This window comes from Oreochromis aureus, linkage group 3 (genome assembly GCF_013358895.1).
Source record: "Oreochromis aureus strain Israel breed Guangdong linkage group 3, ZZ_aureus, whole genome shotgun sequence".
Lineage (NCBI taxonomy): Eukaryota > Metazoa > Chordata > Actinopteri > Cichliformes > Cichlidae > Oreochromis > Oreochromis aureus.
This window is the reverse complement of record NC_052944.1, coordinates 79,684,866-79,756,954: the sequence shown is the minus strand read 5'-3', so window position 1 is coordinate 79,756,954 and position 72,089 is coordinate 79,684,866. Positions and strand designations below refer to the sequence as shown.

Here is a 72,089-nt window from a genome sequence, read left to right as displayed (position 1 = left end):
TTCTACAGGAAGGATTTTTTCTGCAGGCAGGATGATATACTTGTTAGCACATTTCCATCTCTATCTTTAACCACACTAACCTGCTGTACATCCTTTCCAGCTCAATCGATCTGCTAAGCCAGTCGATATAAGGCCTTATCTCCTTCCTTAGTGTCTAACTTCACATGCAGTTCACTATAAAGCTTTTCCTTTGCTACCTTTGCAGTACTGCTGTCTACTTTTTTCATTTACCTGACTATCCCACTTTTTCTATTATCCTCTTTACTTTACTTTACTTTACTTTCCTGTCCTGTCCTGTCCTGTCCTGTCCTCATTCCACCATCAAGACTCCCTGTCTTATTTTCTCTATCCTCAGTCTTTCCATCATAAAGCAGAAAAAACCACAGCAGTTATCTTCCTTTATCATTTATAGTCCCTATGTTCAAGGTCCCTATTTTCACCTCCAAACTCCCCATTTTGCTACACAGTGGATGTTTAACTGTACTATAACTAGCCTTGATGTTGATGTTAATATTCTACATGCAGAATAGAGAATGAAATATCACATCGAGCAATAAAAACATATACATTATGTTCTTCAAATATTGTAATACATGGTAGGAAACTAGAGGATTAACATGGCTTACAGCACTACAGGAGGGAGTCTGTTTCTCCTGTAAAACTGTTCCAGACAGTGTGAGGTACATGATGTTTGACTGTGAACTTCAACAAGCCTGAGCAAGCCTGGTAAAATGGTACGTACAACATTTACTGAAGTGTGGCTGAGTTATCTGGTGTTTTCCATTTCCCCGTTTACCCTTTTGTGTGTAGCTTTTGTCTCCCCTTAATTCCTTCTTGTGTTGTACTCTGTTATCTTCTGGTTTGGATTTTGTAACTGGTTGCTGTTTGGATTATCTGTTCACGTTAATGGATGTTTTTCTTTTGCTTTATTAACTCTGTGTCTGGGTCCACATTATAAAAACCATGACACTCTTAAGGTATATTGTGATCAATATTTATAACAGTTGGTCCCTGTGACCACTGCGACTTTGGCCCCTTAGAAATTTATAAAAAAATAACTAAAAAAAAAAAAACCCTTGCAAGGAACCTAGGAGTGATTTTCAACCATAATCTAACATTTGATAAATATATTAATGTTGTAATCAAAACCAGTTTCTTTCATCTTCAGCTGTTTTAGAGACTCTGAGAGAGCTATCCATGCCTCAACTACTGTAATAGTCTTTACTCTGGTGTTTGTCTGTCATCAGTTTGCCGTCTGCTGGTTCAAAATGCTGCACCACGGCTACTAATTGGAACACGCCAGGAAGACGACATATCTCCCATACTGGCATCATTACACTGGCTAAAAGTTAGTTTTCAAATTAATTTTTAGATTTTATTATTTAGTTTTTAAGGCTTTGTACAGGTTAGCACCTTCATTCCTTTCTGATCTTTTAAATGGGTACACTCCTGCAAGATCACTGAGGTCTGCAGATCAAATGTTCCTGGCTGTCCCGAGGTCCAGATTAAAGCACAGAGGAGATCGAGCCTTTGCTGTGAATGCTTCTAAACTGTGGAACAAACTGGCCCTTCACATCAGGACCTCCCCAACATTGGAGACTTTGAAAATCCACTGATTTTTAAATCAGAATGAGTTTGTACTAGTTTTAGTTGTCTTATTTCTTACTCAAATCTTCTCATTGTATGCTTCTTTTCTTAACTTTTAACATGTCTCCCTATGTTTTTATTTCTTTTGATTATCTTAAATGTACAGCACCTTGTTCAACATTTGTTGTTTTAAAGGTGCTACATAAATAAATTTGACTTTGACAAAAGAAAGGGGAAAAAAATGGCTCAAACCTTCCACCCACACTGTTTTTTGTGCCAACACTGAGTTTTTGAGAAACTGCCACATCTTTGCGTTCTATTTTATATCAGACAAAACCATCTGACATACAGTGGACATTTTATAAGCCAGTTACAGTGTGTGGCAATCGAACACACTATCCATTTGCTAATTGGAAAGCACTTATTCTAGGGTGTCTTTGTTTGTGTACTCTTCAGAGATTCAGAATACAAAGTTAATGCACACCTGTACTCGGTGTACATTAATATAGACTATTACTGTAGCACATCTCCAGATGCTATGTCACATTTCACACAGAAAAAAAGACATACAACATCTTACACTTGTCATTCTGACAGCAAAACCAAACAAAGTGCATTCAACTAGGCGAGGCTTGAGCTGAAAAGTGTACAGTGAACCTTAAATGTATTTACTTAAAGAGTATGATATCTACAAATGTACTTACCAACCAGAGCAACCTGTTCTTTTATATTGTCTTCCATGCTTTAATTTTTTTCCTCTTACAGGCAGATAGTATGTGAAGCGTCACTCTCGATGTTCTGCTGTTGAATAGTTTTGTGTCACGGCTGGGGAGCAGTCGTGTGGAGTATTGAAAAAGGATCCAAAATGCAGGTACTGGCTGGGGTGCGAGTGAGTGTTTATTTACAGCGGTGATAAGGTGACAAAAAACAGGAAGAGCAGAGCGGGGAGTAAACAAACCTAAACTGGGAAAAACTAAAGAACAAAACTTAAACCAGACACTCACAGGAGGAGGAGCAAAATGCACAAAGAGAGATGGCAGAGAGACGCAGAATGAATACCGGGTAACACAGAATCATGCAGACTGACATGGAATTAAACAGACGACGCGACAGAGAGCACAGGAACGCACAGGGCTTAAATACACAGGGAGTAATCAGGGAATGGGCCACAGGAGGGAGATACAGCTGGGAGAAATTAGGCTAACGAGACAGGGGAGAGGTAAAACTGCACACACTGACATGAGACATGAACGTTCAGAATAAAACAGGAAACTAACAGACAGAACCAGACAGGACACTGAACTTGACAGGCGGACTTATAAGTAGACACAATAACACCATGGACAGACAGAGGGAACACAGAGAAGTGGGAGCAGGCAGGCAAAGAACAGAAACCTAACAAATGGCAAAATCACAACAGAATACATACTCGGAATGAACAAAAGCATAAGGAAACACAAAACACCGAGTCCTCAGACTCAGGACCATGACATTTTGTTTGCATCTCACCTTTGTGCTATAGTCTGCTTCTACTCCCTTCCCCTTAAACATAGTTCCCTCCCCCTCTCCCATAGTTGGGCAGGGATATATGCACGACTCTCTGTAGTAAACTACACCAAAAGAAACTCAGTTAAAAATGTTTCGGTAAAACAAAACAAACAGCTGTTTAGATATTCTTCTACAAAACTGCAAAGACTACAGTTGAGATCTTCAGGTAATCGTGCTCTTGTGTATTAGAAATTATTTTCTAACACAAAGCTTGTGTTTGTTGTTCATAACAAATATCTCATTCAGTCAGGAGTTCTATATAGAGCTTGTCCAGAAATGTCCAACCTTTACAGTTTATAGAGTGCTAAAACAGAGTTTGCATATACGTGCTTTTGCTAACAGTAAATCATCTTTGTTCAAAGATATAGTCAAAATATAAGTCTAGTTAATATGATGAATGAGAAATGATTTCTGAGTAATGAAATGTAATGGGACCTGACCACCTCACGTTTTGCTGTGGTTTGATATCTGTTTGTGCTTCTGTGCTGGGGTGGTATGTACTAACCAAGGATGCAAACATGGCACAGCCCAGATCTTGTCTGAGGCCTTTAGTTCTTGAACAGGATAAGTAAGAAAATGTTCAGAGAAAGTCTGACTTTAACATTTATGATTTAAGTAATTAAATTGTACTGAGTATATTAGACTGACTAACAGAGATATGACGTGTAAAAGTGAGAAAAATTATTCCTATTTGACTAAAGAAAAACAAAAATGGGTAGGGGAGACCGGGGATAGTTGTAACGTGGGTCAGTTGTAACACTTCCAATTTCTCCAATCAGGGCTAAGTTTCAAATGATGTGATTCATCCTGTGCATGCCCAATTCAGTTCTGCTATCACATGTGAAAAATCAGCACATTTTGTCAAACACAGACAATTTAACACGAAAAAAAGTAATTTGTAGTTTTTCTACTTTATTTCAATTTCTAATAGCATTATCTGCTTTGCAGTTAAACTCATCAAACTTAAATTATGTTATTTGTATGTCTATGGGGATATATTCTGTGTAGGTCTTTAGTGCTAATGTTTTAGCCGTTGGCTGTAATGTTAGCTAGTTCATGGCTATAGGAGTCTGGGTCAGTTGCAACAACAACAGTCTGGGTTAGTTGTAACAATAATGCAGATGTTACAACTTACCAGCTATTACTTTAACTTATATTAAACAAGTTGGGGCAACAACATCAGCAGAGAGAGGTTCACTGGTCGCCTTTGTATATGCGGTTAATGCCATTGGCAACACAACCACTGTTTGTGTTCCCACACATACATTATGCAGACCACTGTGTCAGAGATGGACCAGTAGGAAGTATTGGTAGTGGAAATAAATCAGGATGGGTGCAAGAAACAGATTTCCTCATCTTTCTGAAGCACTTTGCAAACCACACCAAGGTCAGCCATGATAAAAAGTAATGGAATTGCGATGCTGGTGCACAGCTACATTTTTTCAGCTTCATTGTTATGTTCAAAAGTTGGTGCAAGAGTTGTAGGTTATAATGCCCACTGAGCCAATGAGGCCAAACTCAAGGAAGACCAACCAAAATTAATGAAATATTCAGTTGCAGAAAATTCCATCATTTGTCTTTTTTGGGGGGTTGGAATATGTTCAAAAGCTAGATTTCTGCATTCTGTCACACACACATAGCTACATAAATGGCTCTAAGTGCATTCATGTGTTGAATAAAAAAGATTACATGTTAATGTTTTGTCAGTACCCTTATTTCATTGTGTTACATTTCACCCCAGGATATGTTACAACTAACCCAGACTATGGGGTTAATTGTAACATTTCACTCTTTGTGTTTGAGACCATACCATGCAATGGGTAATTGTGCTGCAGAGAAAATAGCTGCACTATTTAATAGCAGAGACATGTAAATACTTTGCATTACATTTTGAATCCACTACCTTAAAAGAGCTCCAAGCTACCGACAGAAATGTCAAAAATGTTCCAACCATCCCCGGTCTCCCCTACAAATTATGAATCATGAGAATTCAACAAAAATGGCCACATCAGGCAACAAAAATCACGGTAAAATGTAAAGCACATTCTATGTACAACATGTGCCTGTATATAAAAAAAAAACAAAAAAAAACTTAAATTCTACAACTCACAGTTATTTCTTTTTTAGCTGTAGACAGTTGATGACAGAACAGATCAGAATTGTAATTTTCTCTGATTTGTCTAACCTGCAGAGTCTCTGTCAAGAAAAAAATGAAGATGTAAAATATATATTTCATTACACAGCACCAGTGTTGGGCAGTAACGGAATACATGTACCGGCTTTACGTATTTGAAATACAAAATATGAGTAACTGTATTCCATTAGTGTTGGGCGGATCGATCCAAATATCGATAGTATCTATCCCAAGTCGGCATCGGTATCGGATCGATTCTAGCCTGGTGAGATTGAGTTCTGCTCATTTACAACGCTGTGCTTTCGGCAAAGACGAAACCGCCAGGTCGCTGGACTCACCGCTCCTGTGTCAGCGAAGAGCAGGCACACTGCTCCCTCTCCCCCACTCTTATGTTTCGGTGTTGTGCTGTCACCTCAAGTGACTTGGACACTTTGGGTTTTTTTTAAGTTGTTTACATATTAATCATATTTTTACCAGTTGTTTTTGTTGTTGAGAATTTTAATTGTAATTTTTGAATTATAGTTTATCAACAGTATTTGTTTTAATTTGTTTACTGGTTTGCGTGCACTTAGGATTTTTCAAAAAAAAAAAAAAAACAAAGAAAAAAAAGATCGCCAGATCCGATGGCATTTTCATGCATCATTTATTCTTATAATAATCACACGATTGCTGTAACTGTCATGGGCTAAGTTTCCATTCAGCTTAAACACTCCCAAAAAACTCCAGGACACAGACAGTTCAATTCCAGGAGGTTTACTGGGCATTTGTGAAACTGTAAACACAATACAATGAAATATATGAAATATGAAATGTATTATCAATGCGATAAACTCAAAGCATCTGGCTAATTATCACAGCTTGCCAGCCTAGCCGCATAGCTTATATGAGACACAACAAAGCTAACTGAATAGCAGACAACAGTTCAAAACGCTTCGCCGCTTAATTGTACAAAATGAATTATACTCACAGACTTTGCCTTAGCAGAGGGAAAAAGGATTAAACCTGTAACTGTGGAGCTGACAACTGCGTGAGCCCACACACCAATATCCAGAGCCACACGGTAAATTTACTTCCTGACTCCCAGCGTGCACTGCTTCCATGTTGTCATGGTTACGAAAATAAACAAGTCACTCTAAACTGTGATAACAAGGTAGAAAACACATTTCTGGAGGCATAACAGTAACAGTACATTCAACGGCTGCAGCTCTCCTGCTGCCAGCCGTACACATCACCACCACCAAACCTGCAGCGGCATCGCAGAATATGCCCCACCACATACCCCCATCGCCCGCTTCACGCCGGGGACTCAAGCCCCGGAGCAGCGCAGCGGCGTGGAAACATCAGGCACAGAAGGGAGCCGGGGCTCACAGGCAGCTGGGCAGACGGCCGTGTAGCGTGCCGGCCTCAGTTGGAGGTGGCCGAAGCGGACAGCACGGCGCCCTCGGGCGTGGCATGACCCCCGCGCACCTTGACCTCCGTCTCCAGCTTGGCAGGTCCCGCTGGCGCGCCAGCCTCCGGCTCACCCCGAGCCGCGCGCTGTCCACCAGTAATCACACAGGTGCTGTGACAGTACATTCAACGGCTGCAGCTCTCCCGCTGCCAGCTGTACACATCAACACCAAAAACAACAAAAGCACAAGCAGCGCACAGGTTTTGAGCCGGCGAGGCGTGATTGTACATGCCATAAGGTGAGTCCATCTCATTGCAGACCACGAGCCGCCACAATAATAAAGCATTTTTAATTTAATTATAAATAAATTATTTCTCTTAATTATGTCCTGGGTTTTAACTATTTAATAATAAAAAGGGAAACATCACAAAAAAACACTTAAGGTCATGAAAATTAATTGCGACTTAGCAATTCAATGAGGCCTCCACCTTATTTATTGAAAAGTATCGGTATCAGTATTGGTATCAGCGATACTGGCCCGTATTTAATTGGTATCGGATCCATACCAAAATATGCAGTATCGCATACCACTATATTCCATTACAGTTACAGTTTAAATAGGTGGTAATCAGAATACAGTTACTTTGTTAAAAAATAAATAGAATACACAGCGGTCATTTCCTGTTTCATACATTAGGCTATGCCCTATCCAATTCCTTCTCCAATTCTGGTGATTAAACGCAGTCAGGTGCAGGTTTAGCTAAGTTGTATATGCATGAATTCATATATCGTATGACTGATAGCGGCCTTTATTTTTGGAGCAGCATTCAGTATCTCCTGTACAGTTCCACATGATTATGAACAGCCAAAAAGAAAACATATTACAGATATAAAAGCCTTCCCTAATGTTAGTGATCCTCCATTTGAATGAATGATAACAGCCTTCTGAATCGGCTAGCAGGTGTAGAAGGCTCTACTGGCCCATATCTATGGGGCTGATTTCCACTAATAACGCCCATTGAATGTCCTGATAAGATCCGATATGGAGTTCCTGTCCACTGTCTTCATGCTGTGCTATCAAATAAAGCATGAATATCAAAAATAACTTTTCAGGAAAACTCTGCCCAACATTAACAATTTATGAAAATCACATTGATGACTTGGTAAATATTTGGATTTGTGAGGATAACAACAGTTTAATCTTTGATTGCCTGCAGGTTGTTCACCTAACTGGACACGAGAATGAAGAGGCCATAAAAGAAAAACTGCAAGAGATCATCTCTGACCCGAGGAATGAAAGCAGATCAAGAAAAAAGTGTTTATTTTCTTTCGTTATCTGCATCTCTCAGGCAGATGAGGGTTCATCCAGGCACTACGGAGTCTCTATGTCCACTTCTGGTAAATAAGCTAGGGAAATCATGATTGCTGCCTCCTGCTATAATAGTTGGGATGAATGTGTAGCTGGTGCAGTGATGACATATTTTCCAGACAATACCAGGAATCCTAACATTGATGGAACCATCAACCTACCCAAGAACATGAGGTGTGAGTAGGGTTGCTACCTGTCCCTTAAAAAACGGAATCGTCCCATATTTAGAAACAAAAGTACACGTTCCGTATTGAGCTAATAAGGGACGCACTTTGTCCCGTAATACAGTGAGAATCAAAAGGAGTCTATAAATGTTAATGGAATTAACGCTTTGTTTGAAAACATAATTCCCAGCCCCTCTCCTGCTTTGTGACCAATGAGCTGACAGCACACTTATGACAATTCGAGTATGACAATTCAGATTACCATTTATCTCATTGGTCGAGGAAAGGTCACTTGCGGAGAAAATACCGGAAGACAACAGATGACCACAACAAGAAGCATGGCCAACAGGGAAACAAACACCGACACTGCGGTGCAAGTCTCGGACGACAGCACACCTAAAGCTGGGCAGACACTAAGCAATTTTCAAACTGCACGATTGACTCGCAGGGGTTATAAGTTCGTAGGTCACGATGCAGGGTCTCACACTATATCGCCTGATGCTCTGATGCGACCTGAGGGCTCACACTGTGCCTCCATAAAATGAAGGTTATAACAGAAAATCTGTCGCTCGCTCTCCCTCTCTGTCTTTCAGTCACACAGACACGCACACCACCACCATCAACTTTGCTAATGAGCGATTGATGTATGGGAGCTGGTCGTGAGGTGTTAATCGCTTCTCGTTACCCCACATATACTACACGACGCACGATGAAGGCCAAAATCAGGCCGATCACCAAATCGGTCGCACGACTCAAAAATCAGCTCAAAATGTGCCAGAAATCGCACAGTGTGAGCCCAGCATTAGACCAGCAATGTTTGTTCCCCTCCAAGAAAGAAAAAAAAGACTACAAAAGTAGTGGGAGGAATGGGAAAAGGAAAACACCTGGCTGGAAAAAGTGCACGATAACACCTATAAAGCACACTGCACTGTGTGCGTGCCGGCGCACTTCTTCCATAGGCATGCTTCTAATGGTGGGCACATGAAGAACATGAGGGGCGTGAAGCTCGGGGAACCCTTAACCAATTTTTGTCCACCAGGCCACGGCAGAACCAGATATGGTATTCAATTCAATTCAGTTTTATTTATATAGCGCCAAATCACAACAAAAGTCGCCTCAAGGCGCTTTAAATTGTACAGTAGATAGCACAATAATAAATACAGAGAAAAACCCAACAATCATATGACCCCCTATGAGCAAGCACTTTGGCGACAGTGGGAAGGAAAAACTCCCTTTTAACAGGAAGAAACCTCCGGCAGAACCAGGCTCAGGGAGGGGCGGCCATCTGCTGCGACTGGTTGGGGTGAAAGAAGGAAAACAGGATAAAGACATGCTGTGGAAGAGAGACAGAGATTAATAACAGATATGATTCAATGCAGAGGTCTATTAACACACAGTGAGTGAGAAAGGTGACTGGAAAGGAAAAACTCAATGCATCATGGGAATCCCCGGCAGCCTACGTCTATTGCAGCGTAACTAAGGGAGGATTCAGGGTCACCTGGTCCAGCACTAACTATATGCTTTAGCAAAAAGGAAAGTTTGAAGCCTAATCTTGAAAGTAGAGATAGTGTCTGTCTCCCGAATCCAAACTGGAAGCTGGTTCCACAGAAGAGGGGCCTGAAAACTGAAGGCTCTGCCTCCCATTCTACTTTTAAATACTCTAGGAACAACAAGTAGGCCTGCAGTGTGAGGGCGAAGTGCTCTAATAGGATGATATGGCACTACAAGGTCATTAAGATAAGATGGGGCCTGATTATTTAAGACCTTGTATGTGAGGAGCAGGATTTTGAATTCAATTCTGGATTTAACAGGAAGCCAATGAAGGGAAGCCAAAACAGGAGAAATCTGCTCTCTCTGAAGACTTTTCAGTGAGTTTTTAGGACATCCTGATAATAGTGAATTACAGTAGTCCAGCCTGGAAGTAATAAATGCATGAACTAGTTTTTCAGCATCACTCTGAGACAGGATATTTCTAATTTTAGAGATGTTGCGCAAATGGAAGAAAGCAGTCTTACATATTTGTTTAATATGTGCGTTAAAGGACATGTCCTGGTCAAAAATGACTCCAAGGTTCCTCACAGTGTTACTGGAGGCCAAGGTAATGCCATCCAGAGTAAGAATCTGCTTAGATACCATATTTCTAAGATTTTCAGGGCCGAGTACAATAACCTCAGTTTTATCTGAATTAAGGAGCAGAAAGTTAGCGGCCATCCAGGTCTTTATGTCTTTAAGACATTCCTGCAGTTTAACTAATTGGTGTGTGTTACCTGGCTTCATGGATAGATAGAGCTGCGTGTCATCTGCATAGCAGTGAAAAATTTATGCTATGTCTTCTAATGATGCTGCCTAAGGGAAGCATGTATAATGTAAATAGAATTGGTCCTAGCACTGAACCCTGTGGAACACCATAATTGACCTTAGTGTGTGAAGAGGACTCTCCATTTACATGAACAAATTGGAGTCTATTAGATAGATATGATACAAACCACTGCAGCACATTACCTGTAATACCTACAGCATGTTCTAATCGCTCTAATAGGATATTATGGTCAACAGTATCGAACGCTGCACTAAGGTCTAGCAGGACAAGCACGGAGATGAGTCCACTGTCAGAGGCCATAAGAAGATCATTTGTAACCTTCACTAAAGCTGTTTCTGTGCTGTGATGAGCTCTGAAACCTGACTGAAACTCTTCAAATAAGCCATTCCTCTGCAGATGATCTGTTAGCTGTTTGACAACAACTCTTTCAAGGATTTTTGATATGAAAGGAAGGTTGGAGATTGGCCTATAATTAGCTAAGACAGCTGGGTCTAGAGATGGCTTTTTAAGTAAAGGTTTAACTACAGCCAGCTTGAAGGCCTGTGGTACATAGCCGATTATTAGAGATAGGTTGATCATATTTAAGATTGAAGCATTAATTAATGGCAGGACTTCTTATAGCAGTTTTGTAGGAATGGAGTCTAAAAGACACGTTGATGGTTTGGAGGAATTAATTATTGAAGTTAACTCAGAAAGATCAATTGGAGAAAAAGAGTCTAACTTAACATCGATGGTACTAAAAGTAGCTGTAGATAATATTACATCTGTGGGATGATTATTGGTAATTTTTTCTCTAATGATAAAAATTTTATTTGTGAAGAAGTTCATGAAGTCATTACTAGTTAATGTTAAAGGGATTGTTGGCTTAACAGAGCTCTGACTTTTTGTCAGCCTGGCTACAGTGCTGAAGAGAAACCTGGGGTTGTTCTTATTTTCTTCAATCAGTGACGAATAGTAAGATGTTCTGGCTTTGCGGAGGGCTTTCTTATAAAGCAGCAAACTATTTCTCCAGGCTAAATAATGATCCTCTTTAGGTCGACACTTTAGGTCGCGGGCCAAACAAGATAAACATTTTTTTAAACATAAATATGAATAAAAACAGACAGGAATATTATTCCAGAAAAAAAATAAACTTAAAAAAATAAACTTTAACTTTAAATATTTTGCTCTTCATAAAACTTTATCCTCTCAAAATTATGCAAGTTAGAAATATGAACATGCTGCCAAAAACCCCAGAAAAAATAAATGAAAGCAAACACAAGGTTGGAGCCGCATGTAGACGGAGCATTGCTGCAGGAGTGGAACTAATAAACTGTGCGGGCCATTCAGTGTCGTAGTTTGCCTTGAGTGGATCATTACACTGCAGCTCCATCTGAATCCGCACAGGTGCAGTTCAGCAAAGTCCGCTGACTTGGTTCAACATTACTTGGCAACAGGTGAGGCAGGTTGCACTGGTGCATTTGTGACAGCTTCACTTGAAATGCCTTCACCGCATCATACATGTCCATGAACTGACACATTTCCTTCCTTGCTGAGCTCAAAAGCTTGATTGAGAATTTTTATCCCAACTCAGCCAACGGACCTCTGTATGATAAGGAATGTCGGCAAACTCTGAATCTATTTCCCACATAATAGACTGAAATTGACGGTGATTTAAACTTTTAGCTCAGATAAAATTTACGGTTTGCGTTACGGTGATCATTACATGCTCCATTTTTAGGACTTTACCGCACAGCCTTTCCTGGTGTATGATGCAGTGATATGCTGTTAACTCACCGGTACAGTTCTCCTCCTGCATCTTTACTCGCATCCTGCTGACTAGTCCGCTTTTTTTCACCGCACAACACCAGCGCTCCATCTGTTGTAAGTCCAACAAGTTTATCCCAGGGTAGTTTCATGTCGGTTACACTTTGACATACGTTTTAAAAAATGTCTTTTCCTGTCGTTGTCCCGTGCATCGATTTAATGTTCAATATTTCCTCTCCAGTGGCCATCTCACAAACCTGATCAGCAATCGTATTTCTCCTCAGGCTCACATTTGCCAAAATCTGTGTTTTGTCTGGACACAAGACGTCGCACACCTTCATCATGCAGCTCTTGTTGACAGATGTCTATGTGGTTTGTGTGTAACATATTATCAGCCATTCATTTACCTTCATTTATTTTGAAGGGTTTGTCTAAAGTCAGTTCTGTGACCTCAAACAATGGTTTCATGTTTATTCAGGTTTGCTTAATGAAGTTTAGACAATAATGATCAGACTGATGATCTGACAGTTTCCTTCTGGTCCCTCCTCTGAGGTCAGAGCCTGAAGATGTTTCAATCAGACACTCTGAAGCTCTTTGAGTGTGGAGAGAGTAAAACATGTGACATCAATGTCTCAAAGTCACAATAATAAGAAGAACGTTTCATCTTTATCAAAGTCACATCACATGTTACAAAGTGCTGTCCCACTGCTGTGTGCACCATATGAACATGTGACACCATCTCAGTGTTTAAGTGTTAGAGTGAACTCCTCATCCTCTCCTTCAGTCTGAACCAGGAAGTGATGTCAGCACAGATCAGAGTTTTTCCTCTTTAACTGAATGTTGTAGGTGAAACTTTTAGAGGACACCAGTCAGCTGCTCTGTGATTCTACAGCCTGTGATTCCAGTTTTTACAGATTCAAGAAGATCTGAGGCCGACTCAATGATCTGCTGTGAGAACACACTCACATGTGACAGAAACCCTCAGAGACACAAAGTAACATTTTAGTGTTTTGTAACAAAGTAACACACTGACACTGATCACAGCTTCACTTTCTCTGAAAGCAGCTTTGAGCAGCAATCAGCAGGATTCTGGTGAACAGCTGTTCAGGTTCAGGACGGAGCTCAGACGATCCTGGTCACACTGAGCAGTGACTGTTTGCTCATCTGGACTCTTTGTGTTGTTGTTTGATAGCATCACTGTGTCATATATCATGTACTTTATCTGCATTATACTTTTCTACATAGATCATAACGTGTGTGTGTACTTGTGAAGCAGCCCTGGATCAACGCATATAACTGATGTGCACATGTCCAACAGAAGAAGGTCGTCATCGTCTGTCCTGCTCCTTATTCTGTCATTATTGCTCCCAGAAATGTGTTATTATTTCAAACATGTGAAGCTGAACTCTGACACATAACATCAAACAGCTCAGCAACCAGTCACACATTCAAATGTAATGCAGCTCTTTGAGTGTTTGAACCTGCTGTTGTGTTGCTTTTGTGTGCTGGTGTCACTGATGGCTGCTGCTGCCGTGACAACAGACACACAACCACTGTCATGTTGTCTGATATACAGGAAGAGAGCTGAACAACACACAGTTTATTTTTTCAATACGACGTCACAATGATGCCAGAAAGTGTCACAAAATCACACACTGCATGAAAACATCTTAAAATCTGATGTTTTTACAGGTTATAGAAGCTAAAGATTTCCAGTTCTGCTCCAATCATGTGGGTAAAGATAATAAATAGAAAGGTCAAAGGTCAGGGTCACGTGAATGAGGACAAAGCTTTAGTTTCCATCTCCAAACTTTAAAGCAATATATTAGTCATTGGACATGAACACTCTCTTTGTTTGAGCTTTTTTTTTTTTTCAGTGCAACATTATGTGACTTCACACTGACACAAGGATTAATATACTGCACTAGATTTACATATTAACACTGTTGACATCAGCACAGGATCTATGAAACCTGATGATGTCATCAGGCTATTTAATGATTTGGGGATGAGACAAACTCCAGGCTTCATACCTGAACCGGCTAAATGACACTATTTGACTTTTTTATTACCACAGTAGATACCAAACATACGTTTGTACCAAAACTGAATTCAGTTAGCTGTTAGCTTGCTTTTCGTGTAATACATACTATTGGTCATTTTTATGAGTCCCATGATTTTTAATCAGTCTGGAAAAGGACTAAGATGGCAGTCACTGGACATAGTGGATTAATGAGCTAAAGACACGATTTATAGGCTTCATGGTCTGACTGTGTGGATGCTGAGGGGTGTAGCTGTCTGATATTCTGATTTTTCTGATTGTCTGTCACAGTCGACATTTTGTTGGAGATGATGTATTTGAATGTGAAATTACTTTAAAATTTTGACAAATTTGACAAAATATAGTTTAACATGAATTTTTGAATCCATATTCACAGACTGTGTCTTGTCAGATTACACATTTAAATTAATAGATGAGAGCAGTGAGTTCAGTTAAGTCCAAGTATAGAGTATTTAAGTCGGATTGACTGAGAAATGTCAGTGTGGACCATGATATTGATTTTTTTAACAGAAGCTCTGTAATTATATTCAATGTTTTCTTCTAATCTTTTGTTTATTTTTATTTTGAACATTAGCATGCATTCTATAGTAATGTCAAAGTATCTTACTGTATATTTTACAGTTTTGTACTGTCTTTCTAGGATATCATTAAATTTACATAAGTAGACTGTGATCTTACATGTCAAAGGTAAAATAACATAGCATCACTGTAAATATAGTAAAACACAATTTACTTGTTTTTTAAATATATGTTTTTGTACATATGCATATTTAGATTGTAAAAATACATCCAGAAATGTATCATAATTTCACAAATATTTGTCTGTTATGTGAGAGAATGATCTGTTAAATTCAAATGTAATACTATGGAAAAATATATAAAATGATTGAAAATCAGTGAGAATAATCAATAATTAAAGGAGTATTTGAATTATAATTTTGCTGAAAATTTCATGTCACCTAGGTCTGATTCAATAATTCAGAGGTAACAAGTGAAAATATAATTAATAGGAATAAAAAAAAACAAACATATAAAACATTGCACGGCCACGCTGTGCTAATTATATATATATATATATATAAATATAATTAATAGGAATAAAAACTAAAAAAAAAAAACCATATTGTGGCGTGTTGGGGGAACAGCTAGTTCTCTCCCATCGTGCCTTGGGACATGTGCTGCTGTTTAGATGTTCGTGTTTTATTGTTTATGGTTACGTTACTTTTAACTGTTATCTTGAATGTTGTGTTTACACCGTGGTGCAGAGTCACTGACAGTTGTTGTTTTGTAGAGAGAGTGCTGTACCATGAGTGACTTCTGTTGTGCTGTTGTTGAACCTTGAGGCACATGGAAACACTGCAAAGTGTTTAAATGGTAAATGGTAAATGGCCTGTATTTATATAGCGCCCTTATGGTCCCTAAGGACCCCAAAGCGCTTTACATATCCAGTCATTCACCCATTCACGCACACATTCACACACTGGTGATGGCAAGCTACAGTGTAGCCACAGCCACCCTGGGGCGCACTGACAGAGGCGAGGCTGCCGGACACTGGCGCTACCGGGCCCTCTGACCACCACCAGTAGGAAACGGGTGAAGTGTCTTGCCCAAGGACACAACGACCGAGACTGTCCGAGCCGGGGCTCGAACCGGTAACCTTCCGATTACAAGGTGAACTCCAAACTCTTGAGCCACGATCGCCCCATATAGAGCAAATAAAGAGCCCCAAATAAAGAGCTCCCCCTACCAGCTTGGGGTTGGATAACAAGCTCAATTTCTCTCTGTGAGCTTCTTTGTTAAAATTTGTTTGTATGCCACAATGTAAAACATTGCATGGCCACGCTGTGCTAATTATATATTTTCAAAAATAAATGTAGAGGTAGGAATTGCAATTAATATAAATCTCAAAGTATTCACAACATTCCTGAACAGAAATAGGCCTCTGCACCTGGGGTGAGGGTGTGGCCATGAAAACAATGTGACATGCCATTGGATGTTGGGACACATAATAACATGACGCTAAGCATCGGCCAATGAATGTGAACTAACAACAACAAGGTCGCGGGTATAGCTGCACTGTAGGAAAAAATCGTGCATTTTACAGTTTTGTTCTGTTCTTCTAGAATATCATTAAAGTTACGTAAATAGACTTTGACTTCACATTTCAAATGTAAATTAACGTCAAATCACTGTAATGTAATGAAACATAATTGTCATGATCATTAAATGTATCTGTCTGTACATGTGCATATTTAGATTGTTAACATACATTCACAAATGTATCATGATTCCACAAATATCTGTCCGTTATTTGAAAGTTCAGTTCCAGAAGGCCGTTAAGATGATAGGGGGAAGGAGCCATTCTTAGTCGCCCAGTAGGTCCCCACTCAAACTGAATGACAGCACTATGTAGATTCATTTTATCCTTTTCTCTGTTTATCAGAATATGTAAACTACATAATGCATCTAAGAGGACAGGGCAAACCTCAACTTGACCGGACAAAGTTTGTAGAAAAACTAGTTCCTGGGTGCAAATGAAATCTAAAATGTCCACACACTACTACGGCTGGTGGGCTGGACTGGAGCCATCCAATGGTTGCTGTAGAAATGTTTAGCTTATTTTAGAGTTTAGACATGTAGGAACGTTTAGTTTGCTTTAGAGTTTAGAAATGTGTTAAGATAGAATGTAGAATTATGGTAGAGACACTGACACTGCCCTGGATATGAATAAAGGCCTGACTGTGTCATGAACTTAGGAGTAGATCTTAGGAGACCCTCCCCAGTTGAACTGTGAAAGTAAGACAAAGAGGAGTTTATGCTGAGTGGAAATTCCCCAGAGGATACCTGTGTGGGGGTCTCAACATTTAACTTGATAACTGTGGTCTGGAGGGGAGATGGTATTTATGGCCCCTAGGAAGAGACACATACCCACAGTGTTTTAACTGATATACTCACACATCCACATGCACACTCACTCACGTGCACTCACATAGACACGCGGTGCAGCGCACACACAGGCACTCACGTGCTTGTGCATACACACACACATACAGAGTTTCCAGCACACCATGGGGGATTTATGATGGGGTTGCCTCTATAAAGCTGGCTGTGACAGACAAAGGGGTTGAGATCTGCAGAGAAAGTCCGGGGTTCTGTACATCTCCCTTCTAGAAGGTATAATCAATAAGTGTGTATGAATAAAGGTATTGTTAATTGACTACTGAGTCCCGGTGTTCTTTCTGGAAGCCTGACGAATATACGAACCGGGGTGAAACTGCTTTTCGTAACATTGCAAACCAAAGACGCATAAATTAAGAAAACTGGAGAGCAGCCAGTCTTTAAATAGTGACACCATAATATTTGAAACTGTCTTTGGAGAAGTTAGGACTCTTATAATATTGAATTAATGAGGAATAATCTGGATTTATGGCAGAAACATATTTAATAACAGTCATTTGGTTGGACATGACTGATTGTGTCTTCAATTTGGATTGAAGATTGTTTTATATTATTTTTAAAATTCATCAGCGTCTTATATAAACATGGGATTTTACGATAAGTTTGCACATAGAGATTAGACAAAGTTTTCCTTTAGGCCTGTTTTTGTTTTCCCTTTATGTCACAAATTATGGCAATGAAGTTTAAAAACCGAGTAATTAAATGGCATCACTGCATTGGTTAAATCATTTAAATCATCACAACTGAAACGTGTGTTTGTATCATCGTGTTAGATGATTGTAATGGCTTCAATGTTTTCTTTATTAAACGGGCTCAGATAAAAATCTCTGTTTCACACCTCTGAGTGGAACAGAAAACTGTGATCAGACCATGAACACGGTCCACTGAGTGAGCGATCAGTGCTGCCCTGCTGTCACATAGAAAGTAATGACAGATGTTTTGAGCCCTTTAAGGACACTTTCTGTAAGTCTGCATTTCAGGCCTGAAGCATAATGGAGGCAGCAGCATCTTACAGTCCTGTTCCTGGTCCTATAAAATCTAAGAAAGATAACCAGCCTCCACCCGTCACACCAGAAACTTAACAAATATAATATTTTCTTTTTCCTCCTGTGATGTTAAAGGTCAGAAAAAACCCCATCAAGCGCTCTTGGACAAACTGAAGCTGCTCTGCTGCCACCTGCTGGACCTTTACACACAGCACCTCTCAGACAGGAAACCATTCTTACACACACACACACACACACACACACACACACACACACACACACACTTTATTTTTAAAAGAGAAGAAAATACAAAAAAACTGTTGTTGGAAGAGAAGAAACTGTTTGAATATTTTTGTGAATTTTACCCTGAACTGATACTGTCTGATACTCATCTTAAGCTCCAATAATACATCATCATAGAATAGAATAGAATAGAATAGAATTCAACTTTATTGTCATTGCACATGTCACAGGTACAGGGCAACGAAATGCAGTTTGCATCCATCCAGAAAGTGCTTTAGTCGTGATATAGATATGTTACAATATAAATTAGCAATAATATAGATGTGTAAGTTTATTACAGAAATGGGTCTATTATGGTATGTTATAATGTACACGGTGTGAAGTATGTTATGAATATTCTATAACTATAAGTATGTACAGGCTGTAGTGAGTACAAGCTATGTACAGGCTATGAACAGGATATAAATATGAAATAAAAACTATACAGAAATCTGAGATATACAGTTATACAGAAATGTGAACTATGTAAGTTATAAACAGTTGTGGGATTAAAAATTATCATATGTACAGAATGATATTCACACAGAACTATACAGTAGTGCAGTTAGGATAATTGTGATAGTGATAAAGTGCTAGTGGTTGTGGGTGTGTGTATGTTCAGTCCATGAGTTTAACGTGGGTCAGATGTCAGGAGGCAGAGTTCAGGAGTCTGACAGCTGCGGGGAAGAAGCTGTTCCGGTACCTGGTGGTCTTAGTCCGGAGGCTCCTGTAGCGCCTCCCAGAGGGCAGGAGGGTGAAGAGTCTATGTGATGGATGACTGGGGTCTCTGATGATTTTCCCAGCCCTTTTCAGACACCGCTTCCTGTAGATGTCCTTTATGGCAGGAAGTGGTGCTCTGGCGATGCGCTGGGCAGTTTTCACGACCCTCTGCAATGCCTTCCGGTCCGAGGCGGAGCAGTTCCCGTACCAGACTGTTATACAGTTGGTCAGGATGCTCTCGATGGTGCAGCGGTAGAAGTTCACCAGGATGTCTGAGGACAGGTGGTTCTTCCTCAGAGTCCTCAAGAAGAAGAGGCGCTGGTGAGCCTTCTTGACCAGCTTGGAGCAGTTGGTCGTCCAGATGAGATCCTCGGAGATGTGGACTCCCAGGAACTTGAAGCTGCTAACACGCTCCACAGCTGTCCCCTTAATGTGGATGGGTGGATGTGGGTCAGCATTCCTCCTGTAGTCCACGATGAGCTCCTTAGTCTTCTCGGTGTTAAGCAGCAGGTTGTTTGTGTCGCACCACTCAGCCAGACGATCCACCTCCTCCCTGTAGGCAGTCTCATCTTTGTCACTGATGAGGCCAATCACCGTGGTGTCATCTGCAAACTTAATGATGGTGTTAGAACCATCAGCAGGTCTGCAGTCGTGGGTGAAGAGGGAGTAGAGGAAAGGGCTCATCACACAGCCCTGTGGTACACCGGTGTTCATTGTGATTGTAGATGAGCAGCGGTTATCCAGTCGGACATGTTGGGGGCGGTTGGTCAGGAAGTCCAGTAACCATTTGCAGTACTAATGTACACGGTGTGAAGTATGTTGTGAATATTCTATAACTATAAGTATGTACAGGCTGTAGTGAGTACAAGCTATGTACAGGCTATGAACAGGATATAAATATGAAGTAAAAACTATACAGAAATCTGAGATATACAGTTATACAGAAATGTGAACTATGTAAGTTATAAACAGTTGTGGGATTAAAAATTATCATATGTACAGAATGATATTCACACAGAACTATACAGTAGTGCAGTTAGGATAATTGTGATAGTGATAAAGTGCTAGTGGTTGTGGGTGTGTGTATGTTCAGTCCATGAGTTTAACGTGGGTCAGATGTCAGGAGTCAGAGTTCAGGAGTCTGACAGCTGTGGGGAAGAAGCTGTTCCGGTACCTGGTGGTCTTAGTCCGGAGGCTCCTGTAGCGCCTCCCAGAGGGCAGGAGGGTGAAGAGTCCATGTGATGGGTGACTGGGGTCTCTGATGATTTTCCCAGCCCTTTTCAGACACCGCTTCCTGTAGATGTCCTTTATGGCAGGAAGTGGTGCTCCGGCGATGCGCTGGGCAGTTTTCACGACCCGATCATGGATATTTTATTAGATTTTCTTAACATCTATTTCATATCCATATCATCTTGAATGACTCTTTGGTCATAAGTGGAGCTGGAAAAATAGTCTGATTTTGATTTTTGACTCTAAATAAAGCTCAGGTTTCCCTCCCTCTGATCTCTGTAATCGTCTTTCATAAATCATAACACATCCTTCCTCACATGAAACACACAAGTGGTTTTTCTTCTCTTGTTCTTTCTTTTTTATTATTAGCTTGTAATTCACTGATGAGAGATATCAGATCCTCTGAATAAAGTGATTTATGCTTCTACTTGTTAGACTGAGTGACTGAGTTCATGTGTTTATTGCAGTCTGCTCACAGAGGTTACTGTTTTTTTATGTGCGCTCATTTTTTTTTTTTTTACGTGCTCTGGAATAGATGCACAAAAATAACACCATAGATATCTGCCAAATTAAATTTAAAATGTTTAGAAGACAGACTACAAAATGCAAATCTTACTTCAGCTCACACATCCTAACCCTGTCTGATGTCATAGAGACATCAGAGTGTTTTTCATAAACTTTAATTATGTTTATGGGGCTGAAATAACAGTACGGAGGAAAATGGCACTCAATACATTTCTGCATGCAAAACAGCGTTTACAGATTACTGGAGCTTTCCTTTTGGCAAGGTCAGCATGATACAGAGGAGTAGAGTTTTAAAAATGTCCTACTGCAGGTAGAAATGAGCACATTAGAGAATGTGTATAATGTGTATAAGTCTGGATTTATGGCAGAAACATATTTAATAATTTGGTTGGATATGAGAGATTAGGATGAATATACACTAGATAAAAGTCCCCAAGCCAGTTCATGACAGGTTATATTAGCAAGAGTCAAAGCAGAGACACAAAAGGTGACAATAATAACAAAAGAGTAACAGATTGAATGCATTTCATATTTTTCTGTATCACTTTGTAAGTTCTGTATAGGAAAGCAGTGGTTGAATGAGTTGACTAAAAGGCTTAAAGCAATAATAACGATTTTAAAAATCAGCAAAGTTACATTTTTTCTGTATTTGTTGTAATTTTAATGCACAATTAGCCATAAATAAAAGAAAACATACAATGAATTAACATGAAACTCAGGGAAAACTTTGCATTTGGGACGTTGCTTTTATTTTAATGAGTTTCACATTTGGAACTTTAAGTCTGTCGATATCTTTCCAAATACACAACAGGTATGCTGTACTTCATCTTTGAGGGAGGAATGGTGGTCTGTTGTGGTGGCTTCATGCTTGTGTGAAACACAAGCATCACAGCTGCCTCAAGAAGTTTACATCTTAAGGAACACTGACATTGCAGACAGCTCATTAAGAAAGGTTTGTAGTGTTTTCTTTACTATCAGTCTGTTACAGATGTAGGACAGTTATTTGTGGCCATGGTGAATTTTTCCCCCGGAGCTTAGAATAAAATCTATAATTCCTGCTTACTGACTCTGTGAAATATGGTCAAACACGGTTGAACACCCATTACGTTAAGGTGATTTGCAGTAAATGTAGTTTACTGAATAAACTGTAAAGTTCCTATATAGAAATGTCATAATGTGCATCAGCAGACATTCATATCTGTAGTTAACTCAAGGTGAACATACACAGAGTGGGTTGAACTAACTAGAACCACAAGCTTGATATTCAGTTATACTCTGTCTGTATCCTTTTCTGTTGCATTAGAACAAAAGAGGCAAAGTAATCCTGGTCACCTCAACCCTCCTAACCCCAACCTCTGACCACGAGGTGTGGGACTTTTTTTTACCCCAAAAGTCTGTTTTTTCTTTCTCCAACTCTAATGTGATTAGTACCTATGATGACTTTAACCTCAGAGAGGCTTTAAACTTCACTGAAAGTTTAACAGGAGTGAGCTCGGTGCTCATTCAGGAGATGTTATTGAGAAGGAAGTACAGTTTGAGTTTATAAGTTTGTAGTTTATCAGACACTACAACACTTCAGCTCTGGATTTAATGAACCTCTGAACATCCAGCAGGTCACCAGTGACCCACTGAGGGGGAATTTTAGCCTCATGCTAAACATGCAAAGTGTCAGAACCTACAAGATGTTAGCTTCCACAGAACAACAACATGTGCTGATAATAAGTGAACATAATGTGTGAGAGAAAGCAGCCTCTCATTATAAGACACTGTGAGTCTCTTAGCGGCAGATTTAGAGAAAATTTCTTAAAAAAACACTTGCAGGTGATTCAAATATAGTAAGAATACACATGTGTAAATATAGTCTATAACTATTCTTTTCTGTAGCCCACATAATTAAGCACATAGTTAAATCCACACAGACTCTATCTAACCTTGTGTCACTTTCACACACATTATTATCAATATATAACCTTCACTTTCTCACAGTAAATCTCACCTGCAGAGACAAACACAAAGACTGTGAAACACAGGAAACTGTAGCAGAGTGACGCAGTTTCTGCAGACATTTCTGTGTTTCTGTGTTAAAATCAGAATCTGAGCTTCAGAAGAGACTGAGATGAACTTTGAGGTTCAAATGAAGCTGAAAGTCCCTGAGTGAGAGAGCAGGTCTGTAACTCCACACACAGTCAGAGAGAGAGAGACTGGGTGGGCTGGGCTGGAGCCATCCAATGGCTGCAAACTAAAGACACATAAATGAAGAAAACTGGAGAGCGGCCAGCCTTTAAATAGTGACACCAAATTATTGGACCTCTCTTTGCTAAGAGGTGAGGACTCTTATTATATTGAATTACTGAGGAATAATCTGGATTTATGGCAGAAACATATTTAATAACAGTCATTTGGTTGGACATGACGGATTATAATGAATAAACACTGGATAAAAGATTTTGTGTCTTTTGTTGTTCAGTAATTTGAATTTGGAAATTTAATATTATTTTTAAGAGTCATCAGCGCTTTATATAAACATGAGATTATAAGTGAAGTTTGGACATTAGAGATTAGACAAAGTTTTCCATTCAGCCTGTTTTTTTCTGGATGTCACAAATTATGGGAATGAATATTAATAAAAAAGAGTAATTAAAGGGCATCCCTGCATTGGTTAAATCATTTAAATCATCACAACTGAAACGTGTGTTTGTGTCATCCATCTTAGATGATTGTAATGGCTTTTTTATTTGTTTTCTTTTTTAAACGGGCTTAGAAAAAAATCTCTGTTTCACACCTCTGAGTGGAAAGCAACCACCCTCCACCCCTCACACTGGTACAGTAACCCCACTGTCTCCCCAGCAGCCCTCATCATCTGGAATGACATCCTACCTGGTGCAAAACTGGCCGCCAACCCAACCTGTGACCATGAGCTGTGGGACTTTTTTACCGCAAACAGTTTTGCTTCTCCAAATTAGAGAACTGGATTAGTACCTATGATGACTTTGACCTCAGAGAGGCTTTAAGCTTCACTGACAGTTTAACAGGAGTGAACTCTGTGCTCATTCAGGAACATTCAGTTTATGAATTTGTAGTTTATCAGACATTACAACACTCAAGTCTGTGTTTTAATCTTATATTACTGAGTGAGATAACATGAATGTTTCCAAGGGGAAGGAACAACGACAGGATCCAAGAAACATAAATAATTATAAAAATCTGTGAAGTTACTGAAGACATAAAACATCTGCATGACAATAAATTAAGTAACTGGTTTCCATTAAGTAGTTCTGCATCATCAGAGTCTAATTCAGTGATAAATAGACATAAAATCTGTAACATGTGGATGTCCTCTGGTCTGAGTTGCTGGAGGACCAGTTAGAGACCAGCAGCTGGACGTCAGTGGTTGGACTGGTGGACTACTTCAGTGAAGAGTAGACGACGTCTGGCTCTGGTTTAAAGTCTGAACACAAACACACACAGTTCAAACAACAGGAAACATGATTACAAGCTTTGTAGTTCAATCAAGACCTCCAATCTCCACCTCTCTGCATCACACACAGTCCCAGTTCAGACTTTACTGGGAACCAGTTTAGATACAAATCAGAGCTTCCATACTGCTCACACTTTAACTGCTTCTTCAAACCTGGAGCCCACAGTTCCCTCTGTGTTCCGTCTGTAGTTTCTCGCCTCTCAGTGTCTTACTTCATTTATGCTGCTGTTTGTGTCGATCTTCATTCCTGTGTTACTTTGTCAGTGAGGGTGTTTCAGTCTCTGACTGAAAGAGCTGCTCAGCACCCTCACAGACTCATGCAGAGGGTGATGTGTGTTGTTCATGATGTAATACTGAGTGCATACGTGTGTTCTCACTATAGCAAGAGTAAGTATACAGGGAGTGCAGAATTATTAGGCAAGTTGTATTTTTGAGGAATAATTTTATTATTGAACAACAACCATGTTCTCAATGAACCCAAAAAACTCATTAATATCAAAGCTGAATGTTTTTGGAAGTAGTTTATAGTTTGTTTTTAGTTTTAGCTATTTTAGGGGGATATCTGTGTGTGCAGGTGACTATTACTGTGCATAATTATTAGGCAACTTAACAAAAACAAATATATACCCATTTCAATTATTTATTTTTACCAGTGAAACCAATATAACATCTCCACATTCACAAATATACATTTCTGACATTCAAAAACAAAACAAAAACAAATCAGCGACCAATATAGCCACCTTTCTTTGCAAGGACACTCAAAAGCCTGCCATCCATGGATTCTGTCAGTGTTTTGATCTGTTCACCATCAACATTGCGTGCAGCAGCAACCACAGCCTCCCAGACACTGTTCAGAGAGGTGTACTGTTTTCCCTCCTTGTAAATCTCACATTTGATGATGGACCACAGGTTCTCAATGGGGTTCAGATCAGGTGAACAAGGAGGCCATGTCATTAGTTTTTCTTCTTTTATACCCTTTCTTGTCAGCCACGCTGTGGAGTACTTGGACGCGTGTGATGGAGCATTGTCCTGCATGAAAATCATGTTTTTCTTGAAGGATGCAGACTTCTTCCTGTACCACTGCTTGAAGAAGGTGTCTTCCAGAAACTGGCAGTAGGACTGGGAGTTGAGCTTGACTCCATCCTCAACCCGAAAAGGCCCCACAAGCTCATCTTTGATGATACCAGCCCAAACCAGTACTCCACCTCCACCTTGCTGGCGTCTGAGTGGGACTGGAGCTCTCTGCCCTTTACCAATCCAGCCACGGGCCCATCCATCTGGCCCATAAAGACTCACTCTCATTTCATCAGTCCATAAAACCTTAGAAAAATCAGTCTTGCGATATTTCTTGGCCCAGTCTTGACGTTTCAGCTTGTGTGTCTTGTTCAGTGGTGGTCGTCTTTCAGCCTTTCTTACCTTGGCCATGTCTCTGAGTATTGCACACCTTGTGCTTTTGGGCACTCCAGTGATGTTGCAGCTCTGAAATATGGGCAAACTGGTGGCAAGTGGCATCTTGGCAGCTGTACGCTTGACTTTTCTCAGTTCATGGGCAGTTATTTTGCGCCTTGGTTTTTCCACACGCTTCTTGCGACCCTGTTGACTATTTTGAATGAAACGCTTGATTGTTCGATGATCACGCTTCAGAAGCTTTGCAATTTTAAGACTGCTGCATCCCTCTGCAAGATATCTCACTATTTTTGACTTTTCTGAGCCTGTCAAGTCCTTCTTTTGACCCATTTTGCCAAAGGAAAGGAAGTTGCCTAATAATTATGCACACCTGAAATAGGGTGTTGATGTCATTAGACCACACCCCTTCTCATTACAGAGATGCACATCACCTAATATGCTTAATTGGTAGTGGGCTTTCGAGCCTATACAGCTTGGAGTAAGACAACATGCATGAAGAGGATGATGTGGACAAAATACTCATTTGCCTAATAATTCTGCACTCCCTGTAGATACATGTAGCACAATATGTACCTGGATGGTCTGCTGATAACCAGCAGTAATGACACATGTATGTTCTGTAGTTATTCAGTTGTAGTCAACTGGACTGTCAGACATCTTGCTAATATGTTTCAATTCATCTTAAAGTCCTAGCAAAACATTTATGGACCGTATCCTACTGAAGACCAGTAACATTTTGCTCTCTGGTTACAGAAACATTGCTCTGTCTTTTTCTCTCAAGCTCAGAGGTTTTACTTTGTAGGTGAACTGTTGTGTGCAGTTTTAGAAAAACAAATAAGAAAAAAGCTACTGTTTCTTGCAGGTTCAATCAAAAATAGACCCTGCACTATTGTAGGTGTCATTCTGTTGCACGTCAACTTCAGCTGCCTGCCTGATGGACCCGCAGGGTTATAAGCAGAGTCACAATTATATGTTGGACCATTTCCTGTATTTGAAGCAACACCACGCTGTTGAAGTTCATGCACTATAACTTGTGTTTTCACTGTACAAGTTTATTTTTGTTGACTCCGATTGTGAAGATTTGTGTTCTGTGTTCATTTCCAGCTCTTTATTTTTATTCTTGGACTTGACTAGAGTATCTCTGCATGATTCACAGTTCAGGGTAATATTTCATTAGCTTACACTGAGCTTTGTTGGAGCCCCTTAGTTCATCCTGTCTAAAACAATCTGTATTAGCTCCTCTCCCTTTAAGGCAACTTTCTACTGACTGGCTGCCAATCACTAATAAAAGGTTGAAATAACAAGTGGCTGGAGCATATGTAGCTGAGACCATATTAGGTATCTATGATATCATACAAACCCAAGAGTAGAAAAATCGTTTTATGTTTAGAGCAATCTGCAGCCTGCACTTTTGGTTCTCATGGATTACTTTATTTAAACTTTTGGGATATTGGTGTTTTGCTTGTTATTTGAAACTCTGGTCATGTGTAAATTGAATATCCACTTTTGCAAAAACTAAAAAAAGAAGAGGAAATGTTCCTTAAACAACAAACCTACTATTTTTAGCTTGATGAGCTTGATGTGGTTATCTTAGCTTAGCTTAGCATGATGACAGTAAACAGGGTGAACAGCCCAGCTGTACCTGAGCTTTCTTGTCCTGATGGTTGTTTGTCCATTACTGACATCGTCAGAGCTCACTGCTGGGTAGACCACAGTTGTATCAGTCTCTGCAATATTAAGCATATAAAATTACTGAAACTACAGAAACACCACTGACATATTAAACTATTAGACTCAACAGCTTCAAAGTAATTGACAAGATTAGGTGATTAAGCGCTTTTTATAATCTGCAGCATTTTTCAGCTTTCCTTTGTTAACACCTCTGCTGTGAAACTCTTAATGATCAGAAATAACTGACGGCTCATTCTGTGAAAAACAACTGTGGATGACCACAAGGCTGCTATATTCTAATAATACAAACGCACACACTGTACCACAAAGCACAAAGCAAAAGTGTTCTCATGACTTGAACACTATCATTAGCCAAACCAGAACATCTTGTGGTGAGACATCTAAACCTGAACCTGGTTCACACTAACTGGGGTCATCCACAGGAAGTAGCTGCTGTGGTTTTACATGCAAGTTTAGAAATGGTTCAAATGTTCGAGAGGCTGAAAACACAGCCAAATATCTATGGCAGGGGTCCCCAATCCCAGTCCATGAGGGCCGGTGTCCCTGCAGGTTTTAGATGTGTCCTTGATCCATCACAGCTGATTTAAATGGATAAATTACCTTCTCAACATGTCTTGAAGTTCTCCAGAGGCCTGGTGATGAACTAATCATGTGATTCAGGTGTGTTGACCCAGGGTGAGATCTAAAACCTGCAGGGACCCCTGATCTATGGTCTGTTCAAACTGTGACTTTATTGGCTTCACACTAAAGAAAAAAAAATTGTCTTCTCAAGAACTTTCACAGGCACAACTTTGTTCTGAGAAGTTGGAATGATCTGCTTGCAGTCCTGACCTCAACCTCACTGAACACTTGTGGTATCAACTTGTGAGCACTAGTCATGCCATCATGACCAACGCAACCACATACAATCTACATAGTTGACTCTGCTGCTCAACTCACAAATTTTCCTTACAAATCTTGTGCAATTTAAGAGAAAAAACAGACAAACAGTATAAGATTTATTGTCAAGAAGCAAAAAACTTAGCGTTACAACAAAGAAATCAAAGAGAAAGTTCCTTACTAATGTCCTATTTCTGAAACATCCTCACCTCTACTTTGCAGCGTTCCTACACTCATAGTTTTGCAATTATATTTAAAATTTTAAATGTCAACCTCAACCCCTGTGATGGAAACACATTACTACCTTTGCTTTTTCTGATTGGCTGTTTTTGATGATCTAATAATTGGATGTACATGCTGCTTCTTCCATACGCATTATGTATTTTTCCACAGTGACATCATGATGAAATCCAACCTACTAAAAGTAACTCAAAGTGACTTCCTTAAGAGAGACTGAAAAGAATGTATTGAGTGTGAGGGAGCTGGATGAGCAGACCTTTACTCATGTTTACTCATGTAGTCAAGTTTAAAACTCAGGTTCTGTTTTGTATTTAAAATACCAACAAGCTCAAACATTTAGAAATACTAAGAGTCAGATCAGCAGGAGTAGACAACGTGGAAATGTCTGCAGTAACTTTGTCGCTCTTCTCGACTTTCCTGTTTATCTGCATCTTCGTGTTTGGCTCTGCAGGTAAGATTTAAAAACAAATCAGTGTTTCTTTCTTAGATAAAGAGTAAGAACAGTCAAATTGATTTCATGTTGATTCTGCATGTCTGTGTATTTTCAAGCAGCATGAGGACTGGTCTCCCATGTGAGCTGTAACACTTTAACTGCTTTCCAGTTTCCAGCACAGAGACAAAGAAGTGTAATGTGTGTGTCAGTGTGATGTGTTGTAGTGTCAGGAGTCAGTATACAGCTACAAAGCTTTTTGTTCAGTGTATACAAACAGCTGTAGCTCCATAAAGGCAGCATGCAGAGACTCACAGTGTCTTATAATGAGAGGCTGCTTTCTCTCACTGATTATCAGAACATGTTTCTGTCATATCATAAATATTCAACTCAATATTGAATTATGCAGGAACTTAATTCAGGATCTAATCTGTAAACAATATATATAATATATAAATTAAAAAAATGTATTCAATTTCATTTTATTTATATCACGACAAACCACAACATCAGTCGCTTTAAAGGGCTTTGTGTTGTGTTAAATTCTCCCAATTCTTTTGATCTTTGGGCTGAAGGAAGGACAATACTCGGTGTATAAATGCTCAATCAACAATTATTTTATTGCATACAATTCAACACTTTTGAGCACAAACCATCCGGATGGGGAGACATGCATGAAGAGGGTCACAGCAAAATCTCAAAATGGTGGAGGGTTAATCAAGCTCTTATAGCCTCTGGTGGCCCCCACCTAGTCGTAAAAGCCTAAACATTCACATTCTTTCTCTCTTACGGCGCCTAAGTGATGGCCTTGGCTCCCTGTTTTATCTCCTCCTGATAAGATGGGGCAGAAAACCTCTCTGGTATGTTCTGTTCTCTTCTAATCAGACAAATAAGGCCATGACTCTCTGAAAACGGTATTTCTTATAACTCAGCAGTATAATGCATCATAAAACAATATCATTCATTCACAATAAATCAGTAGTCTAATGTAATACAAATCAGTTTATTAAATCTAATAGTTATCACCTCTTCAGGAGAATAATGCAAACTAAAACTACATAATAATTTCACAATCTTTAATTAGGAGTATAACATGGCATAAATTAATATAATAATCTCAAGCTAATTAATATTAAAATCTGTACCATAACAATTTGCGCTTATACGCCGAGTGGCAGTTCAGAGTACCCAGCCTTCTTAGAGTCCCTGGGAGGGGTGCTGGAAGGTGCTCCACCTGGAGACTCTGTTGTCCAGCTGGGAGACTTCAATGCTCACGTGGGTAACGACAGTGAGACCTGGAGGGACGTGATTGGGAGGAACGGCCTCCCTGATCTGAACCCAAGTGGTGTTTTGTTATTGGACTTCTGTGCAAATCACAGTTTGGCCATAACGAACACCTTGTTCGAACATAAGAGTGTCCATAAGTGCACGTGGCACCAGGATGCTCTAGGCCGCAGGTCGATGATTGATTTTGTAATCGTATCACCAGACCTGCGACCATATGTTCTGGACACTCGGGTAAAGAGAGTGGCTGAGCTGTCAACTGATCACCACCTGGTGGTGAGTTGGATCAGGTGGCGGGGGAGGACGCTGGACAGACCCAGTGCACCTAAACGCGTAGTGAGGGTGTACTGGGAATGTCTAGCAGAGGCCCCAGTCCGTGAGATCTTCACGGCCTCAAGGTGGTTGGTGACTGCCGTGGTGGTAATCCCCGAACCAAATGGTGAACACCAGAGGTGAAGGGAGCCACCAGGCTTAAGAAGGAGTCCTATCGGGCTTGGTTAGCCTGTGGGACTCCGGAGGCAGCCGACAGGTATCGACAGGCCAAGCGGAATGCGGCTCGGGCAGTGGCTGAAGCAAAAACTCGGGTGTGGGAGGAGTTCAGAGAGGTCATGGAAAAAGACTTTTGGACTGCCTCGAAGACATTCTGGCAAACCGTCTGGCATCTCAGGAGGGGAAAGCGGTGCTCTACCTGCACTGTGTATAGTGCTGGTGGAGCGCTGCTGACATCGACTGAGAAAATTGTCAGGCGGTGGAAGGAATACTTCGAGGACCTCCTTAATCCCACTGACACGTCTTCCGAGGAGGAAGCAGAGTCTGGGGATAAGGGGAATGACCTGCCAATTTCCGGGGGCGAGGTCACTGAGGCAGTTAAACAACTCCTTGGTGGCAGAGCCCCTGGTGTTGATGAGGTCCGCACCGAGTTCCTGAAAGCTCTGGACGGTGTAGGGCTGTCCTGGTTGACACGCCTCTACAATGTTGCGTGGAGATCAGGGGCAGTACCCCTGGACTGGCAGACCGGGGTGGTGGTCCCCATCTTTAAGAAGGGGGACCGGAGGGTGTGTTCCAACTACAGGGGGATCACACTCCTCAGCCTCCCTGGGAAAGTCTATGCCAGGGTGCTGGAAAGGAGAGTTCGTCCGCTAGTCGAACCTCGGATACAGGAGGAACAATGCGGTTTTTGTCCTGGAACACTGGACCAGCTCTTTATCCTCTCAAGGATATTTGAAGGTGCATGGGAGTTTGCCCAACCAGTCTACATGTGTTTTGTGGACTTGGAGAAGGCATTCGACCGTGTCCATCGGGGTGTCCTGTGGGAGGTATTGCAGGAGTATGGGGTGTCTGGCCCATTGCTACGGGCCATTCGATCCCTGTACAACCGTTGCAAGAGTTTGGTTCGCAATGCCGGCAATAAGTCGGACTTGTTCCCGGTGGGTGATGGGCTCCGCCAGGGCTGCCCTTTGTCACCGGTTCTGTTCATAATTTTTATGGACAGGATTTCTAGGTGCAGCCAAGTGGCGGAGGGCTTTCACTTTGGTGGCCTCAGAATCTCATCTCTGCTTTTTGCGGATGATGTGGTTCTGTTGGCTTCATCGAGTGAGGGCCTCCAGCTCACACTGGAACGGTTCGCAGCCGAGTGTGAAGCAGCGGGAATGAGGATCAGCACCTCCAAATCTGAGGCTATGGTTCTCAGCCGGAAAAGGGTGGAGTGTCCACTCTGGGTCGGGGATGATTTCCTGCCCCAAGTGGAGGAGTTCAAGTATCTCGGGGTCTTGTTCGCGAGTGATGGGAGAAGGGAGCCGGAGATCGACAGACGGATTGGGGCTGCGGCTGCAGTGATGCGGACGCTGCACCGGTCCATCGTGGTGAAGAGGGAGCTGAGTGTAAAAGCGAAGCTCTCAATTTACCGGTCGATTTACGTCCCTACCCTCACCTATGGCCACGAGCTGTGGGTAGTGACCGAAAAAATGAGATCGCAGATACAAGCGGCAGAAACGAGCTTCCTCTGAAGGGTGGCTGGCCTCTCCCTTAGAGATAGGGTGAGAAGTTCGGCCATCCGGGAGGGGCTCAGAGTAGAGCCGCTGCTGCTCCACATCGAAAGGAGCCAGCTGAGGTGGTTTAGGCATCTGACAGGGATGCCTCCTGGGCGCCTCCTGGGTGAGGTGTTCCGGGCATGTCCCACCGGGAGGAGGCCCCGGGGCAGACCCAGGACACGCTGGAGAGATTATATCTCTCGGCTGGCCTGGGAACGCCTTGGTGTTCCCCCGGATAAGCTGGAGGAGGTGGCTGGGGAGAGGGAGGTCTGGGCCTCTCTGCTTAGGCTGCTGCTCCCGCGACCCGGCCTCGGATAAAGCGGATGAAGATGGATGGATGGATGGATGTAACATAATCTCACAGTTGGAAGATAAAGCCTAATCTCAATGTAGAGAGGTGGTCTGTCTCCTAAATCCAAACTGGGAGCTGAGGGATGCAACACTGTTAACAGGATAATCCATATCCATATAATTGTATGTATAATTAAATAATTAAACTGGGTTGAGATTGTGGGGGATCCCGCAGGCGAATGGGAACCATGAAGAGGCAGCTAGGAAAGCTGCAACCACCAAGTACCTGCAGAGGGTCAGGCAAGTCCTGAGGAGTCAGCTGAATGGTAAGAACAAGATCCGGGCTAACAACACCTACGCCCTGCCCGTGATCAGGTACCCAGCTGTAGTGATGTGTCGTGTGTGTCGAAGCTTCGAATCGTGTGTCGGGTAATCTCGGGGGCGTTTTTGTGAAGCGCGTATCGAGGCTCGCTTTGATTACGTATGCAGTGACGTTCGAGGCCTCTCGGGCAGTCCGTACCACGTGACCGATTCAGGAACTGTCTCCCCGGTTCGTGCCAGATTCGAAATAAATGGGCAGCAAAACACAGCTGATTTCCCCATCACACTGTGTTGTGGAATTGGATTACGTATGATTACACAGTTATTGGGGTGGGTTTTGATTAATGATTAAAATCGATTCTAGCTTGGATAACGTGATATTGATTAATTAAAATCCTGAATCGATTTTTAATATAAATTTATTTTGCCTGAAATGCCAAATTTCAACAACCACCAAACAGCTAAAACAGTAAATGAGAGCAGGAACACAGATTCTGCTCATAGACGCAAACACAAAGCGCGGACCTGCTGACGGATCAGAATCAGTGAGATGTCGCATTTCTCACCCGACGATATTGACTGAACCAGCAGCAAAAGAAGATCAGAATTACGCTTCATATAAACATCTTTATGAATTTCCTCTGACTTTTGCTGTTTTGCTTCCACCAGGATAGAATCTTCATGCACAGCTTTCTCTCTCTCTCTCTCTCACACACACACACACACACACACACACACACACACACACACACACACACACACAGTATGCTTCAAGAACAGTTTCCCGTCTAAAAATCTGTTTTCTGCATTATTCGCTTGCTTGTTACACATAAGTCTACCGTTGTTTACAGCGCTGTCAGCCGCTGTTTTTTTCCTTTTACTTACTTCCGAAAAGAAAACCTAATTTCTGCTGTTCAATAGGCTACTAAACAAATTTAAACTTTTTAACATTATGCAAAATTTTTAAACGCTAAGGTGTGTCTCTAATAAAACCTCTGTAATTTGCTCTGCTTCAGTTCAGCAGCATCAGGTAATGTTCATTTGTTGACTAATGGTTTTCTTTCATTTTTGATCTACTGCTGAATATTTTTATAAAATCGTTTTTCTGTTTTTAGCCTCAGCTTTCTTTTTATAGTTATAAAAATATGTAAATGTACTGATCTATGATCTGAATTATACTATCGACTGACTGTCTGAGGCTAACAGTTACACAATCATACCAAAACTCTGTCCTGATAGTTTCCACTTTCTTTTTTGTATCAGACATACTGAGACAATATTCGGGATAAATAACCATGAAAACAATTTATTCAGTTTAGAGGTTTACACATCATTATAATCAAAGAGCCTGTTTCACTTGAATCGTCCACTTGATGGCGCAGTAGAGCAAGTGAATCATCACAATGCTTCGAACCATGAGTCGACCAGTTGGATGGAAAGCTTCACTTCATCACGAGGCTTCATCTTACCATCACTACTGACGAGGACCGGAGTACTGACGGAGATGGTGGGGTTTTCACCCCCCGGTAAGTTGATCATGATGGGTACCCAGCCATCAAATGATATGGTTTCCCCGTTGACTGCGCAAACTTTCAACTCATCAATTTCCTCGATGATTTCAGACAGAGGTCGCATGACTAAGTCAGGCAAGTATCAGTCTTTCCAATGTTTACTTATGATGCAAACTTGAGCACATGTGTCAAGTAGTGCTTTCACTGCTACACTGTAAACCCGAATAAGTTACAAAAACTCACAAAAATTGAGGCAATCGATTGCCTCAATTTTTTAAAGTTGATCAACTTAAAAGTCAAATTTTTCCAGAACATAAAATACATGGTACTTGTATCTTTTGAGAACGGTCAACTCAAATATTTGGAGTTAATATGACTTAAAGTTTCAAGTTTACAAATTCAAAGGAATAAGTTCACAGAACTTATAAAAAATTAAAAGTACACAACCACAACATTTTTATGTTAACAAAACTCAAATGTTTATTAGTTTGTGTTGTCATTATTTTAAGTACACGTTAGTCAAATATGTTGACTACTTGATACTTAAAAACATGTGACCCAAAACTTAAAATTTTTTAGGCAATTGATTGCCTCAATTACACTGAGTATCGGTAACTTAATATGCAAAAGTCATAAACCTCTGCCATTGAACAGTATCTTGCCTGCTCCCTTTTAGCACATTATGTTGAAATTAAATACATTTCTTAAAAAAAAAAAAAATTAAATAAATTAAAAATAATTAACAAAAACATTTATAAATTAAAATAAGTAGACCAAAAATTGTTTAGTCAGGAAAACTGTCAGAGTAATAAAAAATAATGCCAAATAATAATAAATAATATCAAAATGTGCTGGGGCAGCAATTTGAGTGAATTACAATGCTATTTGTTTTACGTTAACCAGTATCAAACAGTGAAATTTAGGTCATCTTGCGCAGCCCACAATGTTTTAGAAATAGTATTACGAAAAACATTAAAACATACAAAACATTAGTGTTGCTTTGCATTATGTTAATGAGAACAAAGGCACGTTGTATAGTTTGGACCTATTGGCTGAACACCTGTAGAGTAATGCAATAACGTTTTGAGGCATTATTTAGATAAAAGGAGAGAACTTTGAACTAGCCTCTTATAATGCTTTACCCTGCATCCTTCTTTCAGATGAATTCCTACATAACCAAGTCATTCTTGAGGGTCTGTAACCTGGGTGACAGTTTACCACTTTCTAGACCAAGTGAAATATTTTGAGTAAATTCTAAAGTGTGGGTCAGGGCTGTGGGGTAGCTGAGGTGAAGTGCATAGATCTGTCCAAACATTACCAGGAAGGCTTCACCAAATCTGGGGAGACTGACCACGGCATCACTTTCAATGACGACAGAGATTTTCACAGGTTGGTAGTGAACTGGACTTGTTGTGTCATGGTCACTGATGACAGTGAAGAGGGCCACTTCAACACCATCAAGCTCCAACTCATCAGATTCGTCCTGAATGAATGAAAAAGAGATACTAATCACAATCTAACCCAAGAAATAAACCAGACGACATATAATTTATCATTTTACCAACTCCCGTTGAGATCCAATACCTCTTTTACAAGGGAGACCTGGGTCTCACTGTAAGAGGTGAAAAACAGAAGGTCCATGTTCTACACACATAAATCAGCTAATTCACCAGAGAATCAAGTGGTGTGAGATAGACTGAAACTAAGCTAAAGGAAATACACAGGAAAATGTTTTACTAAACATCTTATCACTTTCAACAAAACACCAATTCAGTTCATTGGTAGTGAGGAGACAGAAAAGACCATACATGGAAACCGTACGGGTAGACTAACCAAAGGTAAGTCCAAACAGTGCATCAAAATACATGTTTGTACTTTGATGCACTGTTTATATACACAGTAGTATCTGTTAGATACTTAAGGACACTCACAGTGCAGGTTCTGAAAAATCCAGAGACATCCTCATGCAGATAGACAGGAAGGGCGTGGAGAACGGTAGTGCGCTTGGTGTGGATATCATGGATTTCCTATTGCCAGATAAAAACAGAATTGTATATACTGGTGAGTTTACTGAACAACAACAACAACAGTCAAATCAGAACATATGTCCACAAATAACCTGTTCACATCTTTAATACAGTCAGACAAATAGCAAACACAAAGTGGACAAATAGCAAAATTCAAAAAGCTCATTTAAATCACTGAACCTGTCCAATGTTCCACTGGTTCAACCTATGAAATGTGTAACAATGTATTATTACCAGTTCATCGTGAATTCTTAGAATTTCAGCCAGGGCATCTGCTGTCTTCCCAGTTTTTGATGCCTTCTGTCTGAATAAGGTCATCAGTCGAGGAAGATGGCGGTCAAGTTCAGAGTAGAATGTATTGGGCAGGTTCTGATTTGTAATCCGCTGAAACTCTGCATACAACTACAGCAGAAGGACAATACAGTTCAATTTGAAGAATCTCGCACACCTTTATAAAGCAGCAAAAAGCTGCCACATGAGTAAGAATTACAATTTTCATTTTAAAGAGAGCTGATCCATATTACCTCAGACTCCATTTTTAGAGCAGGCCCGAGGTCCAAGAGCTCCTTCACTGGTGGGCAGGACATCACTATGGTTTGTCTGCGCAGGGGAAATGTGGTCTCCATCAACTTTCTAATGAGGGGCAGGTTCTTCTCAGCCTTCTTGACTTCTTCAACAATTGCTTGCCTCAACTGGTCAAGGCTTGAAGGATCCTTTCCTTGGGGAAAGTTTGGTAGGAAGTTGACTTCTGCTCGTTTGGGTCTTTTAATGTTGGAATGTGAAGGTTCATTATCAGGATTACTTCTACTTCTTTTTCCAGCATTAACAGTGACCTCCTGACATCCAGCCCGTCTCATCTTGGTCCTATAATTGCCCATCTTAAACTTGATGCTATTTTTCCATCCATTCCAGCCAGTCTCAGATCCTGCTTCCTCAGCAGCTTTTGCAATTTCTTTATCACTTGGGTAAGCCTTAAAACTATACATAGTAGATGCAAGCTTTTCTAAAATGTCGTGCTTGAGGTCTCTAGTCAGCTTAAGGTGTCTGTTGCTCCTCTCATATTCGGCATTTCAATGGTGAAGTTTCAGTTCGACATCAAATGCAAATGTGGGAACTGGAAAAGGACCTTGAGGCCACCTACTGAGACGTTCTGGAGATGACACATCTGAAAGTAGATCAGTAGATGCAGCAGAGCTGGAGTCTTCTGAAAGTGAGATGTGCACAACAGCTTTTTCTGGCAATTCCTCAATGTCTGCAAGGGAAGTAAGTTTCCCGTCAAAGTCTGGATCTTCACAAAGCAAACTGAAGTCAAGCTCGATTTCCAGCTGTTCTTTTATAATCTTGATCAGTGCATCAACAGAGGCTGGTCATGAGCTGAGTTTTAATTTTCTAGCCCGGTCTGTCTCAACAACACGAATAAGCATTGGTTGTTGGGGAGGTGCAGCTGCCATTGTACTAATGAAAAGACAAAATCAGGATGTTAAAAGGTACGATATAGAATATATTAATTGCTCAATTATACAGAGTGTGAATACAAACACAATAACTGATAAATAAAAGAACCATTCATTATTACCTGAACTCACTTCTGTCTCACTTGAATGAACCGCTTGGGGGTCAGCAGCAGCGAGTCGTCTATCTTGTATGCCGAGAGAGGGACTGTATCATTGAGATCAGACTGCAGGTGGATTGACAGGCTTGTGTCAGCAGTTGACATCTCATAGGACCGCAGATGTTCAACATACCAGGACCCGCACCCGCTTTCACACCTTGGCTCATGTGATTAGAGGATCACCAGGGGGTCCTTTGTCCCTCTTTGGGGGGATACTCCCACTGGGTTTAAATCTGGGACTCTCGGCCATTTGACCTTAGAACTGAAGAAGCTTCTCGGATGAGAGGTGAAACGTCTTCAAGCAACTCAAAGAAGTCCAGACCCTTTGACCAGGACTCATAGTCACAACACAGAAAAGATACATTGTGATTCACAAGGTAAATCTGTTTTATTTTGCTAAATTTAGACAGTCCACCACTGACTCCTACAGACAGAAACATTCCACAGACATAGTCTGCGCCATCAATGGTCCCCTTTGATGTCTTGTAGATTGTGTCACTAGTTGTTTATTCTCTAATGTGTGCTTGAGCAACCTCTGGTAGAGCTGAAACAAGAACAGAGTCAACCCTGGATGCCTGAGTTTTTGGCTTGAAAAATGATGGCGCAGCAAGATGATATGCCATAATGTGTTGGTGTCTGACTGCCATTGTCTTCAAAATATTTTTGAAGGTTTGAGTGTCATGCACCACTCTTTTGAAAAAGCGGTGCTTGGCCTCAAACCGCATGGTCCAAACGTCCAGCAGGGGCCCAAAGCACTTAACTAGAGCAGGATAATGCTCCACGTAGTGATGTTTAGGACGGAGCCTAACCTCAGGGAAAACCTCTAGCAGTGCCTGTCTATGATCACTGATTTTGCACACAAAATAGTCTAAGGTTTCATCAGGAAATGACGGGCACAATGCTAACTCTACCACCTCTTTCAGCTCCATCAAAACTGCCCATACCTTATCACCCTCTGGTACTACACTGCCAACAAGCAATAGAAGAAGTCGGAGCAGAGTGGCATTTTCATGTCCATTACCTCCAATCGTTCCTCGAGAAAGAAACATTTTGTGAAGGGGCTGAGGTCTATCCACTTTATTGGTGTGCTGATACGGGAATGATGTAATCTTGTGATTCAAATACTCCAAAGTGAAGTACTTCAGCCGGATCATCTCTTTAACACAAAGAGAAGGCTCCATGGGAACAATACCTTCCAGAAGATCATGGAGTATATCTGGAGGAAACCCCGTGATTGTGTGGAAGTAATTCAGGGACTCACGCAAAACACAGCCACCTTTAACACCAAAGTGGCTGCTCAAAGTGTCACTTTCTTGAACGGTTTGTAAAAGTAGGTCATGGCTGGCTTCGGTTCTCTGAGGAAACATTCTATCTCTGACTTCAATTACTTGAAACTGTTCAATTGAGCCCATACAGAATCTGCAAACATGGCCTGCTCTAAATGACTCTATTTATTTATTTATTTATTTATAAGGAACCCCATTAGCTTCCACAACAGTGGTTGCTAGTCTTCCTGGGGCCCAAACCATCAAATACAAAAATAAAATGTTACACAATGAGTTGGATGCAAAATGTCCACATAATTTGGCTCTTACATCCACAACAAGGTTTTACAATTCTGAAAATGTAAACATGTAAATATTAAAAATTATAAAAAAATAAAATAAACAAAACAAAACAAAACAAAAAAACACTCAAACAAAATACACAATTTCCATTACAAGTGACATTACCCTCTTAAAAGTTTACAATAAATTAAAAACTGCCTAAATAGGCTTTTAGGTGATTTTTAAAAGTATGAATGGAAGCCAATTCCCTAATTGCATTAGGGAACTTATTTCACTGAAAAGATGCTCTAAATATAACAGAGTTTTTCAAAAAGTTACTTTTAACTCGACGAGTTACTAAATTGTGGTTAGTTGAGAATCGTGTAGCATGATTATGTATTTCATCTGGATACTGCAACTGAGCATAAATAAAGTGTGGTGTGTTTGCCAGTATTGCTTTCTTTAAAAATACAAGTAAGCCATAGTATAATTTAGCTTGTACAGAAAGCCAAGAAAGTTTATCGTGCATTTTATCAATACTTGTATAATATGAACACCTTAACACTAATCTGGCCGCCCTATTTTGGACTAACTGAAGTCTGTTCAGATCTGTCTTATTAGCTGCTGACCAAATGATTGAACAATACTCCAGATGAGATGATACTAGTGCATTAATGACACCTTTCATAATTGAAGAAGTAATATAAAAGGAGCATTTCCTAGCTATAGCTATACCCTGTCCAATTTTCTTAATAACAGAGTTGATGTGCTGAGACCATGAAAGGTGGTGGTTTATGGTAACACCAAGTAATTTAATCTGGGTGACCTGTTCCAATACTGATCCAGCTATGGAAAGATTTAGTTGTGGGCTGTTGACTAAGCGTACTCTACTTCCTATTAACATGGATTTGGATTTAGACACGTTTAAAATCATGTTGTTTTTACTTATCCAGTCAAACACGTTCAGCAAATCTAGTTGTAATACGCTTGTCAATTCAGAGTAGCTACTGGCTGAATAAAACATGGTGGAATCATCAGCATACATTACAAGATGAGATTCATCCAGGACGTACGGCAAATCATTCGTGAAGACTGAATAGAGAAGTGGACCGAGGCAGCTGCCTTGGGGTAAACCACAGTTCATTTCACAGCCCTCGGAGAAATAACAATTATAATAAACCTTTTGCCTTCTTCCAGACAAATAACTTTCCATCCAGCACAAAGCAGCTGGTGAGAATCCATAACATTTTAGTTTATCTATCAAAAGATCATGATTTATCAAATCAAATGCAGCACTAAAATCCAAAAATACAACCCCGACCAAATTCCCATTATCTAGATATTTATACCAGTTATCTGTCATGTGAATGAGAGCTGAACTGGTGGAATAACCAGGTTTGTAAGCATGTTGAAACTGAGTGAGTAACTGATTTTCTGTTAGGTAATGTTGAATTTGTTCATAGACAATCCTCTCCATAATTTTACTTAAAACAGGGAGTAGACTAATAGGTCTGCTATTGACACCATTAAAAACATCATTCTTGTTTTTAGGAATGGGAATTATTTTCGATTCTTTCCACTGCAATGGAAATAAGCAGCATGCCAAAGATCTATTAAATATGTGACATATAGGAAGGGACACAAACTTGGCTGCAAGTTTGAGCAGTTTACTGTCTATGTTATCAGAGCCGGAGGATGTATCGTCAGGAAGTGATATCAATAAGCGCTCTACCATCTCCACATTCACTGCCTCAAATTTAAGTTGGCATTGCTTATTATTCATGATAACATCCTGTATAAGACGACGTGATAAGGTGGAATCGCCTCTGTTCATATTAGATTTTAAATTTGTTATTTTATTGCTGTAATAATTCACAAAATAATTGGCAATGTCCTTAGCTTTACTTATAAACGTACCACCCGTGTAGATGTGAGACACCACCGGAGCAAGATCTCTGCCCATTATATTATTTAAAACTTTCCACACCTTCTTGCTGTCCTTATTGGCTTCCTTGAGCTTAAGTTGATAATATTCTTTCTTCTTGCGCCTATTCAATTTAGTTACTTGATTTCTTAACTCGCGATATCTTGCCCACTCTTGTGGACTGACAGACTTATTTGCTTTTGCTATATCCCTTTCAGACATTGCAACCTAAAGTTCATTATCTAGCCAAGGTGCGTAGTTCATTTTAGCAGTAAATCTTTTTAAGGGGGCATGTTTGTCAGCCAGGTAGCCGAAGTTTTCAATAAACATAGATAATGCCATATCAGGGTCATGCTCGAGGCAGATGTCAGTCCAGTGAATTTCTTTTACGTCATTAATATACTTATCTGCATTGAAACTTTTGTATGATCTATGAAAAATAATCTTTTGTGCAGTTTTCAGTGGTTTCATTTTCTTGGTCAAACCTACAAGATTATGGTCACTATAACCAACTGGAATAGAAACAATATTAGAGCAATGCTCAGGAACATTTGTATATATATGATGATGACCTATGACCTCCTGCGTTGACCATGACCCGGGTGGGAATGGTGATCATCTGAGACAGGCAACAAGCCGACGTTGATGAACTTATCTTTTTTCCTTAAAGGACAAGAAGGAGCTGACCAATTGATGTTAAAGTCTCCTAATAAGAACATGTCTTTGTTTTCCTCAGTTACTCTTTCCAGCATTTCACAGATTCGTTCTACATACAACATATTACTACTTGGGGGTCTATAGCAGCAACCTACTAATACAGGCCTGCCATAGAGCGGGTGTAACTGAACCCACACAATTTCTAGATCGTCAAACATTAAGTCCATTCGTAGTTTGCTTGCCATATTATCATTAATGTATAGGGCTACGCCCCCTCCAAATCTGTTTCTGTCCTTCCTATACAACTTATAACCGTTTATTTCAAATTCATTATTCTCAAAGGCAGCGTCTAAATGAGTCTCGGAAATAGCCAGCACGCTTATCGTATTTGTTGACAACAGTGACTGAATTTCCTGAATCTTATATTTAAGGCTACAAATATTGACATGAGCTACTGAAAAATCTTTACCGGAAAATCCGGGAATAAGTACAGGGTCAGACATTTGCAGACCGATCGATCTCAACAGCTACAAATGGCAACATTGCTGAAGTCTAAATATTAACTCCGGCGTTCTGTGACCTCGGTTTAACAATTAATTTGTCATATTTCAGGACGGGAATATCACCTCTGTCTCTCAGCTGTGGTAACAGTTCTTTCCTCTTCTTCCTGATGGACTCTGAAAAATCCTCGTTGATGTAAAGATTGGTACCTTTCAAGTTTTTGGCAGATGAGAAAATTAATTGTTTATCTTTAAGTCTTTGTAGTCTGACCACAATCTGCCTGGCTCGTCCGTTTTCCTTGTATGGACCGACTCTGTGAGAGCGTTCAATTTGAATGCTGTCACTATCCAGGCCCAGCTTGTTCTTCAGCATGTGTCGGACTTTCTCCTCTGATCCTTCCCACGTTTCCGCTTTTTCATCTGTTAATCCATCCACCACAATGTTGTTCCTTCTCGATTGATTTTCTAAGTAATCCATCTTGGTTGTTAATTCTCTGTGTTCCTCGCGTATGCTGCTGACCGCCGATTCAAAGTCTTTTAGTTTGCTTTTAATGCACCTCTCTTCAGTTTGCAGCTCGGTGACAACCCCATCCGTGAATTGCAGGCTGGATTTCACATCCTGTACATCCCTTAGAATGCTGTCCAACCGTTTGTTAGTTCCATCCATGATTAATTGGACAAATGTCTTAAAGTTATCTTGCTGTTGGTGAATCAGATCTTTGTAAAACTCCCGTTGCTGTTCCAGCATAGCGTTCAGCATGCTAACACTGACATAGCTGTCATCCTCTGCTGGTAGCGCCTTAGCGGCCTTCGGGGGCATATCGACCAGATCGTTTTGCCCCCCTACTCGTGAAGATCGCTTCGTGTACAATGGAGTTCACTTAGCTACGTTAGTCAGTCACTTAGCTACGTTAGTCAGGGATGCTGCTAGGACTTTGGCTAACGCGTCACCCAGCTGGCGTGACAAAGCCACCTAATCCATGAGCAGCCAAATTGTCAGCAGAAACACAAAAGATGGTGCCTCTGACATTCTGGCCAACTCTTTCAATGAAGACACTGTCTTGTTCCAGAGTACGAACATCACGCAGCAATGGAGCAAGTACAGCTGCATATCCATACTTACGGAGGTCTGTCACTTACCAGTATTGCTAGCTGTATAGCATGTAATGCTGATCGGTATTTTGGTGGTACATTAGCGAGGACCCAATATACAGCGCAAAGTTTGTGAATTTTGCGTGATGTGCCAAGTGGATTGGCAATTTCAAGCTCATCAATATATAGCTGGAGTGGTAGGATGAGATCCCCTGTTGACAGTAAGTCATTTTCAAGGAAATGAGAGCCATCAGAGCATGATGCATATTGACCAGATGCAGTATTTGGTTCAGTAATCTTCTTAAGAATGTCTGTGTTTTTAAACAACTCTTGAATCATTGAAAGGATAGGAACATACATGCTGGTATGTCCAGGTTGATCCAGCTGATACTCCACTGGCATTACACAAGGGTAGTTGCACTCAATAAAGGTTTTTCTGTGCTTGGTTGAACTCAACTCAGCACCTTTAGAGGTTGATGTAGACAGAACATTGCAGTCCATGACAGTGGCAACAACTTCACTCATTGTAGGTTTTGCAATACTGTGACCGTTTCTCTGCAATATGTCACTAACTGCCTCTTTGATCAACGGCTCAGATAAGGAGAAGATCTGATTCAAGTGTTCTACTATTTCTTGAGTAGCCGTGTTTGAGACATGGAGGATAGCCTGCATCTTTAGGAATAAGGAAGACACATTTTTTTAAGTTGATTTCTTAGACTGTCAGTGTCACACTGATCATCATTCCCCACTTCCGTGCTCTGGCCTGGGCATTCTTCATGCAAGTCACTAGCTACTTCAGAAATACTGGCTTGGAGATTATGGGGATCCTCATTGACAATATCACTTTGAAGGTCTGTTGCAAGACTTGCTTGGTGTGCTCTACTTTTATGGGATTTGAATGAAGAGTACACATTTGTGCTATAACTACAATCCTCATATGGGCATGTCACTGTTTCATGATTTTTCAAATGCTTTCTGAGATGACTGAAAAGGCCTGTTTCAGAAAAGGGTTGCTGAAATGTGCATAAAGGGGATTTAAATAACGCAGGCCTCTGACTCTGCTTTGCACAACTGCTAAGTTGTGCTGTATGATATCTTGACAAATGAGTACTCAGTGCATTAAGTGTCTGAAATGTACAAATGCAATCAGTGTAGAGGCATGGAAGAGGGCTGATTCGGGAATAGTGGTTGTGCTGCAGCCTGTAGTGTCTAAATAACTGTATTCTGGAGGTGAAGGAAGCTGCGCACAACTTACACTGCCAGATCATGTTGGAAACAAAACAGAACTCCAGATATACAAACTTAATATAACAGTTAAGTTATATTAATAAGTGATAAATAATAACAATAAGTGAATTACTATTAGCTCACAAAGACATGGTCATGGACTACAGCTAACACTGCTTTAAAATGGCAACCTGTTTTCCTCAAAACAATTTGTTTTATATAAGAATCTATAGGTGGAAAATAGCATAAGTAAAGTTGGTTTAGTAGTTAGTTTAACATATTTTTAAGACAACTCGAGAGAGAGCGAGAGCGAGAGAGGTGATTGGTAGAAGAATTCACAAACAAAATGAATTACCTGGTATCTTTATCACATCCCCAGTTCTCTTCCTTGACTCTGTCTTAATTCTTGAAGCTGGAACAGAGAGATCCAAAGGCATAAACTGATGAACAATTAAAAAGCATCCAAACGGTGAAAAATTATAAATACTTCCATCTATAATTTTTCCCTGTTATTGATCTTTTCATTTAATCCCCAAAGTGTGAATGCATCTCTAGTCAAGATACTAAAACCATCGAGCAAATATTACAATACTGAAGACAAGCAGCAGCACTTGAACTTTAACGGCATGGTTAAATCAGCAACAACGCCATTTCTACAAACTAAAGCCTTACCGATAAGAGGTTCCCCCAAACATATGTTATTTGAAATTATTTAATGTGCATACACAGTTAATGTCAAAAATGTCAGGCTCCTCATCACTGCTTCTCTCTCCGAACGAGTCTGGTTGTTTTGATTGACAGGTTTGTTTTTTAGGACCTTAGTGATCCAAGAGTGCCAATTGGTTGGCAGAAGTTGATTGACAAGTGATTCCACTAATTAGGCAAAGTGAGAGGAGACGATGCGTGCGCCGTGCTCTTTCACTGGCCCTCTAACTCTGGCTTGTGAACAACGTGGCTCGTCAGAGCAGGTGTATTAGAAGGATGAGTTTCCCGTTTTTAAACTTTTTAAACAGCCTGCGACCCTCATTACAACAACTTAATGCTAGCTCTGCAAGCGCAAAGTTTCCTTCGGGGAGAGCAGTAAAGCACATAAAAAACACGGACCCGTCATTTCTGCTATTCTTTTCGACACGCACCCAAAATACAACTAAATATTCGTATCTTAACAATAAACTAATATCAACATTGAAAACTTACTGTAAGTCCAGTGATGCTAGTTGCTGCCGTTAGGTCCAACTTTCTCCAGTCGTCCGTGTTGCCTCTTTGGTGCTGTTTCCCGCCCATATACCTTTACTTCTTCTGTGTTTCGTATTTTTTTCCAAATAGTGGTAAACGATCAGTGTATAATGCTCATTAGCGCCGCCTTCCGCTTCTGAGGGTGAATCAGAGATTAACTCGGAATAAAAATTGATTCCTGCAGCTGCTCAACACTTACAGAAAAAATTTAAAAAATATTTATAGGATACATTGATAAGACAATGAATATTAAAATAAATATTTTTTGTGTCCTAACTTAACTGTGTTACGTTGTGCTTAAGTGATGCTTACTTAATATAGAAATAGTTCAATTGAATCAAAAATTATTAGTTTCATTTACTCAAAAAGAAGAACATGTTACACGAACTTGACATATTTAAGTTCGTGACATATTTTTGCGTCGTTTAACGCAAATCTTGCGTAGTTAGTGTGTAGTGTAGTCAATAGTTTTGTTGTGCATGTCAGAACAATGAGGCGACTGCTGAATGTTACAGGAGTGATACATCTCCTGTTGTCAGGCCTGCAGATATCAGGCTGTTGTTCTCCTTTATCTCATAGTGGACAGAAATTATGTTTTCGAGTGGCACAAATAATTTGTGCGGCATCAGGTTTGATGCTGAACAGCTGATTGTTCTGTAAATAGTTTGAAATGTTTGTTTAAAAAAATGCCTTAGCAGCATTTTTAGGTAAACAGCTGCAAAAATCTTTGTTTTTTGCAATACTCAGTAACTTTTTTGAAGAAGTAACTATATAATTAATTGCCCAGCATTGGTCTTTATATATTGCATTTTGCAGAGAGAGTTACAAAGTTTCAAAGTGGTGCTCCATGACAGTCCTGTAGACGAGCAGGGGGGAGAACGCAACTGCAAACCACTGTTGCAATGCAGGAACATCTGCTTTATTGGAACGTGTGAGATGTTAACCACAAAGACTCTTAAAAACACTGTCTGAAAACTTCATGCCAACAGAACTTTAAGAAAAAAAAAACTTATTATCCTTGAAGATCATTTTAGAGTTTTTAATGAGCTGCAGGATCCTTGTTCAGTGTGAGTGGAGAGCAGCCAAGTCTTCTCCTCTGATAAACCTCCACATGTACCACTGAAAACAGTTAAATTAGTTTGAATCGGGACTAATGGCTCAAACTACTTGTTCTGAGACCATTTCTTTATTTTTCACACCAAACTGTTTAATAAGATAAACTCTACACAGACTTCATCAAATATAACTAACACTTTAACATTATCAGGATTTCATAATACAAACTTCAAATCAACAAGAAAACAGCTGCAAACATGTGGATCAAAATTCATTAAAAAACAACATGTGGACTTCAAGGACTAAATACACTAAAGTGAAAGGAGGAGCGAAAATTAGAGGTTTAACAGAATTTGAATTAAGTAAAAGTAGTCACCTGTGATCTTTAAAATGGTGCTGCTGTTTTTAACTTTCAACATTTCTTTGGTGCCACTGTGAATAAGATTGTGGTCTTTGCCTAATTAAATAAAGGTTACACTGACTCACTGCTTCATCTTCTGGTACAAACTGGTATTATATGGAAGTACAGCCCAAAACCAGTTTAGCTTGAGTTTCTTTTTTCTGGACATAAAGTCACAGCAGGTGTTGTTTCAAAGCTGGTGGACAGATTTAGTTCATTTTGGAGGTTTTAACAGCAACTGCTGTGAAATTATTTGCAGTTTTGGGAGAAAATGATTTAAGAGAAGATTTTACAACAGCAAAAGATTAAATATGAATGAAGAATTGAAATTTAACTGAGGTAACACATTAAATGAATACATTAAAAAAAAGAAGTTAATTTTGGAAACACTAAGAAAGTACAAATGAAAGAAATTGAAATATATAATCCATATCTGCAATTTTGATACATGATTGATTTGGTAAAAAAGACATTCCTATAACTTTAATAATACAGTAACAAGTACAACTACTAAACACTACTGTGTCCTAAGGGAACAAAGACTAAAATGTAACAGGGATAACATAAACTTGATATGCATATCTATACATGCAGCTTCCTAAATGTAACGTTCAGGATTATTCACTGCAGGTCCAGAAATCAGAGCTACCTCATCAGATCCAAGTGTGACATCAGCTGACACTCTTTACAGGAGATTCCATCTGAACTCTGTGGAGCCTGATCTCAAGGTTTTTAAGTCTGACCCTGAAACCAGAAGAGGATCTTTCTCTCTCTTCAGATTCATTGTGATCCAGTGATTTCAGTCCTGCATGATCAGGCTGATGTTTGCACAGAGCAGATAATGAAGTCAATGTTTTTGCACATTGGTAACAGTGAAACAGTTTATTTACAGCATGGAATCGTTTGTGTTCAGAGTATGAACTGAGATTCCTGAAGCTCCTGTCACACTGGTCACAGCTGAAGTTCACTTCCATGTGTGTACGTTCATGTTTGTTACGATGACCTGATTGTGAGAAGCTTTTGTCACAGTGTCTGCACTTGTATGGTGTCTCTCCTGTGTGGATTCTCTTATGCTTTTTCATTAAGCTCATGTGCAGTGGTGAAGGATGACCCACACTGGTCACAGATGTGCATTTTGACCCCACTGTGGAAGAGCTCATGTATTTTTAATGTACTTGGTGTGTGGAAGCCTCTCCCACATTCTTTGCAGTAGCTCACTTTGTCTCCAGTGTGTCTACGTTGATGTGGTTTTAGGTCCCGTTGATGATTGAAGGTTTTTCCACAAAGGTCACAGAGAAACTCTTTCCCACCACCACAGTGACGACAGGGTTGAGAACTGGATCCATGTGCTTTGCTCCACTTCTAAACAAAGACAGTGTAAATCAGAGAATTCCTTCAACATTTTTATCCTGAAATAAAAAGCATCTCTGCCAACGTCCAATTAAATTTTACTGTTTACACTATAAAACTCAGGTTACTTCTTCATTTTTCCAAACAGTTCATTCAGTATAACTCCAAAAGTTTACTGATCAGACTTTTTCCAAACAATCTGGTTAAAATTACAAGATAAAAATAAATACATCCTCACAGTAACTGCATTTCTAGAGTTACTTTCTGGTGTGGATCTGTTGGTGTTTTTTCAGCTGATTTGGAGATTTAAAGGTCTTCTCACATAGGTCACATTTATAAGGTCTCTCCTCAGTGTGGCTAAACATGTGTCGTTTTAACTGTGCATCTGTTGTAAACAGTTTCCCACACTGATCACAGCAGGAAACATCAATTTCAGTGTGAATCCGCAGGTGAATATTTCGGTAGTGTTTGTCGATGAAACTTTTTCCACAAAAGTCGCAGCTGTACGCCTTAATTTCAGAGTGGGTAACTAGATGCCTCTGTAAGCTGCTATTTTGAGCAAAAGCTTTACCACACAACTCACAGCTGTACGCTTTAAATCCACTGTGGAAGAGTTGGTGTTTTTTTAAGTTTCCACCCTCGGTAAAAGACTTTCCACACAACTCACAGCTGTAAGGTTTAACTCCACTGTGGATGAGTTGGTGTTTTTTTAAGTTTCCAGCCATGGTAAAAGACTTTCCACACAACTCACAGCTGTAAGGTTTAACTCCACTGTGGATGAGTTGGTGTTTTTTTAAGCTTCCAGCCTCGGTAAAAGACTTTCCACACAACTCACAGCTGTAAGGTTTAACTCCACTGTGGATGAGTTGGTGAGTTTTTAAGTGTTCAGTCCGGGTAAAATCCTTCCCACACTCATCACAGCTGTAAGGTTTAACTCCACTGTGGATGAGTTGGTGTCTTTTTAAGCTTCCAGCCTTGGTAAAATCCTTCCCACACTCATCACAGCTGTAAGGTTTAACTCCACTGTGGATGAGTTGGTGTCTTTTTAAGCTTCCACTCTGGGTAAAATCCTTCCCACACTCATCACAGCTGTAAGGTTTAACTCCACTGTGGATGAGTTGGTGTCTTTTTAAGCTTTCACTCTGGGTAAAATCCTTCCCACACTCATCACAGCTGTAAGGTTTAACTCCACTGTGGATGAGTTGGTGTCTTTTTAAGCTTCCACTCTGGGTAAAATCCTTCCCACACTCATCACAGCTGTAGGTTTTCTCTCCCTTTCTTCTGTGACGTTTGTCGGCCTCCTGAGAGCGCTGACTTCTCGCTCCATGTTGATCCTGCAGTGACAGAGATACAAATGGTAAATGGCCTGCATTTGTATAGCGCTTTACTCAGTCCCTAAGGACCCCAAAGCGCTTTACACTACATTCAGTCATTTCCACACACATTCACACACTGGGAATGGCAAGCTACATTGTAGCCACAGCTGCCCTGGGGCGCACTGACAGAGCCAAGGCTGCCGGACACTGGCGCCACCGGGCCCTCTGACCACCACCAGTAGGCAAACATGGGGTTAGTATCTTGCCCAAGGATATTTGGCATATATCCAGCCTGGGATCGAACCACCAACCTTCTGATTAGTGGCTGACCTGCTCTGCCACCTGAGCTACAGACACCCCCGGAGGCAGTGAGTGAAATGCAGTCGTGGAACAAACTGAAACTCCCTCCATCAGTGGAATTCAACATGTCAACAAACACATTGTTGGTGTGTTTCCCCCACCTTCTGGTGGCAGTATCACATTACAATGATGTGACACAATGAGAGGTATAATTAAAATGACATTATTGAAGAAATATTGATCAATGAAGAAAATCTTTTACGAAATTAAAGGTTAAACTGATGATATTGTTGTTTCAATGTGTGCTTATAAAATATGATCTTTGTATTTTCTTGTAACTTCTGTGGTTTCTGATTTGAATGTACAGTCTGTATATACAGTGGCTTGCGAAAGTATTCGGCCCCCTTGAACTTTTCCACATTTTGTCACATTACAGCCACAAACATGAATCAATGTTATTGGAATTCCACGTGAAAGACCAATACAAAGTGGCGTACACGTGAGAAGTGGAACGAAAATCAAACATGATTCCAAACATTTTTTACAAATAAATAACTGCAAAGTGGGGTGTGCGTAATTATTCAGCCCCCTGAGTCAATACTTTGTAGAACCACCTTCTGCTGCAATTACAGCTGCCAGTCTTTTAGGGTATGTCTCTACCAGCTTTGCACATCTACAGACTGAAATCCTTGCCCATTCTTCTTTGCAGAACAGCTCCAGCTCAGTCAGATTAGATGGACAGTGTTTGTGAACAGCAGTTTTCAGATCTTGCCACAGATTCTCGATTGGATTTAGATCTGGACTTTGACTGGGCCATTCTAACACATGGATGTGTTTTGTTTTAAAACATTCCATTGTTGCCCTGGCTTTATGTTTAGGGTGGTTGTCCTGCTGGAAGGTGAACCTCCGCCCCAGTCTCAAGTCTTTTGCAGACTCCAAGAGGTTTTCTTCCAAGATTGCCCTGTATTTGGCTCCATCCATCTTCCCATCAACTCTGACCAGCTTCCTGTCCCTGCTGAAGAGAAGCACCCCAGAGCATGACGCTGCCACCACCATATTTGACAGTGGGGATGGTGTGTTCAGAGTGATGTGCAGTGTTAGTTTTCCACCACACATAGCGTTTTGCATTTTGGCCAAAAGTTCCATTTTGGTCTCATCTGACCAGAGCACCTTCTTCCACATGTTTGCTGTGTCCCCACATGGCTTGTGGCAAACTGCAAACGGGACTTCTTATGGTTTTCTGTTAACAATGGCTTTCTTCTTGCCACTCTTCCATAAAGGCCAACTTTGTGCAGTGCACGACTAATAGTTGTCCTATGGACAGATTCCCCACCTGAGCTGTAGATCTCTGCAGCTCGTCCAGAGTCACCATGGGCCTCTTGGCTGCATTTCTGATCAGCGCTCTCCTTGTTCGGCCTGTGAGTTTAGGTGGGCGGCCTTGTCTTGGTAGGTTTACAGTTGTGCCATACTCCTTCCATTTCTGAATGATGGCTTGAACAGTGCTCCGTGGGATGTTCAAGGCTTGGGAAATCTTTTTGGAGCCTAAGCCTGCTTTAAATTTCTCAATAACTTTATCTCTGACCTGTCTGGTGTGTTCTTTGGACTTCATGGTGTTGTTGCTCCCAATATTCTCTTAGACAACCTCTGAGGCCGTCACAGGGCAGTTGTGGAGCTGTTTTGCAAAGAAGAATGGGCAAGAATTTCAGTCTGTAGATGTGCAAAGCTGGTAGAGACATACCCTAAAAGACTGGCAGCTGTAATTGCAGCAAAAGGTGGTTCTACAAAGTATATTGACTCAGGGGCTGAATAATTACGCACACCCCACTTTTCAGTTATTTATTTGTAAAAAATGTTTGGAATCATGTATGATTTTCGTTCCACTTCTCACGTGTACACCACTTTGTATTGGTCTTTCATGTGGAATTTCAATAAAATTGATTCATGTTTGTGGCTGTAATGTGACAAAATGTGGGAGAGTTCAAGGGGGCCGAATACTTTTGCAAGCCACTGTATGGATGAGCCCAGGATGCAAAAGATAAAGCTGCTGTTAACATGTTTTTAAAAACACACCAGCTGTGCACACAGTTTCAGTAATATTGTAACTGTGATACTTTTCTCACCTTTTGTGTTGAAGACATTGTTTCCAATGTAGTGGCTGAGCTGAGTCCAAATGGCTGAAATTGTTCCTCTGTTGCACCACCAGACTCCTGTTACTCAGCTGGGACACACACACACATACATACATACATACATACATATATATACACACACACACATGACAGCATTGCTGTCCAGCATTGTGTTTATCAAAACTCTTTTTACAAATCCTGCTGGAATACGTCAGGTTACAGCTGCAGTCAAAGCGAGATGGAAATAATTGAACAAGCAAGCGAGCGCTCATCTTCTCCCAGCATGCTGAGCTAATGATTAGTTGGTGTTTTTCTGAAAACAGTCTCTCACTCTGTCAACGTGTTCACAATAAACTGTGAACACACTTCGCCGATTTCACGGATTTTTGACGGTAGCGACCTTTTGGAGACTTTTACTTCCAGGTGAAGAATCGGACCGCGGTCAAGTGAGTCCTCACTTACGAAGTCACAGTCAAGCTAGCCGCCCCGCCAGCCGCACCTAAATTGTGGTTGCACTACTCTTACGCATATTACGGTATGGATGAAGACCTGCTTAGAAACGTGGTCTTTTGTGTCCTGACACTATTTTACTCCAATATCCACTCCCAGTTTTGGTTCATCTCCACTTTTCACCCCATGATCCACAGCCAAAATTATTATACGATTCGGAGAAAATTAAAAAATAAAATTTACCCAATATACAGTACAGTACTGTTAATATCTTAATTTTTGACCTCAGATTACAGGAAAACTGTAAGAGGTGACACAGATATTTCACTGGATTCTGACTCTAGGCCATCTCCACTCTTCACCCCGTGATCCACAGCCAAAATTACTGTACGGTTTTCCTGAAAATTGATAGTAAACTTTGCACATTTTGCTTTACTGTACTCTATATAATCCAATCTTTGACCTCAGATTACAGGAAAACTGTAAGAGGTGACACAGATATTTCACTGGATTCTGACTCTGGGTCACCCCCACTCTTCACCCGGTGATCCACAGCCAAATTTACTGTACGGTTTTCCAGAAAATCAATAGTGAACTTTACTGGAGATGGCCTAGAGTCAGAATCCAGTGAAAAATCTGTGTCACCTCTTACAGTTTTCCTGTAACCTGAGGTCAAAAATGAAGATATTAACAGTACAGTACTGCATATTGGGTAAATTTTATTGTTAATTTTCTCTGAGTCGTACAGTAATTTTGGTTGTGGATCATGGGGTGAAAAGTGGAGATGAACCAAAACTGGGAGTGGATATTGGAGTAAAATAGTGTCAGGACACAAAAGACCACGTTTCTAAGTCGGTCTTCATGTAAGAGTAGTGCAACCACAATTTAGGTGCGGCTGGCGGGGCGGCTAGCTTGACTGTGACTTCTGTATTTGCGCTGGAAGTAAATAAAATATAGATGCATCTGGATATTATCCTATGAAGTCCTATTCTAAAGGCTGATTGCCCTCCCCCACGCTTGTACCTGTGGCTTCATGTCCTGGGGGTTGGCTCTTCTCCTGCCCTGCACCCTTTGTTCATATTCAAAGACTATTTTTCTGTATGTATTCTTTCCCTCTAGCAACCGCCGTATTATATTGTTGCAGACAATCACAAACTCTACAGTCTGTCTAACTCCAGTGTATACCAAGCAATCTATTATTCTCAACAGAGCTAAACTCAACATAAACTGAACCCACATTAAAGTTAGCTCGGTGCTTACCTTTAGATGAGCCCACAAACCGAGAGAAACTCCGTGATGAAGCTGGAAGTCTTACGAAACCGATCAGGGAGCAGCGTGGTTCACGCTGATCTCGGCTACGATCCAGGAGACAAAGGGTGTGCAGATCGATGCAGATATCGATCCAAACGTTGGTAGTGGTATATGTTCCTGTAAGTTCACTACTTTACTCCCGTTTCATGAAAAAGCAGCTCTCTCTGCTCGACTCCTCTCCTGCACACACACTTTCCCCGCCCCCTTTTCCTGGCTCTGTGGCGATTTGTTACTGTGCGGTCACGTGACGCAGCTGCATAACGTAACCACGTGGGGTGTAATTTCGAAATTAGCGCCTATCTCCTTTTCCTAAACTCTTTTTTCTTGGCCTCCATGGAAACGTCATCGTGGGAAGGAGATTTGCTAAGGACTCAGTGAAAGAGAAGAGCGGTGCTGAGAATTGGAACAGCCTTAGGCTGTATCCCAATTCAGGTTCTGCAGCCTTAAAGTACGCAGCCTTAACGGTCCACAAGGGCCGCGTACTCAAAGACCGCTAAGGCCGGAAGTGCCGGAAATGGGATGGTCTCCGTCGCGCTGCCTAGGTTGCCTAGCAACCACGATACCAACCGCTGGAAACGTTTCATACAGCCTTTTTTGACAGAAATAAAGGAGAACATATTTTGTTCATTGTTTGTTTGTTTCTACACGAGCTTTGTGTGATTTAATAAGTATCTGAGGCTGAGACCACAGGACTGTATAACATGATTGATGGTCTTGATGCATTCTCAATCATCCAGGAAAGTAAATCTCCAAAAGTTGATTCTGTTCATCTGGACGTAGCATTTTGTGGGAGAAACGTTTCGTCACTCATCCAAGTGACTTCTTCAGTCTCAGCTGACTGCAGGTTTCCCCAAACCTTATAAACAGTACATTTGCATAATGACTGAAACCAGCCCACTGAAGGAACAATGGGCTGTGAGGTCAGTTCCTTAATCATAATTATGCAAATTCCCATGACCATTGATCAACAATCACTGACCAAAACCCACTGATCAAAGAACACTGATCAATGGCCATGAGTACCATTCACAGAGAGTTGGGGAATGGCTGCAATCACAGCATTGTAAGATGGCGAAAGATGTACCCTTAGGCCCCCTCCTCGATTCAGAGATGGTCTTTCCCTTTTCACGTAAATGGCCTCCTTGACTCCGCGCTCAAACCAGCGTTCTTCCCTGTCCAGGATGTGTACATCCTCATCGTTGAAAGAGTGTCCACTGGCCTGTAGGTGTAAATAAACTGCAGAGTCCTGGCCTGATGAGGTAGCTCTTCTGTGTTGTGCCATCCGCTTCGCTAGAGGTTGTTTGGTTTCCCCGATGTATAAATCCTGGCAATCCTCCTGGCACTTAACAGCGTACACTATGTTACTCTGTTTGTGTCGGGGCACGCGATCCTTGGGGTGGACCAGTTTTTGGCGCAGCGTATTTTGGGGTTTAAAAGCCACAGAGACCCGGTGTTTAGAAAAAATGCGTCTCAACTAATTATGATTAAGGAACTGACCTCACAGCCCATTGTTCCTTCAGTGGGCTGGTTTCAGTCATTATGCAAATGTACTGTTTATAAGGTTTGGGGAAACCTGCAGTCAGCTGAGACTGAAGAAGTCACTTGGATGAGTGACGAAACGTTTCTCCCACAAAACGCTACATCCAGATGAACAGATTCAACTTTTGGAGAACATGATTGATGGGCTTCATATCTGTACTGAACAGTCAATTAAGATTAGCTAGTAAATAACAATTATGTTATTCATGAGACTAAAGTCAGTGTAAATATAATATGGCCAATATTATAGTTATTATATTAATCATTATTAGTTATTACAGCAGTGAACTTGACCAATTCACCTGAACAATTCACTTTTATTCGTAAAACCAAGGAGCTGGTGGTAGACTTCCGCAGGCACAAACATCCTCCACTGCAACCACTGAACATCCAAGGTATAGACAGTGAGGCTGTGGACAGCTACAGGTACCTTGGTGTTCATCTGAACAGCAAACTGGACTGGACTCATAACTCAGACGCCCTCTACAGGAAAGGGCAGAGCAGGCTGTACCTGCTGCGGAGACTCAGGTCGTTTGGAGTGGAGGGCCCACTCCTGAAGACCTTCTATGACTCTGTGGTGGCCTCAGCCATCTTTTATGGTGTGGTCTGCTGGGGCGGCAGCATCTCTGCTGGGGACAGGAAGAGACTGAACAGGCTGATCCGAAGGGCCAGCTCTGTTCTGGGATGCCCTCTGGACCCAGTGGAGGTGGTGAGTGACAGGAGAATGGTGGCTAAGCTGTCATCCCTGTTGGACAACATCTCCCACCCCATGCATGAGACTGTGACAGCACTGAGCAGCTCCTTCAGTGGGAGACTGCGGCACCCACGGTGTGGGACGGAGAGATTTCGCAGGTCTTTCCTCCCCACTGCTGTCAGACTCCACAACAAAGACTTTAACTGATCAAACACACACATCCACAAATGTGCAATAACACTAATGTGCAATAATCTTTTCTGGCATCGCTGTATTTTTACTCAGTTGTATATAGCATTTGTATTCTGTTTTTATCTTATTGTATATTTTATTCTACTGTATATAGTATTTTATTTTATTCTATTCTGTACACTTGTGTACTGTATTTATTCTTATCGTATTCTAATTTTTGCTTCATAACTTTTGCACTGTCCACTTCCTGCTGTGACAAAACAAATTTCCCACGTGTGGGACTAATAAAGGTTATTTTATCTTATCTTATTGTCACATCACATGTGCAGGTACACTGGTACAGCACATGTGAGTGAACTCTGTGTCAAATACTGAGCTTCAGTAAAGATTCAAGTTTCAGTTATTTATATTTCCCATCACCTTAAATCTTCACTCAAAGACAAGAATCTTTTACAGTGTATAAATACGTATAGATGTATCATATGAAAGAGACAAATATTGTTCATTTAATTTGTTGGCATTACTAAATTTGGCTCAATGCTTACACATATGTGCAAAAAGAAAATGTACGAGCTGTGATAATACGACATCATAACTGCTTTAAGTCATATAGAATAGATATCAGAGCCTTAAACAGGCTGACTTGTGCTAAATGGGTCAAACTGGGCAGAAAGTATACAAACAGCAGTGGCGGTCCTAGCCTGTTTGGAGCCCTGGGCGAACACCCCCTCTGCCCCCCCCCCCCCCAAAACACACACACACACGAAGAGAGAGAGAGTATGCATTGTATGGAAACTGCTACTAAACAGACATCATAATTTGTCATACAATGAGAACAGGACAAATCAACAATTGACACTGACTAATTAATATTATATTATTGTATATATTGTTTGGAGTTTAGTCTCTTACTGTTACTATTTTTACCATTTCTTCTTGGAGCAACTGTAACCCACATAATTTCCTTCGGGATTAAGAAAGTATTCTGATTCTTAATGTTTTAGGATACATGACCTGCCATTATCCAACGACACATCTGCTTACCTGTGTCTTTTGCTCGTTTCTCCTTGTAGGAGCCATAATTAAATGTATTGAATTTTAATGATCACTGGGTTTTCATTTGTTTGGTTGCTATGGTGATGTGTAACGGGAGTCACGTGGGTGCTAGCGGTGACATTAAGAGGGCGTTGTCAATCTGTCTCACTGGTTTGATTTTGACAGAAAGGAAGGCTGGGTAACCGTAGTTTTTGTTGACCGCAACCAACGAGTTTCCCCTTGTTGCATTAGAGCTGTGATGTTTTAAGAGTTTGAATCGCGAGCCGATCGCATTGCTCTGTAAACTTTTCAAGCACTTTAATAAACAAGCAAACAATTCCACCTCTCGCATTATTGCGTAAAGTTGACAGTGCGTCAGGCAAATAGGCAGGCTCAGTCCCCGGCCTCTAGCGACCGTGGAAGTCGCTACACTCCTCCTCTTCTTTCTCTTTTTTTAAACTTTAAAAACGGGTTGTGTCGAGACTTTAAATCAACAAAATATAAAATATATATTTTAAATTATTATTGATCCCTTTACCCCGAGTCCTAACGTGTATATTAATGTTTTTACTCTTAAATATTTATTGTTTGTGTCCTTGGACTGTTGTAACTGGAGCCATGCGTCTCGTCTCTCTATATACTAGACTGTATGGAGCGGAGATGACAATAAAGTTTACTTTGACTTCAGCAGCGAGCAGGCGCACCGAGGGCTCTCGCGCTCACCTTTCGTGTATAGAAAAACATCGGTGCAAATTATAAGTCTGTATCATAATGTCTGGTGTTTTCGTGTTGTTGGTTTGTTTTTATTTTGTTTTATTTTGCGAGTTGGTTATTAGATGCTGCTCCAGCCAGCCACAGAATCCCCCGCTGCCCCGCCCTCTCCTCCCTGTGCCGCAAGCAGCAGGCGCACCTCGCAAATGGAGGGTGCCCTTACTCCCAGGAAATGGGCGATAGAAAGCCGATCGGTGCCTATGCCATTCCCAATATGCGCTGGCATGATGCATTTTTTTTTTTTTTGTGCCGGTGCCCGTGATGCCGCCCCCCAATATGATGCCGCCCCAGGCAACCGCCTGTGTCGCCCGTATCTAAAACCACTACTTTACAAACACATAACATCCTTGTAAAATATGATGTAACACTATAGATCAACTTACCTCAGAATATATAAAGCATATAAACAATTACAGCAATATGACACAACAAACACAGCAGTGCTACTAATCCACAATATTCAAAGCTTCATAGAACTGAAACAAACATTTATTTTTAGCTCCATTCTGCTGCTGATACATACTTTAGGTTTCTGAATATTAAACTTGTTGCTGCCTTTCATAGTGTGTAACTTGAAGGCCCTGAGTACTTTCTCCCACACTGAAAACACTGGGATGATAACATTATTTGAACATTACCTAATAAGACTGATTCAGGACAGACAATTAGTTATGTTAAACTTTCCTAGCAGTCCTTCACAAACAGGGAACAGTCTGTCTATTCTCTCCATCTGTCAGCTGCTGCTGACTCTTCCTCCTCCTCTTCCTCACGCACTGCTGAGTTTGTCCTGGTGGATCATCAGGGGTGCAAAGCCTCACAGATGATGTGCAGCAGTGGGTCCCTCAGTCTGTCCTCACTCTGGACACTTGCAGTTGACACACATGGAAACCAAATGTGTGATAAGCTGCAGGATTCAAACACAAGTGTAACTTATAAATACATGTTCATACTTTTATTCCACAATCAGAGAGAAAGAAACAGAGAGCGAGTGCAGGACAGACAGACAGGTGACAGTCTCAGGTGTACACACTGCTACAAAACAGCACAAGAGAAGGAGGATTTAGTGTTTGTGTTATTACGAGTGCTAAACAAGAAGGGTTCCAGATGGTCCAGTGGACACATGTGTGACTCCTGTGATTAAAGCATCTTTCTTTCAGCTTAACGAGTGAACCGTCAGCTCGTTCAAACACACGTTAAAGTCCGTTTGGCTCGACACCACCGAACAGAGGCAGCAATATAACATAGCTAACATTAACAGTGCAGTGAATCCTGCTTGTGCCGTCATATTCAGGACTGCAAACCGAGCAGCATCACTGACTTTCAGCTTGTTGTGTTTGTGGATATATGACTGACTTTAATTATCCATAAAATCATCAGATTCTCTGTAAGATTAAGTTCGACTACTGAACGGCGTATATTTTAAAGTAAAGACTTTTAAACCAAGTTAGTACAAACATCACTAATGTCACATAACTTTGCTGACAGGCCAACAGTAATGTTTTAATGTTTTTTGTTACTAAACATTTGCACATAACTAACTTACATAATATTCTGTACTTTTAAAAGTTTACTCTTCAGCCGCTCCGCTTCCACCATTTTGTTCGGCAAAATTATCCAAACCCACCGCCGCGCTATGAAGTCTGGGATATGTTGGGCCATGAAGTCTACAGCGCCAGATCCTTAAAATTCAGGGAAATAAAGGCCGCATTTCGAGCAGCCTTTGAATTGGGAAAGCCTTCGTCGCGTCGCTGTGATGTATCTTTTGCTTGTTTCTCCTCCTCTTCTTTTCTCCTTTTCCTAAACTGAGGACCCGATGGCTTTGAACTTTTCTTGTCCATCTTGGTTTTAATTTTGCACTCCAGTATGAACACCCATCCCCACAACATAACCTAATAGACCTACACCTTAGTTCACAGATTCACTTTGTCTAGGGTTTATTTCTGGGATTTCACACAACCAGATTCAAATCATGAATATGTAATGGACTTGGATTTACAACATTATTTACAGCATTACGGGCGAATGATAGTCCTCCCCCCCGCTGCAGGAGATCTTCACACCTGTGCGTCCAAACTGCAAATGAACCGTGCATGACCGAAGCCGTTGCTCCCGCACTGACTGTAACACAGTCAGTTCTTCTTTTACTGCTATGCTGTTTTGTGGATCACACGGTTTAAAACTATTATAAACACACACACACAGTAACTCCACCAGAGTGACTATTTCGGGTCACTTTTGCCAGTCCAGGCCCGGATAAAGCAGCAGGGTTGGAGTTTTGACATTAAAAAACAATAATTGCTAAAAGAAATTTAATTTGTAGTTCTAAATAAATTCTGAATGCATTTAGGACGTTTTTTGCTCACTTTATGTCTCTTCCACGATGTTATCCTCTCTCCAACAACGTAGGCTAGGATTACATTAGCATGACCAATTATGCAAATTAGGTGATGGCGTCATTTAGTGACTTCTAGTGACTTTTAGGACAGCCAATAGCAATTTTCCTTAATGAGGAGTTGGCAACACTGCTTGCACATATTTATTACAGATGCATTGAAGCTAATCGGGATATTTATTGTCAATCTGTGGCTGCGATTAATCACTTAAATGAAGACTTTATTAACTAGTAACTTCATCAGTCATGACAGAAGCTAATAATTCTGTGCTAACATCGTTTAAACAGTAACAGCTTTACTCCAATATAAGCTAACGTTTACACCGTAACTTTAAGCTAGCACCACAAAGACGGTAAAACACATAATAATATCTACAAATGCATCTTAAAGCTGTTATATTAGCACTCGGTGTATTACTAACATAACCATATTAACATTATTGACACTCGCTGACTTTTAATAGTCATTCTATAAATGCTGTCCGTTTAAATGACCTTAACTGTAACACTGCTGTATCCACCGGATTCCAGCCAGAGTGGATTCTGTTCCGTTATATGATGTTATGGATGTTATTTGACTTGAGGCATAACTCACAGACACACGAGACGCGCCATTACTCCAATGAGTGTCCTTTATTATTTTTCAACCTGTACGTTTGTTCTATAGCTTTAAGCTTGTATGTGTTGTACCTCTTGGATTTAGCTGTGATGGGATGACAGGAATAGTTGTCCTTATTCTTCTACCCATGAGAAGCTCAGTCCGGCTGTAGCCATTTGCCAATGGAGTGACCTGGTATGCCATAAGGGCGAGATAGGGATCGCCAGACTTTTTAAGAAGACTTTTGATAGTCCTGACTGCCCTCTCGGCCTCCCCGTTGCTCTGAGGGAAGTGGGGACTGGATGTCACATGGCTAAAACCCCATTCTTGTGCAAATCTTGTGAAGGAATCAGGCAAAAACTGAGGTCCATTATCAGAGCAAACCCGCTCTCGTATGCCATGACGTGCAAAGATTGATTTACAGTGCTCGATCACTGCCTCTGATGTTGTAGATGTCAGTTTGGCAATGTCGAAGAATCTGGAAAAGTAATCCACAATGACCAGGTACTGTTTATTCTCTATCTGGAACTATCTGGAACTATTTGGAACAGATCAGTTCCAACCATGGCCCACGGTCTTTGTGGAAACTCGGTAGGTAGCATGATTTCTTTGTGTTTAGTCCGCTCAGTGTCACAGGCCATTGTGGACTGCGAGGTCACCTGAAAATGGCAGATAAGGCTGGAAAACCCTTTCAATGGAGTACTTATCTGGCCATCCTTCCACACAGAACTTCTTCAGCTGGCTTAGAATGCTGTCATTGTCCTGATGTGTCTGGATTTCTCTGAGTCGTGGCTCTGTGGCTGAGTAGCGCTTAGAAGTATATTTTTAAAAAAAATTTGTTTCAACATAACAATTTTAATAATTCAGCGCTGAGCTTTGCTGTCTCTAGTATCATTTAAATGCAGCCAGTTTCTTTTCGGATATTTTTATCACTTTTTTCCCCAACACATCTGCATTTAATTCTAGATCCTTGTCTCTGTGTCGCTCTGTGTACCTGGCCTGTACCACCACAGTCCCTGTGATCAAAGTCTCTGCCCTCCTTTCTTTCACACAATGTTGTGATCCTAGTCTTTGCATGTGATTGGCCAGATGAAAATGAAGACGACATCAAGTCATTGTGAGCTGAGATTCTAGGTTCATCCAATTGTCACAAGAAGTCACCAGCAGGGATGGTACTTGTTGAGAGTCCGAATGGAAAGAAGGTGTTTCTCACTCTGGAGGTGTGGAACTTGACTCAACTTATGCACCGACCAGAGAGCATGGGTCAAACGGGTAGTAGGCGGGGTGCAAGGGGTCACCGGTGATGGCCTACTTTTCCATGAGAAAGGAATATATGACGATGGCCTCCATGGGAGGCAGAAGGCAGCCAATGCTTTTTGGGTGTGGTTAATTGCCCTCTGCGCAGCCTTTCTGTTCTCAGTTGTGGCCCCTGCGTACCGAATACCGAGGCAGTAGGACAGTACGATCTCCACTAAGGGACAGTAGAAGTCCAGCTGCAGCGTCTGGTCTGGGTTATTCTTTCTCAGGACACGGAGGAAGTGCAGCTGCTACTGGGCCTTCTTTACCAGCACGTTGGTGTTGTGGTCCCAGGTGAAATTGGCAGAGATGTGGGTGCCCGACTATTGGAGCGTTTGGGGCCAGTTGATGAGGAAATATTTAATCAAGGATCAGGTTTAAGGTGGTCGAGTGTTACGAAATCAGTTTCACCCCGGTTCTTTTTATTATTCCTTGAGACATCCAGAGACGGCACCGGAACTCAGTAGACCTTTAGTCATCATTATTCATCTTCATTTAAGCATGCATCTTCTAGAAGGGAAGACGAGCAAGGCCGGTGTTCCTCTGCAGATCTTCACTCCTTTGTTAGTTACAGCCAGCTTTATAGAAGTGACCCCATCATAAAACCCCCATGGTGTGCTGCAAACTCTGTGTGTCTGTGTGTATGCACGAGCACGTGAGCGCCTATGTGTGCGTGTACCTGTGTGTATGTGAGTGCACATGAGTGAGTGTGCATGTGGGTGTGGGTGCGTAACAGTTAAAGCACTGTGTGTGTCTGACTTCCTGAGGGTCATAAAAGTAATCCCCTCACCCAAGCTACACCAAATTCCTTTAGACCACATAAAAAACAGAGTTAACAAACTGCAAACACTGAGACCCCCACCCAGGTATCCCATGGGGAATTTCTACTCAACATTAACTTCTCTTTGTCTTACTTTCAGTTCAAAGTGGGGGAAGGCCTCCTAGAAATCTAGTCCTAAATTCATGACACACTCAGGCCTTTATTGCATCCGGGGCAGTATCAGTGTTTCTACAATAATTCTACATCCTACCTAACACATTTCTAAACTCTCAAATAAGCTATCCATATCTTTTTGAGTTTCATGGTAAAAATGTCTGGGATTATGGTGTTAAATGCTGAGCTGTAGTCCACGAAGACCATCTCAATGTAGCGCTTCCTGTGAGTGCTATAGATCTGTAGCCATGACCAGGGTGCTTGGAGGGCTTGGGTGTTTTGTTTTTGTTTTGTTTTTTTCTGTCAGATTGTCCTAGGTCATGGAGGGGTGTCAGTCTGTAGGGCTGCTTGATGTGTTTACATGGTCCCGTGTCCTCACCCCTCTGGTAGGACACTTAACATTGGTGGAATTTGGGGGGTAAAGTTTTCACACATGCCTTATTAAAGTCCACAGCAACACGCTGGTTGCTCTCTTCTGTGGTCACACCTTTCCTTACCAGAATCTTTGTTGTGATCCTGGTGGTGTGATATCCAGTTTGGTAACTCCACCTAGGCATTGGACTTTTCTGCATGGAGCCAAGATTAAGTTACAACCAGTAGTCGACACTCCCGGAAAAAAAACCATTACAGAAAATTTTTATAATCTTGTGCATTGTGTTTCTGTGCGCTGTTTTTAACCCTGGAGAACCTGTAGCACTTGGTAAAGTGTAACGCTAAAATATGTCTAGAACATTGCATAAATCTGTTGGTATTTGTGTTATTCAACTACGGTATACGTTTGGATTTTTGGCTGCTACATGATTTCCACCAGTAGAGGGCAGTCACGGCAAAAAGAAAAAAAAAATGTTCTGTAAATGCCGTAAATGGATCTGAACCCTTTCCAGGGTTGGGTAGAAGTTAGCCTTAGCCTTTGTGATCCAAGAGGAAAAGTTGTAGCTCAGAATGAGGTTCGGGTTCCAATCCTAGTAAGTCAGGATGTGATGCAGAAACCAATAATAGGGTTTAATGCTATTGAGGAACTGATAAAAAAAAGACACTACTCAGTCCAGTGAAAGCTTGTCTTTACTCAGAAACTCTCTAAGAGTAGGATCAAGCAAAGCAGAAGCACTGTTGAATCTTATCCACACCACCAGTAGCGAGATAGTTACTTATCCTGTCAGATCAGGACGCAAAGCTGTTGTCGTACCGAGTGGACAAATGTACAGCCTTAGTTGTTCCATCAAAACAGACTTGAAGGTAAAAAGTGAAATGCTTTTTGAGCCAGATGAAAACCTGTCTTTAGATGAGGGTCTGAAATCTAACTGCCAGTTGCTGTCTGTATCTGGCAATACCCGCAAAGTCAATATCTATGTTACTAATGTTACCAAACATGACATTGTTTTGCCACCTAAAACCCATCTAGGTAACATAGAGAGAGTAACACACAGTTATCCTGTGAATCTCAAAGAAGCTCAGATAGGTTCGGTTGTAGAAAAAGACAATCAGAACTCACCTAGCTTACCATTAGAGCCGTGGGAACCACCTGTCAATTTGGGCCACCTTAACACAGAACAACAGGCAGCTGTCATGGAAATGTTAAGGGAGGAGTCAGGCGCATTTGCTAAACACAAAGAGGAAGTTGGTTACATAAAAAATCTAAAAATGGATATCAAACTCACTGATCAGATTCCTGTAGCCAAATCCTATAATGCGGTCCCACATGCTCTCTATGATGAAGTAAAAAGTCACATTCAGGACTTGTTAAAAAAAGACTTTCTTCGCAAATCAACCTCACCATATGCCTCTCCAATAGTGTGTGTGAGGGGGCGGGATGGAGGCCTGAGACTGTGTGTCAATAATAGGGGCCTCAATAAAAAAAAAAAAAAACAATACGTGGTTTAGTGTGCTTGACCAAGGCAAAGCGTACTATCAAGGTGAAATCAGCGAAGACTCGAAAAAATATACCGCCTTCACAACACCCTGGGGGCTGTATGAATGGAACAGAATTCCATTTGGACTCACCAATGCGTCTTCAGCTTTCCAGCGTAGTATGGAGGAAAGTTTAGAAGGCTTGAGGGACAAGATATGCACTCCATATTTAGATGATGTTTTAGTGTACAGTCAATCATTTGAGCAGGATATTAAGATTTGAGATCAGTTCTCAAACGTCAGCAGGCTTGGGGAGTAAAACTAAGACCTGATAAATGTGACTTGTTTAATAATGAGGTGCACTATGCTGGCAAAATCCTTTCAGCAGACGGTATCAAAATGGATGAAAAAGAGGCACAAGCAGTACGAGCTTTGAAGGACAACCCACCGACAAACATCAAAGAGCTGAGAAAGCTTTTGGGATTTTTAGGATACTACTGAAGCTATGTACAAGATTTTTCAAGACATGCAAAGTGCCTATATGATTTACTCTCAGTTGACCACACCCAAACACCAGCACGGTCAGCCAAGGCGGGGCATGCTGCACCCACCCAAAAAATCATATGGAGTGACAGCCACCAAAAAGCACTAGACTATTTGGTGGATGTTTTGACTAATCCACCCGTGATGGCTTATCCTAAGTTTGAGGAACCCTTCATTCTGCACATTGATGCATCAGAAGAAGGCCTTGGTGCAGTTTTGTACCAGAGGCAGGACAGTAAATTAAGAGTAATTGGATATGGATCAAGAACATTAACACAGGCTGAGAAGAACTACAGGTGGCACTCAAGGAAACTTGAGTTTTTGGCACTGAAATGCGCAGTGACTGAGCGCTTTAGAGACTATTTGTTCTATGCTCCCTCAGTGACAGTATACATTGACAACAACCCTTTAACCTATGTTTTGGGCACAGCTAAACTGAATGCGACAGGACACAGATGGGTTTCCGAGCTGGCTGATTTTAACATAACACTGAAATACCGACCCGGAAAAAGTAACGTGGATGCAGACTTTTTGTCCAGAACACCTTCTAGTATGGACTCATACATGTCAGAATGTACTGAGCTGTGTTCGCCTGAAGTGTTAAGCGCAGTACTAAATGCCATTGAAACACAGGAAGAAATCTATCCTCTATCCTTACGTTGGGTGAATGCTCAGTGTTTGTATATGTGTGCATGAGGGTGGGAATGCATGTTTCTGTCTGTGTGTGCCTGTTTGTCTGTGTCTATATGTCAGGTCGGGTCTTAGACTCCACCTCTCTGGGAACTCCCAGGCCCTCCAAAGTGCGGAGGCCTATCTCCCCTCACCACACTCCCTGCCGGTGACTGATGCCCTCAGGGGTTGGTGCATTGGTGGTTCTTGGTGTCCGGGGCTGGGCGCTCGGGTATGTACCAGCTCACTCCCGGTGGCTACTTGGCGGGGGCCTGGCACCTGTTGCTCGGTCAGGCTTCTTCCGGGGCGCGGGGTGCCCTCGGGCCTCCGGCCTCTGGGCCTGCAGCTCGGTTCACTCTGGTACAGCTGGCTGCCGGCAGAGCCAGTGGGCACGCCAGTGCAGCCCCCTCTGGCTTCTGCTCTGTGGCTACTGGGTGACCCCTCGTCTGGGGATCTCCTCAGCCCTTCCCAGGAGGGTGGCACGGATGCCCCTCCGGTGGTCCTCCTTGGGCTCTCGCACTCTGGGGCCTCTGGATGTCTGGAGCCTGGTTCTCCTCCATGCCTGCTTCATGCCCTGGGGGGCGTGGCTATGGCCCTCCACACCCTCTAGCAGACCGTTACATGGGGAAACCTTTTGAATACAAGCGCGCTGATCCACACAGGTGTGCACACGGGTGTTCACTGTTCGTAGACATAAACTACGCCTTTCTTAGCTGCTACTTCAAAGCACATTGTGCCCTGTCTGTCCTGCGTGCTGCACAACAACATTCAATATTTAGTATTTACTGCTGTTTACACTTAGCTAGATTAACGTGATGGTGTTGTGTTTAGTATGTTGCTTTGTTTTGGGTTTTTTTTGCTTGTTTTCTATTCTTTTTCTCTCAACAGGTGATCCAGGAGATTTTTTTCTTTGTCTTTGTAAGTGCCCTTTCTCACTGTCCCTCTTCCCTTCTGTTTTTCTTTTCCTTCATCTTTCTTTCTACCTTTCCTATCTCCCAGTCACGTCTGTCCCGTCTGTAACAACTGAAAATAAAATAAAATAAATAATAACAACAAAGGTTGATCAAATGGACCAATATGGCAATGCCATCATAATCCATTTGGCAAAATAAATCCATTGGGTATCCTTGTTGGTCTTCAGACAACAATTCTGACGGCTAAAGAACCAAATGGGACAGTGTCGCGGGGTCCTCTCTTAAACAAACAAATGCAGGTGTTGTCGGGAAGCATTCAGTGTGGATAGTTTATTCTGCCGGCCTCCCAGGTGCACAAAAGGTTATTTACAAAGAAAATAGAAAACTAACTTAATTCAACACAAAACAAACATCTCTATACAAAACACAGTCTGCATGTTACCCTCTCTGTAACATCTCACCAACTCCTCAGGTAGGCCCTGACAGCCTCTTTTATACCCCATTGCCCCTCCCACTAGGCATAATAGTCATCTCTTTATTATTTCTTTTCCCAAACATTCTTTTTCCCACAGCTTATTTCCTGCTGTATTTCTACAATACATTTATATGTACATACAGACATTTATGGCCAATTCCAGGCATCCTACAGTGTTTCACAATAAAAAAACAAAAAACAAAAATAATGCAGTTCACGTGACCTTTTAAGCGCGTGCAAACCCACTATTTAAACCCCGGAACACCATACCATCGGCTTGCATAACCACCCGTATAATCGGCGATCACAGCGAGTCTATGCGACTGGCTTTATTAAAGGTAAGCGGGGAAAATATGTTGGCCACATGCTGCGCCGCTCAAAATATACCTCTCACCCCTTTTGTTTATCCGCCCGGTCGACGAAAAGACGTGCAGCCATGGTAATGGTAGAAACTAATGGTGGTGGTGCGTGTATGCGCCCAGATCAGCTGTCTGCGGCCCGGGACGGTGTAACTCCGTCACATCGTCCGTCCTTTTTGGTGTGAGGCCGAGGGCAGTCCTGGATGGCTTCCACTTTATCCATCTGCGGACGCACCTCACCTCTGCCCACTTGGTAGCCCAGGTAGCGGGTCTCCTGCCGTGCCCACTCACATTTAGATGGGTTGAGGGTCAACCCTGCCTTATGGATTCTTCCCAGGACTTCGGACAGGTGCTGCAGATGCTCTTCCCAGGTGTTGCTGAAGATCACTACATCATCCAGGTAGGCGGCACTATAGGGGTCACACCCCTGTAGCAATTTGTCCATCAGCCTTTGGAAGGTGGCCGGTGCCCCATGTAGCCCAAACGGCATCACCGTGAACTGGAACAGGCCGGCAGGTGTCCTGAAGGCGGTGTATGGTCGAGAAGACTCCTCCAGTGGCACTTGCCAGTAACCTTTGCACAGATCCAAGGTGGTGATGTACCTGGCTGCTCCAATCTTCTCCAGCAAATCCTCGATCCGAGGCATGGGGTAGGCATCAAACTCTGAAATGGAATTAAGCTTCCGGAAATCAATGCAGATGCGTAGTGAGCCATCTTTCTTGAAGATGATGACCACCGGGCTACACCACTCTGAGCAGGACGGCTCTATCACCCCAAGCTCCAGCATCTTCTCCACCTCTCTCCTGTCGCAATTTATCCACTAAGTGCTGTGGAACCCGGTATGGACGTTGGCGGATGGGATGTCCATCCTTTAGGCGTATCACATGTTCGACAAGGGTGGTCCTGCCGGGGTTACCTGAACAGAGAGATGGCGTCTCCCGAAGGATTTGGAGTAGCTGAGCAGCCTGCTGTGGGGTAAGATGAGTCAGCACGGGAGACATTGGATCGGATCCCTGCTCGGGTTCTGTCTCCTCTTCTCTTGGCACTTCTCTTGCTATCAGAGCTTCCGCAGGGGCCTGGTGGGCACGCTCTTCCCATTCTTTCAGGAGATTCACATGATAGGTCTGCTTCGGTTTCTTCTTTTCGGGATGATAAATCTCATAGGTCACTGGCCCCATTCTGCGAAGAACTGTGTATGGCCCTTGCCATTTCGCCAGAAGTTTACTGTTGGCTGAAGGGAGAAGTAACAACACCTTTTGACCAGGTTGGAATTCACGTTGCCGGGCCTGTTGGTCATACCAGGTCTTCTGGCTTCTTTGAGCATCTCGCAGGTCGACCTCGGCCTCTTCATGGTATCTTCCCAACCGTTCTCTCATTTCCAGCACAAATTGCACCACTCCTTTATCATTTGAAGCAGAAGCAGGAGACTCCCAACCCTTCCGGAGGAGATCCAACGGCCCCTGCACATCCCAACCATAGAGTAGCTCGATTGGTGAGAAACCAGTGGAAGCCTGGGGAACTTCTCTGTACGCAAACAGCAGGAAGGGCAGCCACTGGTCCCAGTCTTTCCCAGTGTCTGACACAAACTTCTGCAGCATCCTCTTCAGAGTTTGGTTGAACCTCTCCACCAACCCATCTGTCTGTGGATGGTAGGGTGACGTCCTGATGGCAGAGATGCCTAGCTGGTTGTGGAAGAGCTGCATCAACCTAGAGGTAAAGTTAGTCCCTTGGTCTGTCAAAATCTCATCTGGTATCCCCACCCGGGAGAACAGCTGTACCAGTGCACGCACAACATTGGGTGCCGTGACCGCACGCAGAGGGAAAGCTTCTGGGAAACGAGTCACATAATCACACACCACCAAAATGTACTGATGACCCCGACTACTTTTTACCAGAGGACCCACAATGTCCATAGCTATTTCTACGGAAGGGGGTGGAGATGACAGGCAGTGGCAGTAGCAGGGCCCTGTCAGACTTGCGGGCTGGACAAGTTTTCTGGCAAGTAGGGCAGGTACGGCAATATTTTTGTATGTCTGTGTACATTGACGGCCAAAAGAAACGTGAGCTAACTCGCATATAGGTTTTTTGGCGACCCAGATGACCTGCCCAGGGGAGGGTATGTGCTAGGTGCATAATGAGGGGTCTACAACTAGAAGGTATCACAAGCCGTTGGTGGTCACCGTCAACTGCATACAACACATTTTTGTCAACAATGAACTTCTCTTTCCCTCCCCACTTTCCAGTTCCACCTTCAGTCACATTAGCAAACAAAACTTTCAATGTTTCATCCTCCCTCTGCAACAAAGTGATATTTTCTGGTACATCCCATTTTATACTCTTAGTGTCCGGCCCCTTTGACCATAGCTGCTTCTCAAAGCGGCGTTGGCGACGGGATTTTCTTGGCCCATTAGTGCCACCCTCACACAGACTACTGTCAAAGTCTGGCAAGGGCTGGCATCCTGCTATCGCCTGGGCTCTAGTGACCACTGAGCCAGACACATTTAATTTAGCATTCCCCTCATCCCCCACATCAGTCTCTTTCCACTGTTCTTCTTTTTCTTGCAGCAAGTCCATGAGTACAGGCAAGTCCATCCCCAGAATAACCTCTACAGGCAAGTTCTGTACCACCCCAACTGACAACAGTTAGGGCTGTTCATTAATAGTCACTGTTACCTCCATTTTTGGGTATGGATGTTTATCACCATGCACACATAAAACTTCTTCCTGTCTGCTATAGTCCACACTGTTCACTGGTACCAAACTATGCTTAATCAAAGACATAAAACTACCAGTGTCCAGCAAAGCAGTAGCCTGCTGACCATTTACCTTTACTTTTTTATAGCGTTGCACATCCACTGGCTGGACCCTTGTGGGCTCCATCTCCAGCCGGGGTGCATAGCAGGCACCAGTGACTTTAGCCTTCTGGATAGGGCATACCGAGGCTTTATGACCTGGCTGCTGGAAATAATAACAAAGAAAGTCCTTACCTGCTGCTCGTAAGTTTGATGCCCTAGGGTTTTCTGGTGGCTCTGGGTTGCTCTCCCTCTTCAGAAGACCCAATGATGGAAGTGGTGGTCGCTGTGGTGTCCCAGATGAGCGTGCAGGTGGG

The 72,089-nt window shown here is 41.6% G+C and overlaps 3 protein-coding genes and 2 long non-coding RNA genes across 5 annotated transcripts in view; all 5 read right to left on the bottom strand.

Annotated features, from left to right (window-relative positions):
- Positions 1 to 3,159, bottom strand: part of LOC116324035 (GTPase IMAP family member 9-like) — a 5,298-nt gene extending 2,139 nt beyond the window's left edge. The window contains exon 1 of the mRNA XM_039602387.1: positions 3,097 to 3,159. Within this exon, the coding sequence (XP_039458321.1) occupies positions 3,097 to 3,159 (63 nt within the window). The remainder of the gene's footprint in view (positions 1 to 3,096) is intronic.
- A 32,146-nt stretch (positions 3,160 to 35,305) lies between these two features.
- Positions 35,306 to 36,566, bottom strand: LOC120435965. The gene is made up of 2 exons (XR_005610042.1): positions 36,519 to 36,566; positions 35,306 to 36,070 (listed from the first exon to the last, which is right to left on the bottom strand). It is a non-coding gene; the product is annotated as an uncharacterized LOC120435965 (long non-coding RNA).
- Positions 36,567 to 36,710: 144 nt separating this feature from the next.
- On the bottom strand, positions 36,711 to 37,640 carry LOC120434373. The gene is made up of 3 exons (XM_039602379.1): positions 37,139 to 37,640; positions 36,849 to 37,016; positions 36,711 to 36,716 (listed from the first exon to the last, which is right to left on the bottom strand). The coding sequence occupies exons 1-3, from the start codon at positions 37,598 to 37,600 to the stop codon at positions 36,711 to 36,713; spliced, it is 636 nt and encodes a 211-aa protein (XP_039458313.1). The 5' UTR covers positions 37,601 to 37,640.
- Positions 37,641 to 48,808: 11,168 nt separating this feature from the next.
- On the bottom strand, positions 48,809 to 50,480 carry LOC120437679 (zinc finger protein 85-like; the record flags this gene model as incomplete). The annotated part of the gene is made up of 2 exons (XM_039608199.1): positions 48,809 to 49,227; positions 49,454 to 50,480. A coding segment is annotated over one exon (1,008 nt), but the record flags the coding sequence as incomplete, so codon positions are not given.
- A 9-nt stretch (positions 50,481 to 50,489) lies between these two features.
- On the bottom strand, positions 50,490 to 54,870 carry LOC120437678. The gene is made up of 3 exons (XR_005611337.1): positions 54,671 to 54,870; positions 52,952 to 53,049; positions 50,490 to 50,549 (listed from the first exon to the last, which is right to left on the bottom strand). It is a non-coding gene; the product is annotated as an uncharacterized LOC120437678 (long non-coding RNA).
- Between the last annotated feature and the right edge of the window lie 17,219 nt (positions 54,871 to 72,089).

Bases quoted from the DNA above. Each gene is read 5' to 3' on its own strand.
- LOC120434373 (XM_039602379.1), bottom strand. From the start codon at position 37,600: ATGTATAGTTTTAAGGCTTACCCAAGTGATAAAGAAATTGCAAAAGCT. The intron at 37,017-37,138 runs GTAATATGGATC...CTTCTGCTGTAG, and splicing joins CTCTAAAAATGGAGTCTGAG to TTGTATGCAGAGTTTCAGCG.